This window comes from Pimephales promelas, chromosome 1 (assembly GCF_988280905.1).
Source record: "Pimephales promelas chromosome 1, fPimPro1.hap1.1, whole genome shotgun sequence".
Classification (NCBI taxonomy): Eukaryota; Metazoa; Chordata; class Actinopteri; order Cypriniformes; family Leuciscidae; genus Pimephales; species Pimephales promelas.
This window is the reverse complement of record NC_142769.1, coordinates 45068532-45137647: the sequence shown is the minus strand read 5'-3', so window position 1 is coordinate 45137647 and position 69116 is coordinate 45068532. Positions and strand designations below refer to the sequence as shown.

Genomic DNA, 69116 nt, shown 5'->3' with positions numbered 1-69116 from the left:
AGCATTAGCCCCGTTGTACTGCCTGAGGTAAAAACGTTTCATTACTTTCTCAATACACAAATCCTTGTTTTGACATTATTTTAAGCTAAAGTGAGAATTTTACAAGTCATAAGTAACATTTCCTATGAAAAGACTGATTATATCAATACATTTTTGAGAAGAAACAATTCAAATCAATATAAAAAAAAATGCAAAAATAAATAAATGGCTTTAAGAATCAATTAGCCCATCTACACTAACAGATCTTGCACCAACATCCAAAAACCACAATGTGGCAGCAGAGACCATATATTCAGTGCAAACGGCCTAAAGATGAGTGCAGGTATTTTATATCTATGGCAGATTTTTATTATCTATTCAAAATCAAAACAACATAAGCACTGATTTTGGAATTTTAATTGTATTCTTTACAAATCTAAGCCTATGTGAGAAAACGGGGTGAATAATACATACAGTAGCTGTGGTGAAGAAAATGAGACCATCAAGACAGACAACATAAGATTGTGGGCGGTTTATAAACTTGACTTTTTACAAAAACATTTTACAAGCTTAACAGATAACAGTCTGAACTCTAATTTTATCATGTTGACAATGTATGTGTGCACAGATCTATTTGACACCGAATCATTAATTACATCTCTAATTATCACGTCCTTTAAATAAAACCAGTCCATGTAAAAGCGAGAACACAACTGTTCAGCTAATGAGGCCAGGTTTGTATTTTATCATAGACTGCATAGTCTAATCTGCGGTTGCAACTGTGTCAGGTCCAGGAAACGGGTGATAGTGCTAACAGGACAGAATCATGTGACAGTGCTGTTCTTCAAGACTTATGTTATAGGCTACAACATTATATAACTGTGGTTGCGCTTCTGTTCCCAAACTGAAGAAGAAAATGGATAAAAAACGTTGTGTGATGGTTTTACTCTCAATGGAAATGTGTAAGTATATTTCTATAATTATGATTTTTCAAATTAGTCTGATATAAATGTTTCATTTTAGTTGTTTGATGCACAATGTTCATTATTTTACAGTGATTGGACTATATGGAAACATCATTCAACTGGATTCAGTTTTATCAGTTCATGAAGGAGATACAGTGGTATTGTCCTGCTCCATTTCATCAAGACAAATAAGTCTGGCTTCATGGTACAAGCAAGTCACTGGAGAAGAACCACGTCTCATCGCTTCCTCACTTCTCCTTTCATCAGAAAGCCAATTTCATAATGAATTTGACAAAAGTCATTTTGAAGTGTCAAGAGTGACTGAAACTTTTAATCTGAAGATCATGAACACCGTACAATCAGATTCAGCCACATACTACTGTACAACATCTTTGTCTAATTACGTTAACTTTGGAAATGGCACTCGTCTGGTTATTAAAGGTGAGTCAGTGCATGTCACCTTCATGTTAAAGTGTTTATAATGATGATATTGGAAATAAAACTGCTATTTATACAAAACATCATCCATTCAGGAGCAGAAACCAGCAAACCCACTCATCTACAGCTGCCCAAGTTTGAACTAGTTGAGTCGGCGGTAAATGTGCCTCTACAATGTTCAATCCAAAACCAGTTTGTGAGTGGTGGAGGTGAACATCGTCTCTACTGGTTCAGTCATGGATCAGGAGAATCTCCTCCAGGATACATTTATATTCGTGGAAACACAAGTGATCAGTGTGTGGAGAGCTCTGAAGCTGGCTGTCTTTCACCGACCTGCGTGTACAACCTCCCAAAGAGAAAGTTCAGTTCATCAGATGCTGGAATTCACCTCTGTGCACTGGCCACGTGTGGAGAGGCTTTATTAGGAAATGTTCCTAAACTGAATCCAGGTAAGTGTGAGCTTTTCAAGATCACATAGAAAATAATTCAGAAAGAAAATATCAGCCCTACAGTGCATATAATGTGTTATGTATATGAAATATTGTTTCTCGTGATTTAGACAACCCCAAGAGCCAGAACACACACATAATCTTTATAGCTGTCCTTACGGTGCTGCTGACATCAAACTTCACGATCAATATTCTGCTGTGCTGCATGAGGAGGAAAGGTAAGCGCTTGTTAGAAATCTTGCTACAATCAACAGTTTGTGTTACGGCATCTACTGAGAAGTTTAAATATTCGGCAAACTTTTTTTAATGTATACATTTTTCTTAGTCAATTGTCCCCTTACTCCCCTATATTAGAATTAGACCATTTATGTGAGGGCTAACCGTTGTGTGTTTTATTACAGAGTCTATTAGTGCGATAGACAGCAAATATCAGCAAATCCAGATTACTGATGATGATGTGTCAATAATTCAGGTTTGTGAAATGAAACTCTCCAGATGTAAAACCACTTTTAATATATTTGTGATGATTTATCATTATCATTTTGTGGAAGTTAAAGTTATATTGTCTGGAATGTTCTTTTTTTGTGTAGTATAAGGAAGTGAACTTCACCCATCACCACCAAACACTCAAAGAATGAAAAGAAACAACAGACATGTGATGGCAAAACCATGGCAAAAATAAAAACACAAACCGGCTGTATATTAGCTAGTATTATTCAGTAATAGCCATCATTTCATATGGGCAATTCTGAATTTTTTTTTTGATCAGTAATTATAGTTATTAATGGGCTGATATGTTGTAGTGACTTAAAGACCAGCCACAGTTAATATTTTTCTCAATATCTTATTGCAATAATTAAATGTACACAATTGTTTTATTTGCTTTGTTCATGTAATAAACCAACATCTACAATAATTTAAACAATATGCTTTCTGTCTATGAAACCACTGTACAATTAGTCAACTTTTGTTCTTATAAATGTATTCTACAGATATATAATGGCATAAATAAAGTACTTTCCATATGAATTGTTGTGTTCTGTGTATTTTTGCTGTGTTGTGAAATAGAAGGTGAATAGATCCAATGATCTACAACCACTAGGTGGCAGTAAAGACCATGTGTTAAATTCAGCATTCAGTAAGACTTTCTTTTAAAGGGATAGTTCAACCTCAAGTTGTTCCAAACTTGTATGAATTTTCTTCTGTTCATCACAAAAGAAGTTATTCTAAAGAATGTTGGTTACTCAATAGACAGTTGATGACACCCATTGACTTAGTATGGGTTTGAATTCAATTGCTACCGCCAACTGTTTGAATACCAAGATACCAAGATATCTTGATGAGTGTGAATATAGGGTGAATGAAAGCGCTTTCACACGGGACACAGTTGTGAGTGTCTAATTTTCAATAGGAAACATGTGGAAAGTGGCAAAACGTGGGCGAGTACAAGCAATAGCCTGGTTAAAACCAGACCATTATCAGTTGTAACTGAGTTATGGTGTGGCAAGGCATCATAGACAAATCATTTCCAGAGGGGCGTCACCAGCGGACGTCGCGGGTAGACCTAAAATCAATCAGAGCGATGAAGGAGATGACGTGTGCAGAGTGGCGGCCGGCGGAGAGTGTTGTTCTTTGCTCGGTTTTTTAACAAAAAGGAAACGTTCAAATCGCTTAAAAACAGACGCGATAGCTGATTTGAATGAGTGATGTTCGACGGCGGCATCCATCTTTGTGATGTAGGCTACAAAACATAGGCGGAGTTTGACATTCGAGCCAGGGGGGGCAAAAAAAAAAAAAAAAACATGCTAAATAAACAAATATATTTATTTTTATCCCAAGAAAAAACAGTAAAACAATACACTGATATTTTATTGCCTTTATGTCATTGTAAACAGCTAGAACTTCGCATTAACAGCCACTTCGCGTCGCATCTTCGTTATAGGATCATGAAATGTGGACCACTTTTGCACTGTTAAAATATTATCTTCAACCTTAAAGTTTTCTTTCCTTTTTTCAAAACACATTCTGGCAATGATAATGATTAAAAAACTAGTTAAATTTCGCATTTATACTTCATGAATCATTGAAAAAATTTTAAGACACGGGATTAGGCTACCTATTGGTTTTGATGAGGGGAAAAAAAAAACTTTACGAGTGCGGATTAGAACGTCGAACCTCCCGAGTCCTGGATCTGGACCATGTATACACGAAAAAGGGAGTATATGCTTTATATACTCACTATATGAAAAAAGTGCTATACTCTGACATTGTGCTCATTTTTATTTATGCAATAAAGGGCGTATATACTTAATATACTCACTAGTATACTCGGACATGTGCTCATTTTTATTTATGTACATCAGGAGCTACAGAACATCGTCTTTCAAAACATGACCTACTCGAAAGAGAGAAAAAGAATGAATGCGTACCCAGCACTTGTGAAAATGCCCTCTCTGTCCCCAGCACATTTCAAATTGCCCATTTATCGCAGAAAAGCTTCTCTCAGAGTTAGATGACACAATCGACCGAGTGAGCGATAACTTAAAGAGATTGGGGTTGGTAGTTTTTTTTACAGCTTTTTTAAGAAAATGCGATTACCCGTTTCAGCCACCGGGGGGGCAACGCTCCCCCTGCCCCCCCCCGCAAACTCCGCGCCTGCTACAAAATCTGCTTCAAAATCCCAGCGCTGTCGTCATCGTGTAAAGCCCGCCCCAACGTTTCTGATTGGTGCCGTGATTTCTGCGGACTGGAAATGGGTTTGAATGAGCTCTTTGCTAGACTAACTTTCAGAGCAAATCTAAATTTGCTGGAAGTTGTCTGGGTTTTCTGGGTTACAAGCAATGCTCATTCACCCAAAATCCTGCCGCTTTCACAAGATAATCCTGCGCCAACACAGATAAAAATATTTCATCTTTTTGTGAGTGGCCAATCATCGAACAGGTTATTAGCGATGGATCATAGACCATTGTACTGAACTTATATCAGAGTGCTGAAAATATAAATATTATTGATAAATAATTAATCACAATAATTAATAATGACACCACCACCACCACCACAAAAAAAGAAATCCATTATGATATATATTTATCTATCTGTTTTGTTGATAATTGTAACTATGTAAACGTCCACCCCAAGACCGCAACGCAAGCACCACCTCAACTGGGTGGCCTCAAAATTTGTGAAGATGATGATTGTAACTATGGCATTAGCAACGTCTGCCAAGAGACCACAAGTAAAGTCAAGTCACCTTTATTTATACAGCGCTTTTTACAACACAGATTGTATCAAAGCAGCTTCAAAGTAATAACATGAAAATAATACAACAAAGTTTGTTTATACAAGAAAATTGTGTCATTGTCCACCTTAAGTAAGGCCAATCAATAATATAATTAAATATTAAATGTACCTACTAAGCAAGCCAAATGCCAAGGCAATTTCACAATGCAAGCACCGCCTCAACTGCACAAAACGCTTCCACTAGGAGCGAAAGCGGCAGCCGCGTAGTGATTCCACCGCTTGCCGCGTCCCGCGTGAAAGGGCCTTAAGTGATGACAGGATTTCATTTTTGGGTGAACTATCTCTTTAAGAATTTTTATTAAAGACCAACTAAATGTGCACTTTTTTAAAGGAAACTATCTTATACAAGCACCAGGTTCCACCATTTGAGTTAACAGAATAAAAACAACATTACACACAAACACATTTTAACAAATGCACATTACATACACATACATTTAATTTAGTAGTTGCAAATGAAGCATAGGCTACTATGCAATTAATATGTGATTCACAAGGAAACTGTAAAAATGAACATTTCACAAGTTCCAAAGTTGACCTGAAATGACACAGAGTCTAACAACATACAATTTATTAATCCACATAAAATCAATGCACAAACACAAATGACCTTTCTTTACCCAAAATGATCCTTACTATGCCAAATAAATGCATCTAACAATACACAGTACAAAGCCATAATAACACTTAAAGACATTCAAATATGGAGACTGAGTGACATTAGCTATCATCTTGTAGTTTTCACAATTTCATTGCAGTAAAAATTATCAGACTATACTCGAGGTTTAATTTTCCGAGGACAACAGTCAACTCATAAAATGCAGAAGTTACCAAAATTATTCTGACAAATTGAATTAAATTGATCTTATAAGATTATGATGAAAATATTTGTTTCGAAGTGAAATGCTCCACTAAACCTCTGTATGTTACTGCTGTGATCTGACCTGAGCGTACAGAGACTGCTCCTGAATGACTTTTGATTTGGTCCTTCTAGTGTTCAGAGGTTTCTGACCAAAGCTAATGGCTGCGTAATTCATGCTGTCTTCGTTCTAATATCAAGAGAGAAAATAATTTCCAATTATGAGAGGAAAATTACACATGATGTGGCATAACATACAACAAAAGATTTAAAAAACCCTGAAAAAATAATGTTATCTAATATTAAATTGATAAAACATATACATTGATAAAGATTTGTGAAAAGATCTCAATTGGAAGATAATTGTGTACTTACTTGATTCTCTTGAGGTTTGAGCACTTTAGGAAGTGAAGAAACAAGCCTTTTCATTATAAATGGCATTTACATTTTTAACAATTTATCTTTTAACATAATACATTAATTTTATTCACAAAGTCCTACCTTTTTTCTGACTCCTGAGTAGTTTTATTCCCAAAAATACAACAAGAGCAAACAATATAATGTTTGAAATTCCAAGAGCAAGAAGAGATGGATTCACACCGCCACTCTCTGAAACACAATTAATTTGATCTTAATTTTTTTTTTAAGTTTGGTGTCTTTGGTATCATGTACTCTAGTATATTAATCAACTGCTTTTCAAGATAGGAGATAAAGCCAAACATTTCAACATTTAAAGCCAGACATTTGCATTTCACCTTACCTCTAAAATTGAGTTGAGTTCCTTCTCCAAACAGTATCTCTCCACATGCGGCCACAGCGCAGTAGTAAATCCCAGCGTCAGAGTCACTGATGTTGCTCTTGAGGAGATTGTAGACGCAGCTCTGTGTTTGAGACTCACTGCTGTTCTTACACTGACCATTTCTCTCTCCTTTGGTGTAAAGGACTCCTTGAGAGTCTCCCAAGCTTTGTCTGAACCAGTAGACGCTGTGTTCTCCAAGACAACTCTCACTGAAGACGCTGCACTGCAAATTCGCTGAATCCCCTGGGTGAAGCGTGTCTATCAAAGACTGCTGAACAGTTGTGTGTCCAGCTTGAAAAGTGACAGAAGGAATAGAAATAGTAAGCAAAAAATGCCATAAATCAAACAGAACTAAAATAACAAGCAGTAAAACTTACCTTTAAAAAATAATCTAGTGCCTGCACCCATTCCAATGATGTAATATGATGAGACGACACAATAATATGTTGCAGAGTCTGAAGGCTTTGTCTGTAAAATGGTCAGATTAAAATGATCATCTCCTTTGGTAATATAAAAACGATTCATTTTCTCAAAGTCCTTATTCCAGCTGGGTTGTTGATTTAAATATAAAGACACAATTTGTATGGATTTTCCATTGGATGCCCGTTTAAACCATGCTCTTGTTGATTGCAGAAGCGTTGAAAAGCTGCAAGTAAGATTCACATCCTCTCCAGCTCGAACTACTTTTACATCTTCCTGAACAACATCCACATTAGAGGACTCATCAGAGGAGCAGACTGCAAAATCAAGCACACAATAGTAAGTTTTAGAGTTGAAAGTGTTAATATATAGACATGTTTAATGTTTAAAAGACATTTAGGTATATTTACATATTGTTGAGGAAAGCAAAAGAATGAAGTAAAATCTCATGATCAGTCGTCTTCCAAATATATCCTCAGGCGTTGAATTCCCCTGAAAAAGCGAACGAATGAGCCACACCATCACACATGCTAAAGAATAAGGGTAGATCACTAGACTGTGTCCTTACCATGTGTCCATCTGTCTCTGCTTCTGTCAACTGAGACACATGTGCACTTTCACCTTAACTTTTCTGCTTTCACACACTGTCGCCACATCAAAATGTCTAACCTAACCATCTTTCCATTGCTTCAAAAAACACTCTTATTTATTTAGACAGGTGTTATTAATACTACTCTAACTGGCCTCCCTCAAAACTGTGTGGGTAATATGTTGTTTTATTGCTAATGCTTGATGTGGTTTGACAAAGGGAAAAAAAGCAGGAAATAACATTCAAAGAAGCATGTAACCAGACGACAAACCTTAAAAGGGCCTCGCATGAAAGCTATTTTTTACCGAAGATGAGCATCTAAATTTGACACCAGTGTTGTAGTACTCGAGACTCGTACTCGTCTCGGACTCGGTCTCGAGACCATATTTTAATGGTCTTGGTCTTGTCATGGACTCGTCTGCATTTGGACTCGGAATTGACTCGTACTCGAACATTTTTTTTTAGGACTCGGACTTATTCCCGAGTCCACTCGAGTTCAATTCAAAATATTTTTCATGATTATTATTGTATGTTAATAAAATATTTCTTTAAATTGATTGACACGCCCAGTGATTGGTGATTTTCTAGTGCGCAACTACGCATGACAAATTGTAATAAAATTACTTTTAACACCACCTACTATGTGGCCTTTTTACCCTAAACTGATCATATTTTTTAAACTCTAAGTAAATTCAGTAAAAAAAAAAAAAAAAAGGATTTCTCTAAGTAAATAAAAGTAAATTAGGTAATCAACCCTCACTGGTCTTGGTCTCGACTCGGACTCGACCGTCTCTGGTCTCGGACTCGACTCTCTATGGACTCGGTCTCGACTCGGACTCGAGTGAGGTGGTCTCGACTACAACACTGTTTGACACATTTAAATAATGATCAAGTTTAACTATTCTGGATTGGTTAATACATGCATAAATCTATAACGATATTATGCTGATCAGTAAACAAAATGGAGAATGCAATATAGTCTTTAATAAACTGACATTCAGGAGACAGGATAAGGAATGAGAACCACTAAACAAATATACCACGTTAACACAAGACAAAACACTGCGTGCGGAGAACTAAGGGCTTAAATACACAAAGAGAGGTAAAGAGGAAACTAAACAGGTGAATGTAATCAGTAACCAAGGGAACAAACTGACACACGCTAGAAAACTAAGGTGCGTTTCATTCGACAAGGTCCCTACACAGTGTTCACTGCTCCCTACTCCCTGAACACGGTACATCAGTTGAAGTGGACTTTGCTGACAATAATTACTCATTTGGATTGCCCTGCAACGTCATCAAAGAAAGGCAACAAACAGGGTCTCGCTGATTTTGATATAGGCTAACTTAATTAAATTTTGTAATTTACTTTCCTTTCTAATTTAAAATCATATAGGCCTGTAGATGCGTTCATCATCCTAAACGTTCATAAATATGTAAAAGCGGTTAGCAATTTAAATCTAAAATCTCTTCCAATGGCTCTGCTCTATGGTTAGTTCCAACGCATTCTCATCCTAGGGCGTCATATAGGTGACGCTTTTGATATTGCATCTAAATCTGACGCACGTGGCACCCTTTAGTGTCAATATAACACGCTTCGGTTATGGGTAGGTTTATAGGTCTAGGGTTAGACCACTAGGAGGCGCCTTCTGGCCCATATATCTCAGCCCATTCTCACCCCCAAGGCGTCACCTAACTGACGCCTTGGGAAGCATTTGACCATGCTTCAATATCTGACGCTTTAGGCGCCCTTTAGCATCAGTTAGATGACGCCTTAGGATCGCGTGTAACCCTACCCCCACCCCACACCTAAACCTAACCGCGTCATCTAACTGACGCTTTCCTTTAGCTTTCCCTGCCTTGTTGTGTATGTTTGTATGGACTGCGTGCCTGTCTTTGAACTTGCCTTTACTCCGATGGATTATGTCTTTGGATTACCCTGTTTGATAAATACTGCATTTGGATCCAAAACCTTTGTCTCAAGGTCCTACGTGACAATATGTCCCCTTTAAATGCAGTCCAGAATCAGATCTCATACCAGTGATCTACAATCACTAGGTGGCAATAGAGAGCATGTTGAATTCAGCATTCAGCAAATGCCTCTTTAAAGAAAGAGTCTTTCTTGTTAAAGACTAACTAATATTTTGCCAGAGACCTATACCCAACACATGCGCCAGGAACCATCATTTGGGTTTACAATAAAAACAATGCAACGAAACATTATTAAAAAACAGCAACAACACATTTGATTAAATGCACATAAACAGACTATTAATATAGTAGAATCAAATGAAGCATAGCCTACTTCACATTGTGATTCATAAGGAACTGTACACAGAACAGAGTCTGATACATTCATTAATCAATTAACAAAAATATAAATGAGCATACAAACACACTACTTCTCTTTTACAATTATCATTATCGTTGCTATGTCTAACAAATATAGCTATCTAAAATTACAAAGCCAAAATAACACTAACATATAAAATACATTCAAATATGGCCACCAATAGCTATCATCTTGCAATCCATATTTTCATTTACATTGTTACTTTTTTGACATTGTTAGCTACTGGTGTTTGAAGTTATATTTTCAGAGCATTTAACAATTAACTGACACTTAATGCTTGAAATAAAAGACAGGCATTATATTCAAGTTATTTTATTTTCAAATCACATTAAAAAAAGCAACACGGCTGACCAAACTGCAGTACAGTAAAAAAAAAAAAAAAAGATAATTCATATAATTATAATTCATTGTCAAAGTGAAATGCTCCACTAAACCTCTGTATGTTACTGCTGTGATCTGACCTGAGCGTACAGAGACTGCTCCTGAATGACTTTTGATTTGGTCCTTCTAGTGTTCAGAGGTTTCTGACCAAAGCTAATGGCTGCGTAATTCATGTTGTCTTCGTTCTAAAATCAATAGAGAAAAGAACTTCCAATTATGAGAGGAAAATTACACATGATGTGGCTTAATTTAAAAAAAGAAAAATATGTTATTTAATATTAAATTGATAAAAATATCTCAAATTGAAAATAATTGAAAGATATCTTACTTGATTCTCCTGTGGTGTGGGCACTTTGGGAAATTAAGAAACAGTCTTGTCATTATTAATTGCACTTGTGTTATTCAAAATTTGATATTGCATTACCACAATAAATTAACCCTATTCAGAAAGTCTTACCTTTTTTCTGACCCCTCCATAGTTTTATTCCCAGAAAAACAACAAGAGCCAAAAATATGATGTTTGAAAATCCAAGAGCAAGAAGAGTTGGATCCAAATCTAAAGCAATAAAATGAAACAAATTGTATATATTTCGCTTAGATTATTTGATCAGTTCGGTATCATGTACTCAAATAAATGAAATGAGAGAGGAACGATCAAACATGGACTCATATCCCCACTTACTGAAACAAAATTTATTTGATCTTCTAAATTTTTTTTTTGATAAGTTTGGTATCATGTACTATATTAAGTACATTTTTGTTTATAGTTTTTTTTAAAATACATTACTATATTGGTATCATGTACATGTATATTAATCAATGCTTTTCCAGATTTCACATTTCAACATTTAAAGCCAGACATTTGCATTTCACCTTACCTTTAATATTTAGTTGAGTTCCTTCTCCAAACAGTATCTCTCCACATGCGGCCACAGCGCAGTAGTAAATCCCAGCGTCAGAGTCACTGATGTTGCTCTTGAGGAGATTGTAGACGCAGCTCTGTGTTTGAGACTCATTGCTGTTCTTACACTGACCATTTCTCTCTCCTTTGGTGTAAAGGACTCCTTGAGAGTCTCCCAAGCTTTGTCTGAACCAGTAGACGCTGTGTTCTCCAGCACAACTCTCACTGAAGACGCTGCACTGCAAATTCACTGAATCCCCTGGATGAAGCGTGTCTATCAAAGACTGCCGAACAGTTGTGTGTCCAGCTTGAAGTGAGAAATAGAATAGAAATAGTAAGCAAAAAATGACATAAATCAAACAGAACTAAAATAACAAGCAGTAAAACTTACCTTTAAAAAATAATCTAGTGCCTGCACCCATTCCAATAGTGTAATATGATGCGACGACACAGTAATATGTTGCAGAGTCTGAAGGCTTTGTCTGTAAAATGATCAGATTAAAATGATCATCTCCTTTGGTAATATAAAAACGATTCATTTTCTCAAAGTCCTTATTCCAGCTGGGTTGTTGATTTAAATATAAAGACACAATTTGTATGGATTTTCCATTGGATGCCCGTTTAAACCATGCTTTTGTTGATTGTAGAAGCGTTGAAAAGCTGCAAGTAAGATTCACATCCTCTCCAGCTCGAACTACTTTTACATCTTCCTGAACAACATCCACATTAGAGGACTCATCAGAGGAGCAGACTGCAAAATCAAGCAGGTACATTTAATTGACTAAATTTACATTTAACTGAATAAATCAGAACTTAAAATTGAGTTTTGATAAATAGATACATAATTTTGTTGAATAGGAAAGATTTCAAGTATATTCACCTATTACTGAGAAGAACAAAATGATTAAATAATATCTCATGATCACTGGTCTTCCAAAATCATCCTCATATTTTAAATTCCCCTGGGTAAAAAAACAACAAAAACAAAACACGAATAAGCCCAAAACAATCCTTTCACACCAATTCAATTATAGATTAGACTGTCTATATACCATGTGTCCTTCAACCTGTCCTTCAAAATGAGATGCATATGCACTTCTGTCTTATTTATTCACACGGCTGTAAGATCTGATTGGTCATTTGAAAAGGGTTTTGAAGTTGGCGAACACCACTTCTGTGACAGCAGCCAATCAACTGGATGCTATGCTGGAGTTATAAACAGGAAATGAGTCTCTTCACAGAAAAAAATGGCCTCATGCAGCGGCTATTTTTGTGAGTGAGGTAGCAGTAGACACATTTTTGTTAATTTAAAAATTATTATTGAAATAAATGTTTCCCTATTCACCATACATTTCAGAGACAGTGGCAACCAGTGATGTGTCCATTTGTTTAGGCCTTAAAACCCCTTAAAGTCCGCACCAAGAAAAAAGTGATGGAAATTTTTATTTGTTTGCATTTCTTATTTTCTTATGCCGCTAGTAACCACACTCAATGTCTTTTTTTTTTCAACACATCCCATAATTTTTTAAATATCGGCCTCTACCAAATAGTTAAGATGTCACTTAATGATAAGAAATGGTACCTTGGAATTCATAGACATACTTTGCCATACTTTTTCATTGCTCATCATAATTTATGATCAAAACCTTTTCTAGTCTTGACAAACACATTATCAGAAAGGTCTGAGTCTCAAGGTTCCATATTTTGTAACAGAAGTGATATTTGGACAGAAATCTATTAATTTGTTACAGCAGAAAACAATTAAATTCAATGGAATTGATGCCATTTTTGGTATTACGCTTAAACAAAATCTCATGAGAACTTCAATTTTTGTGATATCAACTTCAAATTTGGAACACAACTTGGTTAGATATATGACTTTGATTTTATAATAATTTTATAGGAAAAAAATATTTTGCAAAATATATATTTTATATAAAAGAAAAAATGTTTAGTACTTTAATGTAATTTTGAAACTTTCATAACTTTTTCATACTTTTATTTTTTTTTAAGTGCTTTTACTTCAGCAATAATCTGCAGTGTTTTCTTTAAAACAAGACTAAACTTAGGTCTTTATTCCAAAGCATACTTGAATTACAACCTAATTTTAATAGTGCATTGTAATGTCCTTTCTCAAAAAGGGGGGTGACAGTATCTGCCAAATCAACCGTTTGGTTGAGCATGTTTTTGAAAAATTATTAAATATATACTAAAGTTTTTTCATAGCACCAAGTAACATCATTTTGTAAAGTTAGGGCTCTTACAGTGTAATATGTATAAAAAAAATTATGCTTAGCTTGCAAAATTTCACCAAAAATGGTCCACATGGCTGGGGTGATTTATTTGTTTCTGACATCCATGTTAGAAGAAGTGTTGTGACAAGTGCTGTTGATTGACACTGTGAAATCTAGTGAATTTTTTTTTTTTGGCATAATATACCTCAACTAGATGATAGAGATGGCTCAATCAGTTTGAGTTAAGTTAGCTACTTCTCTCAATAAAATGACTCAAAATGTGCTCGACCGTTTGGTTGAGAAGTCAGTTAAAGGGTTAAAATCATTAAAGTCAGAAGTGTGGGACACGGATTTGTAATTTCAGCACCAAGGACAGAGACAAAATGACTACGTTTGCACTGCAATATAACATGAATAACAATACAACACAAATCTTTTAATATTTCAAATTGACGCAGGGTGACACAAAGTTTCTGCACAAACAGAATTTTCAACACACGTGCAAAGTGAACATCATCCAACACATCTTCTTCAAAGCATTGAACCAGGATAGCTATGAAATGGATATTTAATGTTTTACAATGCTATATGCAATTTAAAAAAAGATACTCCGATTGTACACTGGTTCATTTTAAAGAGCCTTAAATAAATGTCATGTTCAGATATTGCTTACATTTAAATTATGTTACAAAGTTAATGTTTCCATAATAAGTCTTTGCTGATCTGATGTAAAGTGGACATTTGCGCTGATTCTTAACCACAAGCCATCATAAAAGACACACAACCCACACACCAGATCAAGGAGATAAAAGCACTTTGTTTATTGTGTTCACAGAAATAATGCATTCTTTTGCCCACTAAAAGACTCACTATTTGAATTTCATTCACAAAACACATGATCATTTTGGGCCTTGTTTACACCACTATCAAACCTTGTACAGCAGACTCAGACTCTGTCCATATAAGGAGAGGATGTGACTCAAGCTGTCAGAGATGAGCTGCATCACTTCCTGTTGCATGAGAGGGACAAACACACACACACACACACACACGCACACAAGCTTTGAACTATGAGATCTGTTTGCATGCACATATAAGCGTGACACATCCTTGATGGCTAAAGCAGTTTCTTACCCACAAGACTGACCTCTGTCTGTTTTTAACAGCACGCTTTGAATAGAAACCACAGATACAACATTCAAATAGTCAACCACTGCAAGTTGTTTTCCATTGGTAGAGAAAAAAACATCTTAGAAAAGTCGAGGCCTAAGAAAAAGTTACAGTAGTTTTAGTTATGACAATATGATGAGGAGATATATATAATCTTAAAAATATATCCTTTAAACATATAATAATACATTGTCAGTCCCTTTAGCCTGTTATTGTGATTTTAATTATTTTGTTTAAATTATATTTTTTAGTGAATTCAAGAATAGGGATTTAACCCATGTAAAGATGGGTTCATATTTAAGGAAGACAATGTTCATTTTTTAGGAACATACATTGACAAATGAACATAGTTTAGTTCATTTGTCTATGTATATCTCTAGTTTCAGTTCTTCCTGGTCCTGGTACGTGTCTTGTTCATGGACTGCATGGATGGTAAATGGACTGCGTTTATATAGCGCTTCCACAGAGCCAATGGCCACCAAAACACTTTACATTTGCCTCAAATTCACCCATTCACTCACTCATTCATACACTGACGGCGGCATCTCGACACTTGGTCAGGTGGAACCGGGGATTGAACCACCAATCTTTCGGTTTGTGGACAATCAGATGAACCACTGCTGCCCACATAAATAATTATTGTTTTTTTTTTTAGTCTTCATGCAGACATATATTATTGTTCATAAATAATAATAATAAAAACACTCTAGGATTGAATTATAACTTTTTATTATTTAAAGAAAAATCACATATTAAGTATGAAACAAAAAAAGCAGGAAAATTTTATTTCTGAGCAAAAAACCAACATTTTAACGTATAATCGTAATCAATGGAAGATATATCACATATTCCACACTGTTTTAGTTGTTACAAGAGAAAAGATTTAATAGAAACATATCAGGTTTCATACAGTACAATTTAAGCTCATATCAACAGCAGTTTGAAGTTGATTTTCACAGTTAATGTCCATTCATTGTAAATTCATGTCCTAGTTTTTTTTCTACAAACTAAAATAAATAAGCTTGGTAGAAATGGACTTCTTTCAAATAACTGCTAAATGCATGATAGATGAGGTGAAAGTCAAACTTGTGTTCTGCCAGTTTTATTCTTGAAGCCTTCTGAAAGTTAATTACGTTTGTGATACATTGTATATTTGACTGTAGTGCTGGTGTCATCAGCCTGAAACAGATTGAACCACAGTTATAATAATACATGGATTCAAATATTTCGCTAATAAATATTTAGAATTTAATAAATATGTATTTGGCATAATGTAAGCAACAAAGCAGAGTCTGAAAGCAATCAAATTAAGTGAAGATAAAGCAAAAGGAAAAGTCTTACCATTGATTTATCAAGCACAATATATGGGATCTCGCCTTGAGTAAACAATAAGAACGTTTATGTTACATCTGCACTGAAACAGACATTGCTTTGAATACTAGAGTGAAATAAAGCATGTAAATCTTACCTTTCTGCTGGTGTTTGCACATCTGTGAGCACAGAATTATGATCACAATCACTGATAAACTGTTTGAAGCTGCTAAAAATAGGGCAATTGTTCTCCAGTGTGTATCTGCAGAAATGAAAAATAATTTATTTTTAAAAGATATTAGTGACGCAACACCATGATCCCACAACATTTTTTATTTTATTTTTTTGTAGCAAATTCAGTGTATACCTGGCCCTGGTGAATCAACTGTTCTTCCTTCTCCAAACAGTATCTGTCCACATGCGGCCACAGCGCAGTAATAAATCCCAGTATCAGAGTGACTGAGGTTCTTCTTGGGCAGGTTGTAGACACATTTGTGTGTGGTTGAGTTCCCATCAGATCTCCTCTCACACTGAGCGTTCCTGCGGTCCTGAGTGTAAATGATTCCTGGAGGAGATTCTCCAGATTGATGTCTGAACCAGTAGACGTTGTGTTCTCCTGCACAGCTCTGAGTGACGACAGCACACTGCAGAGCCGCTGCAGACTCTTCTGGATGATCTGGGTCTGTCTCGGCTCTCTGATGCTCTGAGTCCACGCTCAGCTGTCCCTCTGAAAAGAAACAGCAATAACATAATGCTTGTTTGACACAATATACTGTATGTATCTCAGTCAGATTGAAGTGAATATTCAGCTTACTTTTAACAATGAGATCAGTGCCTTCGCCAAAATAAAATCTATTATATAAATATTTAACACAATAGTATGTTCCAGTGTCTGATTCTTCTGTATTTCTGATGCTCAGATTAAAACTGCTCTTTTCATTTGATACATAAAAGCGTGTTTTGTCAAAGCCCTTTTCAAAGTCGGCAGGTAAAGCTTGATATGATGAAACAATTGGAAGGGGTTTCTCTCCGACTCTTTGTTTGACCCAAACAACACTGTGTCTTGTCTCTCCTGAAAAAATACAGGTGAAGTTAACACTGTCTCCAGCTTGAACAATCTTCAGATGATTCTGAGCCACGACGTCTGCGTTATCTGAGCTGCCTAAACAATGAGTAAGAGGACGGTTAGTTGTGCCTGCTGTAGATTTGGTTTCTTCATGATGTACAATGAAAAAAGAGGTATTCATTAGCTATTTTCCAGTCTAAGTGGTCAAAATGAACAGAATTTAGTAACTTACACTTTGAAAGGAAAAGAAGTATAATACAAAAATGCTGATACATTTTGTCACAGTAACTCCAAACAGGTTTAATCATCTATAGAGGGACAAAAATATTAAAATAAATAATAATTATAAATAATAATAATGCATTATTATAAATAATAATTACAATAAATAAATATTACAAAAATAATTACACAATTCTAGTTTTTCTCATAATACTTGGGGGAGGATCACAATTTTACATTATTTCACAGCGTTTTAATGCAGGACGGTTTCAGAAAATCAAACAGAAAATAAATAATCCTAAATTTAACAGTATATTAAGGTAAAGAAAAAATCAGATCTTTACTTACCGACTTTCTTAAATAAAAAAATCACATTAGTGTCCTGTAGAAAGAAAAATCTTTTCTTTTTTCTATACTGGCTGACTTTAATATATTTTCATCTATGTATATTAACAAAGCTCTTTGATTTACTTCATTACAGTAAATGAAAAGACTGTATTCATGTGTAAAAAAAGAAACATCTAATTATGTTACACGCATACATAATGTAAAGTTGCAAACCGGCTGGGCATGATGTACAGGAAAGACAATATCTGCATAATGAAAATGACCTACACAAAAGATTGACGAGACCCCTTACAAGTGCCTCGGAAGTGTGACAAACAGAAAGAAAGAAACCACATGTAAGAAACTAGCAAAACTTTCACCCAAAGCACAAACAAATTGTGCAGTGTCTAATGTCCTGCAGTCTTTTTCAACAGCAACAGTCACCTTCTGTGTGGTTGTTTTATTGAGTTTCACCATTGAGTAAGCTATAATGAATTTCACTCCTAATATACATTATAACCCTGTTGCCCACATGACATTACATTGTTTGATTATTCATAAAACAAAAATAAAGCCAGAATGGAGAAGCCATGTTTGACAAACTAAGTACACCCTATGGTACTTCTACAATAGCTTAGCAGCAATAATAAAGTACAACTTATGACATATTTGTTTGCCATGGCCTATTCATCCTTTTGATAATAATTTATGTTATTTATTTATTTATTCATTTTATTACTGTTGTACTATTTTGATAATTTTATTGAGATGATGTAAAGCACATTGGTCAACATGTGTTGTTTTAATACACAAATAAAAGTGACATTGACATAATTTGAAGTAATCATTTTCTATATGACTTTATCAGTCTCTTACATCGTTGTGGAGGAATTATGGCCCGCTCTTATTTACAATGGTGCTTCAGATCATTGAGGTTTGATGATATTTGTTAATGCACAGCTCTCCTATGGTCTGGCCACAGCATTTCAATCGGGTTGAGGTCTGGATTATAACTGGGCCAGTACAACTCTTTTTTTTCTTTTTCAGCCATTCTGTTGTAGATATGCTGGTGTTCCTGGGATCATTGTCCTGTTGCAAGCTTTAGTACTAATTCGTATGATTTGTCTAAACCCACGTGATGGTTAGGTTTAGGGGCGGGGTCAGGGGTTGGTCATTCGTACGAATTCATACGAATTGGCCAATTCGTAAAATATGTACGATTTAGCAAAATCGTATTAATTCATACGAGTGAGGTCGTATGAATTGTTACAAATTAGCCACACTTTTTCAATCATTCGGCGAATTCGTACGACTTGGTCGTAAGATCTGGTTGGATATGCTGTGTTTGGTTGGCGCTTTGCATTATGGTCAAACATCTCCACTCTGGTATTGTCTGTCCGGACATTGTTCCAGAGGTCTAGTGGTTTGTTCAGATGCAACTTTCCTCACCTAAACTGTGCTGCAATGTTCCTTTTCAGTCAGTGACGTTTGACGCCGCGTCGGATTGAATCGGGAATCTCGCTAGTAGAGAGACCAATCTACTTCAAGTGTAATTAGACAAGTCAATACACATTATATACATGTGACCCGAGACCACAAAACCAGTCACATGGGGTACATTTTTTGAAATTGAGATTTAAACATCACATGAAAGCTGGATAAATAAGCTTTCCATTGATTTGTGGTTTGTTAGGATAGGACAATATTTGGCTGTGATACAACTTGTCTGGAATCTGAGTGTGCAAAAAAAATCATAACATTGAGAAAATCGCCTTTAAAGTTGTCCATTTATGTTCGCAATTGGGCTGCATTCACTCACAAAGATCAGCGTTTTATAAATTTACGGTAGGAAATTTACAAGAGACCGTCATGGAACATGATCTTGAAAGAAAAATCTATAATTTTGACCCATACAATGTATTGTTGGCTGTTGCCACAAATATACCCATGCCATGCTACTTGTGACTGGTTTTGTGATCCAGGGTCACATATGACACCGTCCCTCAGTGTGGGTATAATCGGGGAGCATGATATGCATGATCGGGCATTTCGCTTTGGAGCCGAACGGTTCTGCTGTTTCTACATTGAGAGAGTGTTTCTTCGAGTCTCCTTTTTGGAAAGCCTCTGCATTTGGTGTTGGTGTGACGATGCTTCAGTGGTGGTCGTGGTCTCATAAAGAGATTTGTTGTACATGGGTGTGACATTGCGCCTTTTTAAAGATGTCAATCCCCCCGTGTGTTTACGGATGCGGTCGTTACCTGGCGCTGGCTGGTGGTCTCGATCGTTGCCTCAATTGCCTGGGCTTAAACCACGCTGAGGTGAGGTGTGATCGGTCAGTGTTGAACTGCTTGAATTCGTCCAAAAGCAGGACAGCGGCCCCACTGAAGTTATTTCAGAGGCTCTTGTGACATATTGCAGCCGCAAATGCAGTGATGCCACTCGGCTTGCTTCATATGAGGCCGTGAAGCTAGTGCTGAAGTCCGGAGATGGGCGAGTGACCCTAGAACAAGTGTTCAGGCATGATATTGTCTCCACGGGTGCCTCTACCACCGGCTGGGGAGCCACGTATTGGCACATTATCTGCCTCCAAAGGGCCGCTACAGCACTATAAAAATAATCCTGTAAAAAACAACGGTAAAATACTGGCAGCTGTGGTTGCCAGCATCATACCGTAAAAATACAGTGTGTTACTGTTTTTGAAATTAACTAAATACCGTATTGTCAGCTAGAAAACAGTAACACACCGTATTTTTACGGTATGATGCTTGCAACCACGGCTGCCAGTAATTTACTGTTTTTTTTACAGGAATATTTTTTACAGTGAGGGCAAACAATGCGGCCATTGCTTACATCAACTGACAAGGTGGTCTTTCTTTCTCTCTTCTGTCTGCCGCAGAAGAGTTTTTTTTTTTTTATGTTTTGAAAATGCAAACATAGAAAATAATACTTGAAGTGAAATCAGCTGTAATTTACTTTAGCGTTGCAAACACAGAAATGGGAAAAACTGTAAAGATTTTCGGAGTAATCATAAATTTGGACCTCTTCTTCACACAAAACAATTTCTTGACTTCAGAATAACTTCATAACAGAGCGTAAAATGTATGGACTATTTTAATTGTGTGTTTTTAAACATTTAAAAGCTGTAATAAATACCACAATATCTAATTTCATACAACATATGTGCCACATATTTGATAAAAGATGATAAAACATGTCTTGAGAGCACCAACGTGGCCGAGACCGAACAAAATTACAATGTTAAAAAACAGTGTTGGTGTTTCTGGAGCTTGTACATAGTCATGCCCCTGAAATGCTCTGATACCGTAATTTCTTGGGCATTGGCCATTAATATCACAAAGCTCCTCCTTAAAGTCAGCATTTGTCCGTGTGAGAACATGTGACTCGAATGAGAGCTCCAGTCAGAAGTACATCATTTCCTGTAGAGTGACTGACAGGAAGAAGCTGCTCAGTACAGATAGAGAACTGCAATGGTGAACATCAGCGGAGAACATTTTAGACATGAATGTTAACATTGAATAAATACATGATGTATATACTGCATTCATATATATTTTTTCAATTGTTGAAAATTGATATATTGAATTTAAAATTGAATATTTTCCAATTGTTTTAGATTCATTTAAAAATGATCTGTTAAGTAATTTTCCAAATATGTTTGTGCACACTGCAGCTAATTTACTTACAAAGAGTTGCCTGTATTAAATAACTTAATAAATAGAGAGGTGTAGTTTGTGTGCACGGATGTTTTGTGCATCTCCTTGGTATGCAAACTTTTGCATGAGGTGTGGTTTGAGCATTTTTCCAACCACAGGACTGACCCAGTGTGCTTTCACACCTTTATCTGAATCAAAACCACACACGCATCATTCACAGGCGGTTAATTACTAACACTGGTAGAGGAGAAAAAAGCCTATCGATGCTTACTGTGGGGTGACAAAAACATATATAAATGTTATGGTAACAGCTTATCCTGACACTATAATTACAGTACATTTACACATACACATATATTATTATAAATTAATTTAAATGTGTATATGTACTATTAAAAATGAAGTTTAATCTAATTAAATTATGTTTGTTTCTGCAGCTGAACGTATTTAAGCTTATTAGCATGTTATAAACATTTTTTTTATTTTGAAAATTTAAGCAATAAAACAATTGCTTAATGGAAGTTTCATTAAACTTTTTTTTCTTTTTTTTTTAGCAGCTGTGGTCAAATAGGACACACTTGTGTCCAGAAAGAGACAGAAAAAAAAATCCCTAAACCGAATAGTACGCCCAAAATGTTAACATTAAGCAACATGTGATTTCTGCATCTACAGTCTAATGCACTGAATGCCTCACACAGATTATTTTGGTCTCATGGTGGAGCTTTTTCCCACATCTGTCCGCTAGAGGGTGATCTTGAGCCATTTATCAAACATTTTGGGCAGCATCACGTTTTTTCAGGTATGTGACTAACGCTATCCACTTCCTAGATATGATTGACTAACAGCTCAAATTACTAATTACAATGAGAGTCAGCATGGGTAAAATAGACACAATTGTCACACATAATTTAAGTCCCACGGACAGGGAATTACACTTTAATGCTTCACAACTTAAGACTTGTTCAACACCAGTCGATCAAAATTCGACGCCCCACCAATCAGTATGCTGTATGTTAGCATGTGTTGGTCAAAAGTCTAGTGAAACATGTTGATTATGTATTATGTATATCAAACAGTTTATTTAATTTGACAGATCATTTTCGATAAAACCAGGCATAGCATAATGTTTAAAGCTTGAGTGCTAATTAAGAGCTTAAATATCAATTGGTTTAATCAATTAAAGCACATCAAGAGTCACATTAAGACTAGTGTTTTTTTGTTGTTGTTGTTGTTGTTGTTGTTTTTACAAAAGAAAATTTATTTTTTAGTAAATTGTATTGATTCCTTGCATATTGAATTATCTGATGTGTTTTCCCCTGGGTCTTCTCGAAGTGGAGGGCTTTTGTTGAAAGCTCAACGCAGCATAATTCAAAGCATCTCTGTCTTCATCCTAGAACAGCCATTTTGATTCATTCAGTCAAATAAATTGCAAGTGAAGACATTTACATTGAATTATATGCAACATATGGCATAAAAGCACATGAAATATTAAACTGCTTACCATTAAGTGACTATTCTGAACGTTCTGAGTCCCATCTTGAAATGCAATAAGAAGTTAAACACATGACTGCACGGCCATTGAAGGATGTTTACATAGAGAAGTGTTATGCAGTAATTCTTACCTTTTCGTTGATGTTTGTACAACTGTGTACCCAGAATTATGATACCAATCACTGATAAACAGTTTGAAGCTGCTAAAAATAGGGCAAGTGTCCTCCATGCTGTATCTGCAGATATGAAAAATATCAAATATCTTTTTAAAAGATATTAAGTGATTGAACAAAACCATGAGATTTAGATTTTCTGTAGCAAATTTAGTGTATACCTGGCCCTGGTGAATCAATTGTTCTTCCTTCTCCAAACAGTATCTGTCCACACGCGGCCACAGCGCAGTAATAAATCCCAGCATCAGAGTGACTGAGCTTCTTCTTGGGCAGGTTGTAGACACATTTGTGTGTGGTTGAGTTCCCATCAGATCTCCTCTCACACTGAGCGTTTCTGCGGTCCTGAGTGTAAATGATTCCTGGAGGAGATTCTCCAGATTGATGTCTGAACCAGTAGACGTTGTGTTCTCCTGCACAGCTCTGAGTGACGACGGCACACTGCAGAGCCGCTGCAGACTCTTCTGGATGATCTGGGTCTGTCTCGGCTCTCTGGTGCTCTGAGTCCACGCTCAGCTGTCCATCTGAAAAGAAACAACAGTAACATAATGCTTGTTTGACACAATATACTGTATGTATCTCAATCAGATTGAAGTGAATATTCAGCTTACTTTTAACAATGAGATCAGTGCCTTCACCAAAAGAAAATCTATTATATAAATATTTAACACAATAGTATGTTCCAGTGTCTGATTCTTCTGTATTTGTGATGCTCAGATTAAAACTGCTCTTTTCATTTGATACATAAAAGCGTGTATTGTCAAAGCCCTTTTCAAAGTCGGCAGGTAAAGCTTGATATGATGAAACAATTGGAAGGGGTTTCTCTCCGACTCTTTGTTTGACCCAAACAAAACTGTGTCTTGACTCTCCTGAAAAAATACAGGTGAAGTTAACACTGTCTCCAGCTTGAACAATCTTCAGATGATTCTGAGCCACGACGTCTGTGTTATCTGAGCTGCCTAGAAATTCAATAAAAAAATGTCATATCATTAGAGTATATGGTCAGTATTGCTTGCTTGATGTGCTTTATTATGCAGAGCAAAAATGTTTAAAATTACTTACATTTTGAAAGGTAAAGCAATAAGATGAAAAAAATATGAATCATTTTTAGGAGATGGTTCCAAAGTGAATCTTCTAAAAAATTGAAAAATAATAATAATAAAGAAAATTTGTAAAGAGTTGTGCATTTTCAAACATCAAAATTATACCTCAAATGGATAAACTGAGGAAAAATTATAACATTTTCTTCACATTTTCCATTGTTCATTAAAACTAGCTTCTGTGTTTTTTTCTTCTTTGATAAAATGTAGATATTATTATATTTTACATTGTGTGGATTACAAATATATATTTTTAACAAAATGTCTAATGCAAGACTACATGTTGTTTATGCATGTGTATAATAATGGATATGCGGTAAAATCTTGCTTTGGAAAGTTGTTTTAAAAACTGAAAATAAATCACTCATCGGTAAATCAAATTTGATATAGCGCTTTTCCAAACAAAACAAAACATTTCAAAGTGTTTGACAGACAGGAACTAACAATTGACATTAAAAAATGTAAAGACGTTATTAGAAAAGGTAACAACTGCGTGAAATAAGAATGAAATAAAAGAGGTTATATTTTCAATCTTATTAACTTACAGACTTCATTAAAGATCAGTGTTGGTTTTCATGTAGAGCCGATGACAGATTTTATCTTCCTCCTCAACAAAGTCCGAAAGAGAAGACAGAGAGAGATTCACCTTTATATACTGTACCTCCCTGTAGGCTAAAGAAAAAACACATATGTACATGACTGTACATGATTCTATTGGCTGATTCATCTTAATGTTAGTGGTGTGTTCATTGTCATGGTGACCACCTCTATAGTTTTCCAAATTGACACATTCAATGTGTAATATGCGACATCTACCAATGCATGTTTATTGACACAAATGAACATTACGTCAAAGAAATTACAAGTATGTTTGTTTATATGTATGGCATAGCATAATATTGGAAAGACGTGTTTGTTTGTTCAAGAGGCTGTATCTGTACAGCATTGACAAATACTGAATTTCTGCAAGGTTTCATGTGGAAACTTTTATTCTTTCAACAGTTAGTTTGACAAGATCTGAAGTTTGTATTTTCTTACTTCCTGCGTTCACACATTGACCACAGCTGAAGGATCCTGCACCACTTTTGTGCAAGAACAAGCAATTCATGACCAGAACCAGAGCAATATTTGACCTTTCAACCCCTGAAATGTTTTGTGTGTGCCTGCTTATGTTTAGCAGCAAAATATCACGCTAATAATTATATTTAATCAAACCTAAAGAAGAATTTTAGGTCATGTGGCCACTATGTAATTAAAAATTTAACAAAGTAAAATGTTTTATGAGCAGCGGATAACCATATTCATCCACACAATGTTGTTTTGCAAAATGCATGCAGTTTTGTTTTTGACCACTAGGTGCCAAAAGATACATAGTGTACCTTTAATTAGGTTTAATTTCATTTAAAATGTCAACAATATTAAAAAAAACTATAATTTTGGCAATTGTTGACCTTCCTCTATAATTAGACCAAAAAAAAAAACAAAAAAAAAAACAATGCATGTAATGGAAAAAAAGATCTTCTAAGAAAGGTGTTTGTGGGCTGTGAAGGAGTGTGGGCGGTAATGTAAGAGCATGGTCGTCAGTCCTGCGGTTGGAAAAGTACTAAATATACAGGTCACATGAACATCCTGATAAATAAACAAACCATAGCAATTTATTCATTCATACATTTATTGAAACCTCTGCTCATGTTGTGCAGCCTTTTGTAAGCAGTTCAATTATTTGTATTGTGAAATAGTAGGCTATCATTTATTCAACATTAGTGAACGCAAACAGACATTTTATGTTTCATTTGTTTGAGTGAAGCACTAGTCGTATTGTATTTGTTGTTGTTATTTTTGATGAAGTTTACCTCAGAAAGTCTAAAATGTTTATTTCATCCTTTCATTACAATGTACTGAGGTCCCTCAAAGTGAATAGGAAAATGAGAATTTCTTCTTTTAGGATATAAGGAACAAAAAAACATTAAGAGAATCCATCAGACTGGTCATCCTTCTGCTGATTACACAACAATCTTTTATTACATTTCAACACATTCTCACCCCAAGGCGTCACCTTTGACCATGCTTCAATATTTGACGTTTTAGGCGCCCTTTAGCGTCACTTACATGACGCGATCCTACGGCGTCATATAACTGACGCTAAAGGAAAGCGTCATTTTTAGAGGACGTGGTTAGGTTTAGGTATGGGGTGGGGGTAGGGTACACGCGATCCTACGGCGTCATTTAACTGACGCTAAAGGGCGCCTAAAGCATCAGATATTGAAGCATGGTCAAATGCTTCCCAATTCGTCAGTTAGGTGACGCCTTGGGGGTGAGAATGGGCTGTACATTTCTCCACCAGAAGGAGCTCGTGTGCACGTCTTGTCAATCACACCATGTCTGTCTTTCTGAATTGCATATACAGTACATATTTCACATTCAAAGGCTTATAAGTGCATGAATACTTGTAACAAGTACCATCATGTACCATCTGAGATTTGCTGCTACCTATAAAAGTGCATATTATTAATTCAGGCAAATGGGACACATATTGTACTAGAATAGGCCTACAACAACATTTTAATAGTCACAATTTTAATATCACAATTTTAATAGTTCTAATATGAATGATTCCAAATCAGAAGAATCAGAACAAAGACATAAATTGCCTTAACTTACTAACTGCATATTAACCATTACCTGCACATTTACAACCTCTGTCCTCATCGTTGTTTGTTTGCAGGTAAAAAGACTGCTACAATATATATATATACAGTATATATATATATATATATATAGTAATTATAGTATTCTATATATGTCTAATATAACTAGTATTATATTAGACAATTATTAAACACACAATACTATACTTCAGATATCTACCGTGTGTAAAATAAAAAAGAGCTTGTTTTGACTCATGGTCTACATGGACGTGTCAAAGGTCAAGATGAACCATCAGTACAATATTACTGAATTTAAAATTATATTGCACAAGGAAAATGTACGTACAAGACATTTTAAAAGTTTATTAATGGACTTTGTCATATCGTTGTTAAAAATCATGTCATCAATATTTGGATAGATTCAGTGTCTAATGAATTCATGCTACCTTCTTTACAAAAGCTATATGACTCAAGAATGTTATTTCAGAACCACGGACAGGGATTTAACACAATTTCAGCTTGTTTTGTATAGCTGCTTAAGGCCACTTTATATTAAAGGAGTGGTTCACTTTAAAAAAACTTTTGCTGATAATTTACTGTTATTTGCTGATTATACCCATGTCATCCAAGTCTTTCTTTCTTCAGTCGAAAAGAAATTAATGTTTTTGATGAAAACATTCCAGGATTTTTCTACACATAATGGACTTCAATGGGAACCAAACGGTTCAAGGTCCAAAAGACAGTTTCAGTACAAACTGTTCAAAGGGCTTTAAACGATTCCAGACGATGAATAAGGGTCTTGATCACTCATTTAATAAATAAATAACAAAGTTTAAGTTTTATAAGCTCAAATGCTCGCCTTGCTCTGTTCTGTGATGCGCGTTCGTGACTCTCCTGTTCAAACTCGTTTCATCAAAATGAACGAATCTTTTTTCGTGTCATTTGGTTCATTCAAGGAACGAAATGAACAAATTGACTCGGAAAAAGATTTGGACGCTCTGATTGGTTTATTTCACATTATGCCCAAACCACACCTATGAATAATGAAGCTATTTCAGACCAACCCCTTTTAAACTTGCGTCGGGCGCAAGAGTCATTTATCCCGCCTCTAAAATAGCAACAGCGCCCAAGACCCGCCCACAAAGTTAATTGCGCTTCACGCTTGATATTTGCGTTTCAGATCGTTAAAATAGGGCACTGTGGTGGGCACCTAATGTAAAGTGTAAATGAAATAATTCAACAGAAAGCAACCAGTCTCACTCACTCGTGTCTTTAGTAATTTATTTAATTGAGTACATTATTTGATGCACATTCAAATGATAAATTCATAAATGTACAGGACAATGATTAAGGTTTTTTGATAGTTTAATTAAACACTTTAAACAATTTAATTAACACGTCATTTTTGGTTTTGGTCTTGGTATCTAACATTGGAAAATACATTTTTTATAGGTCCTAAATAGAAACTGTGTAAGAAAAATGTACTCATTGTTTTCTTACATGTGTACAGTAGGCCTATATATTGAATTATCTTGTGAGTTACTTCCCCCGGGTCTTCTAGAGGTAGAGGGATTTTGTTGAAAGCTCAAAGCTGCATAATTCAAAGCATCTGCGTCGTCAGCCTGGCATAGAACAATAAGTATGAATCATTCAGTCAAATATATTGCCTTAAAACATACAGTTTAGTGTAATGTATAAATTTTTAGCACTGATTAAACTCATTATCAAGATATCTGTATTCCATAAAAAAAGCATTTTGATTGCTTACCATCAACTGACTGTGCTGAGTGTTGTGCACCCTATCTTGAAGGGAGGAACAATTACAAATTTTACATAATTACAACTGAACTGACATCTTAACCTGTTATAAAACATAAAATAATGCATACCTTTTTGCTGGTGCTTGTACAACCGTGCAGCCATAATAATAATCATGATCACAGATAAAATATTCATAATCAAAGCGGCTGTTGTCCAATGCGTCTGAAAGCATTTGTCTGTAGTAATAATTCAACATGAAATTAAAACATATCAACAAGACATCACACAATATTATTTTTTATTTAAAACAATGGGCACCTGGTGAATCAACTTTTGTTCCTTCTCCAAACAGTATCTGTCCACATGCGGCCACAGCGCAGTAATAAATCCCAGCATCAGAGTGACTGAGCTTCTTCTTGGGCAGGTTGTAGACACATTTGTGTGTGGTTGAGTTCCCATCAGATCTCCTCTCACACTGAGCGTTCCTGCGGTCCTGAGTGTAAATGATTCCTGGAGGAGATTCTCCAGATTGATGTCTGAACCAGTAGACGTTGTGTTCTCCTGCACAGCTCTGAGTGACGACGGCACACTGCAGAGCCGCTGCAGACTCTTCTGGATGATCTGGGTCTGTCTCGGCTCTCTGATGCTCTGAGTCCACGCTCAGCTGTCCATCTGAAAAGAAAAATTATTAAATGAAGTGCAGTTTTTATTTATTTAATTAAACACAATGCACAGCATGTAACAGTTTGTGATTGTTCATCTTACCTTTAACAATGAGATCAGTTCCTTCACCAAACTTGATTGTAAATCCATATACAACACAATAGTATGTTCCAGTGTCTGATTCTTCTGTGTCTGTGATGCTCAGATTAAAACCACTCTCATCTTGTGCTACATTAAAGCGTTTATTTTTGTCAAATTCATTTTCATATTTGAAAGGTAAAGCTTGATATGATGAAGCGATCAGAAGGGGTTTCTCTCCGACTCTTTGTCTGACCCAAACCATGCTGGATCTGAAATTGTTTGGTAAAATACAGGTGAAGTTAACACTGTCTCCAGCTTGAACAATCTTCAGATGATTCTGAGCCACGATGTCTGTATTATCTGAGTTGCCTGAAAATCAGTATGTGAAGGAAAGGGTGAAAAGATACTTAGTATTGTTTGCTGTGGATTTTCTTCTAAGAATATTCATTAAGCACATTAAAAACAAAACAAAAAAGATACAAAAGCTGTCACTGGTACCTAAAGGGTGCATATTGGTACAAATATGTACCATGAAGATACCAATATGCACCCTTTAGGTACAAAAGTGTACCTTTTTGAAAAGGTACCGCCCCAGTGACAGCTTTCGTACCTTTCTTTCTGAGAGTGTATGAGTTTCGTCAAAGTTTAATGAAAATACAGTTACTTACACTGAGGAATATTAAGCATTAGAATGAAAAACTGAAGCATTTTGAAGAATTTGCTGAAGATGGGTTGAGATGGAAATCTATAGCTTGAGAAACAGAAAGGGACAACATTTTCAAATGTATGTTTAAAATAATAATAACAACAACAACAACAGGAATGATATTAAAACCAAGACAATTTGAGGAAATTGTTACTAAACTTCAGAGCATCAATTTAAGCAGCTCCATCAGTCTTACTAGCTTGACCTACAAAAAAATTTGTCTACAAAAGCGAACATAAAAAATGAATAACTAAACTAACAAAACAAACTTACCTCATACAGAATTCATGGAAATCATCAGACAAGTTTTATGTCCATCATAGTGAGACTGAAAGAGAAAACACACAGAGGTTTGCCTTTATATACACTTCCCTGTTCTAAAGATTGGCGTCTTTACACGATTCTACAAACACACAAACACACACACACACACACACACACACACACACACACACACACTTACGCACGCAGTCTTACAAGCTTGACCTACAAAAAAACATGCTAAAAAATGAGTCTACAAAGCTGGTTCATAAAAGCGAACATAAAAAATGAATAAATAAACAAACAAAACAAGCTTAGCTCATACAGATTTCATTAATGATCACAGGTCTGTGTCATAGAAATCATCAGACAAGTTTTATGTCCCTCTTTGATAGTGAGACTGAAAGATAAAACAAACCAAATACAAACAGTTTCCTTTAATTAATATTAAACGGTAAACATCTAGTCAAAAATCTATTGAAAGTTTTTTAAAGCATCTTTTTTTAATGTCTATTCAATCCTGTCATCGTCTGTCTCTTTTTTGGGATATTACCTTTTATGTAATGTGGTTTATAGCTGTTTGTGAATGTAAAAGGTCTGCAAAGTTTCAAAAATTAAAGGGCACTGTGAGGAAGGGAAAATCCACGGATAGCTGTGCTATTACTCGATTTTAATGCACAACTAGTGACCAACTGTCCTGTTTTCCCAGGACATGTCCTGATTTCATGTAAATATATAACAATTTTCTATCCATATAGAGGACTACATGTTGTTTATGCATATGTATAATAATGGATATGTGGTGAAATCGTGCTTTGGAAAGCTGTTTTAAAAAAGTAAAATAAATCACTCATTTGGAAATCAAATTTAATATAGCACTTTTCCAAACAAAACAAAACATTTCAAAGTGTTTGACAGACAGGAATTAACAATTGACATTAAAAAATGTAAAGTTATTAGAAAAGGTAACAACTGCGTAAAATAAGAATGAAATAAAAGAGGTTATATTTTTAATCTTATTAACTTACAGACTTCATTAAAGATCAGTGTTGGTTTTCATGTAGAGCCGATGACAGGTTTTATCTTCCTCCTCAACAAAGTCCGAAAGAGAAGACAGAGAGAGATTCACCTTTATATACTGTACCTCCCTGTAGGCTACTAAAGAAAAAACACAGATGTACATGACTGTACATGATTCTATTGGCTGATTCATCTTAATGTTAGTGGTGTGTTCATTGTCATGGTGACCACCTCTATAGTTTTCCAAATTGACACATTCAATGTGTAATATGCGACATCTACCAATGCATGTTTATTGACACAAATGAACATTACGTCAAAGAAATTACAAGTATGTTTGTTTATATGTATGGCATAGCATAATATTGGAAAGACATGTTTGTTTGTTCAAGAGGCTGTATCTGTACAGCATTGACAAATACTGAATTTCTGCAAGGTTTCATGTGGAAACTTTTATTCTTTCAACAGTTAGTTTGACAAGATCTGAAGTTTGTATTTTCTTACTTCCTGCTTTCACACATTGACCACAGCTGAAGGATCCTGCACCACTTTTGTGCAAGAACAGCAATTCATGACCAGAACCAGAGCAGTATTTGACCTTTCAACCCCTGAAATGTTTTGTGTGTGCCTGCTCATGTTTAGCAGCAAAATATCACGCTAATAATTATATTTAATCAAACCTAAAGAAGAATTTTAGGTCATGTGGCCACTATGTAATTTAAAATTTAACAAAGTAGAATGTTTTATGAGCAGCGGATAACCATATTCATCCACACAATGTTGTTTTGCAAAATGCATGCAGTTTTGTTTTTGACCACTAGGTGCCAAAAGATACATAGTGTACCTTTAATTAGGTTTAATTTCATTTAAAATGTCAACGATATTAAAAAAAACTATAATTTTGGCAATTGTTGACCTTCCTCTATAATTAGACCAAAAAAAACAACAAAAAAAACAATGCATGTAATGGAAAAAAAGATCTTCTAAGAAAGGTGTTTGTGGGCTGTGGAGGAGTGTGGGCGGTAATGTAAGAGCATGGTCGTCAGTCCTGCGGTTGGAAAAGTAAATATACAGGTCACAACATGAACATCCTGATATATAAACCATAGCAATTTATTCATTCATACATTTATTGAAACCTCTGCTCAGGTTGTGCAGTCTTTTGTAAGCAGTTTAATTATTTGTATTGTGAAATAGTAGGCTATCATTTATTCGATCCAAGGCAACATTAGTGAACGCAAACAGACATTTTATGTTTCATTTGTTTGAGTGAAGCACTAGTCGTATTGTATTTGTTGTTGTTATTTTTAATGAGGTTTACCTCAGAAAGTCTAAAAGTATGTTTATTTCATCCTTTCATGACAGTGTATACTGAGGTCTCTCAAAGTGAATAGGAAAAGGAGAATTTCTTCTTTTAGGATATAAGGAACAAAAAAACATTAAGAGAATCCATCAGACTGGTCATCCTTCTGCTGATTACACAACAATCTTTTATTACATTTCTCCACCAGAAGGAGCTCGTGTGCACGTCTTGTCAATCATATCTGTCTTCCCGTATTGCATATAAATATTTCACTTTCAAAGGTTTAATTGCTTGAATACTTGTATCAAGTACCATCATGTACCATCTGAGATTTGCTGCTACCTATAAAAGTGCATATTATTAATTCAGGCAAATGGGACACATATTGTACTAAAATAGGCCTACAACAACATTTTAATACTCACAATTTTAATATCACAATTTTAATAGTTCTAATATGAATGATTCCAAATCAGAACAATCAGAACAAAGACATCAATTTCCTTAACTTACTAACTGCATATTAACAACCTCTGTCCTCATTGTTGTTTGTTTGCTGGTAAAAAAGACTGCTACAATATATATATATATATATATATATAGTAATTATAGTATTCTATATACAGTATGTCTAATATAACTATAGTATTATATTAGACAATTATTAAACACACAATACTATACTTCAGATATCTACCGTGTGTAAAATAAAAAAGAGCTTGTTTTGACTCATGGTCTACATGGACGTGTCAAAGGTCAAGATGAACTATCAGTACAATATTATGTTACTGAATTTAAAATTATATTGCACAAGGAAAATGTATGTGCTCTAGAAGACATTTTAAAAGTTTATTGATGGACTTTGTCATATCGATGTTAAAAATCATGTCATCAATATTTGGATAGATTCAGTGTCTAATGAAATCATGCTACCTTCTTTACAAAAGCTATGTGACTCAAGAATGTTATTTCAGAACCACGGACAGGGATTTAACACAATTTCAGCATGTTTTATATAGCTGTGATGAGCTCTAATTCAGTGCAGAAATTAAGGCCACTTTATATTAAAGGAGTGGTTCACTTTAAAAAAAAAAACTTTTGCTGATAATTTACTCATCCCTATGTCATCCAAGATGTCCATGTCTTTCTTTCTTCAGTCGAAAAGAAATTAAGGTTTTTGATGAAAACATTCCAGCATTTTTCTCCATATAATGGACTTCAATGGGAACCAAACGGTTCAAGGTCCAAAAGACAGTTTCAGTGCAAACTGTTCAAAGGCATTTAAACGATTCCAGACAATGAATAAGGGTCTTATCAAGTGAAACGATCGCTCATTTAAAAAAAATAACAAAGTTTAAGTTTTATATGCTCAAATGCTCGCCTTGCTCTGTTCTGTGATGCGTGTTCACGACTCTCCTGTTCGAACTCTTTCATCAAAATGAACGAATCTTTTTTTCGTGTCATTTGGTTCATTCAACGAACGAAATGAACGAATTGACTCGGAAAAAGATTCGGACGCTCTGATTGGTTTATTTCACGTTACGCCCAAACCACACCTATAATGAAGCTATTTCAGACCAACCCCTTTAACTTGCGTGGGGCGCAAGAGTCATTTATCCCACCGGTAAAATAGCAACTAGCGCCCAAGACCCGCCCACAAAGTTAATTGCGCTTCGTGCTTGATACTTGCGTTTCAACGCATTCTCACCCCAAGGCGTCACCTTTGACCATGCTTCAATATTTGACGTTTTAGGCGCCCTTTAGCGTCACTTACATGACGCGATCCTACGGCGTCATCTAACTTACGCTAAAGGAAAGCGTCAGTTAGAGGACGCGGTTAGGTTTAGGTGTGGGGTGGGGGTAGGGTACACGCGATCCTAGGGCGTCATCTAACTGACGCTAAAGGGCGCCTAAAGCGTCAGATATTGAAGCATGTCCAAATGCTTCCCAAGGTCAGTTAAGTGACGCCTTGGGAGTGAGAATGGGCTGGCGTTTCAGATCGTTAAAATAGGGCCCCTAATGTAAAGTGTAAATGAAATAATTCAACAGAAAGCAACCAGTCTCACTCGCTCATGTCTTTAGGAATTTATTTATTTGAGTAGCCTACATTATTTGATGCACATTCAAATGATAAATTCATAAATGGACAGGACATTGATTAAGGTTAACTTATTTGATAGTTTAATTAAACACTTTAAACAATTTAATTAACATGTCATTTTTGGTTTTGGTCTTGGTATCTAACATTGGAAAATAAAAATGTTATTCTTTCTAAATAGAATAATAGGTTCTAAATAGAAACCTCTTAATACTGTGTTGAGAAAAATGTACTCATTGTTACTGTATCTTACATGTGTATATGTTGAATTATCTTGTGAGTTACTTCCCCCGGGTCTTCTAGAGGCAGAGGGATTTTGTTGAAAGCTCAAAGCTGTATAATTCAAAGCATCTGCGTCGTCAGCCTGGCATAGAACATTGTACAGTATGAGTATGAATCATTCAGTTAAATATATTGCCTTAAAACATACAGTTTAGTGTAATCTATAAATGTGTAGCAGTGACTAAACTCATATCAAGATATTTGTATTCCATAAAAAAAAAGCATTTCGATTGCTTACCATCAACTGACCATGCTGAGTGTAGTGCATCCTATCTTGAAGGAAGGAACATAAACATAACATCTAAAATAATGCATACCTTTTTGCTGGTGTTTGTACAGCCATGCAGCCATAATAATAATCATGATCACAGATAAAATATTCATAATCAAAGCGGCTGTTGTCCAATGTGTCTGAAAGCATTTGCCTGTAGTAATAATAATAATTCAACATGAAACATTAAAACATATCAACAAGACATCACATGATATTATTTTTTAGTTAAACCAATGGTCACCTGGTGAATCAACTTTTGTTCCTTCTCCAAACAGTATCTGTCCACATGCGGCCACAGCGCAGTAATAAATCCCAGCATCAGAGTGACTGAGCTTCTTCTTGGGCAGGTTGTAGACACATTTGTGTGTGGTTGAGTTCCCATCAGATCTCCTCTCACACTGAGCGTTCCTGCGGTCCTGAGTGTAAATGATTCCTGGAGGAGATTCTCCAGATTGATGTCTGAACCAGTAGACGTTGTGTTCTCCTGCACAGCTCTGAGTGACGACGGCACACTGCAGAGCCGCTGCAGACTCTTCTGGATGATCTGGGTCTGTCTCGGCTCTCTGATGCTCTGAGTCCACGCTCAGCTGTCCATCTGAAAAGAAACAACACTAACATAATGCTTGTTTGGCACAATGTGCTGTATGTTTCTCAGTCAGATTGAAGTGAATATTCAGCTTACTTTTAACAATGAGATCAGTGCCTTCGCCAAAATAAAACCTAAGTATATATTTAACACAATAGTATGTTCCAGTGTCTGATTCTTCTGTATTTGTGATGCTCAGATTAAAACTGCTCTTGTCATTTGTTACAAAAAAGCGTGTATTGTTGTCAAAGCCATTTTCAAAGACAGCAGGGAAAGCTTGATATGATGAAACAATTGGAAGGGGTTTCTCTCCGACTCTTTGTCTGACCCAAACCATGCTGGATCTGAAATTGTTTGGTAAAAAACAGGTGAAGTTAACACTGTCTCCAGCTTGAACAATCTTTAGATGATTCTGAGCCACGACGCCTGTGTTATCTGAGTTGCCTGAAAATCAGTATGTGAAGGAAAGGGTGAAAAGATACTTAGTGGATTTTCTTCAAAGAATATTCATTAAGCACATTACAAACAAATATGATTTTCGTGGAAGTTTAACAAAAATACATAGTTACTTACACTGAGGAATATTAAACATTAGGATGAAAAAATGAAGCATTTTGAAGAATTGGCTGCAGACGGGTTGAGATGGAAATCTATAGCTTGAGAAACAGAAAGGGAAAACCTTTTCAAATGTATGTTTAAAATAACAACAACAACAACAACAACAACAACAACAACAGAAATTATATTAAACCCAAGACAATACATTTCAGGAAATTGTAACTAAACTTCAGAGCATCATTTTTTTATTTTATTTTTTTGCAGCTCCATCAGTCTTACTAACTTGACCTACAAAGAAATCATGCTTAAAAATTAGTCTACAAAAGCGACCCTAAAAAAAGAATGAAATGAATAAATAAACAAACTAAACAAACTTACCTCATACAGAATTCATGGAAATCTTCAGATAAGTTTTATGCCCCTCGTTGATAGTGAGACTGAAAGAGAAAACAAATAGAGGTTTGCCTTTATATACACTACCCTATAAAGATTGGCATCTTTACATGAATCTGCAAACACACATACACACTTAGTAGGCCTACGCATGCAGTCTTACTAGCTTGACCTACAAAAAAAAACATGCTAAAAAATTAGTCTACAAAGCTTGTTCACAAAAGCAAAGCAAACATAAAAAATGAATAAATAAACAAAACAAACTTATCTCATACAGATTTCATTAGTGATCACAAGTTTGTGTCATGGAAATCATCATACAAGTTTTTTGTCCCTCGAGAGAGACTGAAAGAGAAAACACACAGAGGTTTGCCTTTATATACACTTCCCAAAAGTAAAGATTGGTATCTTTACACGATTCTACAAACACACACACAGAAACACACACATTTATATACATAAAAAAATGTAGCTGATGGCCATATTTAAAAGAATTTGCACTGAAGACAAAAAAAAAAAAATACAAACAGTTTTCTTGAATTGTAATGCTAAATAAATATTAAACGGTAAACATCTAGTCAAAAATCTATTGATAGATTTTTAAACCATCTTTTTCTAATGTCTATTCAATCCTGTCATCGTCTGCCACATTCATTTAATATTTCTAAATACTGATATGCGATTGATCGACAGTCATACTTTAAATTCATCATCACGCAGCAAATAATGCAGAATACACTTTGTCATAGAACCCAAAGGTCACTTTAAACCTTTGAGCTGCAACTTCCTGTGTAGTGCTTGTTTGAAACTTGAAAAGAAAATGAACAAAACTTATCTTAACTTATGTGATGGAAATAGCAGTGAATATGGTCCCTATTGAATGGAAATGGGTCTTAGGTGTAATGGGAAGCGTCAAAGTGTGGGAGGGGAGCAAAAGCAGAGTGGCCAGTCCTGTGGTTGGAAAGTGTTTTTAAAAAACAATTTATTTTGAAGTTCACCACCGCCGACAGGCTGCTGAGCATGCTCAGTTCGATTAAAACTAGTAGGGTTGACATATTTAAACTATATATATATATTATAAAATTACTATAAAGAAAATGTATAGTCACATTTCTAAAAAATGCCAGTCCTATTTTGTGATACAACAGACAAATTAAGTCAATTCCATGAAGGTAAATTTAAAAATGGCTATTCTTTAATTAGATTTACACAGAGCACCAGAAATAACTCAAAAATAATATACAATGATAACTTGGCCAGTTACATTATGTATATCTGAAGCCCGTTTCTGTGTAAGAGCACTACATGGTCTCAAGGCTTGGCTCAAGCTCTAAGGTGTAAAGTGAACCTAAGGACACTAGGCTGAACAGTTATGATGAACAGTTTGATGTTGTGCATTTGCTTGTAGATGTTTGTGGTAAACATGTGGCTGAAACAACCTCTTGATTTCAGATCAAAAGTTCAATTAGTTAGCAAAGATAGGATTACTAATTCTGTAAAATGTAATGGTTTATTTCCTGGAGTAAAAGATCTTTTTGTTTGGTCTAAGCATTTAAAGCAAACGCAAGAATCATTAGGATTCTATAATTGGAGAAAATAAAACCCAGTTCTGTAGCCAGCACACTCACACAGTGCTGTCTACCTCTCTGTGGTCATCTTTCACTTCAAGATTCTTTGAGTATTTGATGACATTTGTATTAATTTTAAGTGTCCCTATTATGTGTCTTGAATAAAAAGTTGATTGATTGATATGCTTTTTTTTGGGATATTACCTTTTATGTAATGTGGTTTATAGCTGTTTGTGAATGTAAAAGGTCTGCAAAGTTTCAAAAATTAAAGTGCACTGTAAGTAAGGGAAAATCCACGGCTAGCTGCTATTACTCGATTTTAATGCACAACGGAGAAGCAAAGAACTAGTTGCCTCCACAAAGTGCATTCAAATCGTTTAATGCTCAGCAAGCCATGGATTATCCCCTAACTCATCATGTACTTTGCTAAATGGTCAGTTGTTGTGGCAGTGATGAATGATGAGTAACATATGTGACGACCACAAGAGTGTCATTGTAAGAATATTCAGAATTATTGTCTTTTATTTGAACACATGTTATTGCATTGTTTATGAAAAAGTATTCCAAGGGTTTTTTTTAATGTGATTTTTCTTCTTCAAAAAGTGAATAGGCTTTATGCCGAGCGTCACATGACCAAACCGGAAAACCTGGTCTCGCATTCGCTTCAGAGATAGCGTTAACGGCCGTAAAAACTGACTACGATATCTATGGATTTTTAAGGTAATCCACTAACCTAACTAGTTCACTTTGTTATTGGCGTTTTATTCCATTTAAATATCTAAACGTTACTGTGGAGAAGAAAAAAATATAAAACGTTTAAATATCAATCTGCACATGTGAGGGACATTGTTATGCTAATCTTTGCTCGCTCCTTTTAAGTTATCTTGAGTAAAACCGCAAAAAAATCATAAAGCACATACAAAAGACCAGAACCGGAAGTGATGAGACCGTTATACAGAATTTTTGCTCCGGGCCAGCAGGGGCAGGGTCGGGTGACGGGTTTTACATAAGGTGTGTTGTGGGTTTCTCACTATGGTTTCTCATTACTGCAGAGAGCTTGAACCTGAATGTTTTCTCTCCTGTTATAGGTAGGTAAATGTTCAAAAACACCTCAGAGCTAAAATTTTAAATTTAGCCATGCTAAAATGTGTTTGGGATATGAGTGGACTCTTTTAGTGAAGTCATTTTCATTAGGGTCTGTTTCTGATTTTGTTTTTAACGAGAGGGCAAAGTCCGGCAGATTAACGGTGTCTGACAACGCACACATTACGCTAGTGAGCAAGTCAGCTCAACACACTCAACCCATGTAAATATGGACACAAAGGTATTTTATGAGCTTGCAGTGTCAACGAGAATTGGTTAGCTCACTGTATGTTAGTTACCCACCATCGGTTCAAACTGTTTGAGTATCTGGTGTGACCACCATTTGCCTCACGCAGTGCCACAGCCTTCGCATAGAGTATATCAGGTTGTTGATTGTGCCCTGTGGAATGTTGGTCCATATATATATATATATATATATATATAATTTTGATTTCTGTTCACTCTTGATATATTTTAGGCTACCTGTAAATATAAACAGGTCAATTAAAAATACTGTTTGGAATTTTTTTTTTCCTGTCTCCATTCCCTTTTGTCACCCTAACATTATTAGGCTTGTTTGAAATGTGCCTTGCCTCGCCTGAAATTTATGTGAGAGTAGGCGGCTGCAGTGAGAGGAGGTGTGAAATAATAGGAACCCTTTAGGGTTCTTTGTAACCAGGAAAGAGGTTCTATATGGAACCTTTTGGGTTCATTCATTATCATTTGTTTTGTCCTTTCTGGATTTAATATTTCATTTTTATTATAGAATTTATTAGGATTAACCCCTTGAGATGTATCATCTCGTTTTCGAGTTTCATATTATTGACAAACATCAAGACCCTAAAATATATTTATGAATGCATGTGAATGATCACAAAATTCAAGATATGGGGGTTAGAATGTATATATTTTTTTATCATTTTATGTAGTGAATCAAAATCACAGGAAGAGTGCCATTTCAGTTTTTCTCCAAAAATCAGCATGATTAAAATGTGATATTAAGTTACTACAACAATTTAATAACAATAATTGAATTACAACTGTAAAATGTTGCAGAATAATGTAATATATGAATGAATAATAGCCTATAAAGAACCTTTGTGCCAAAAGGGTTCTTTCTTGTCATTATGGAACCTTTTTAGCATAAAAGGTTCTTTGGAGTTGAGTAAAGAACCCTATGCTTTATATAGAACTGTAATTAACCCTTTTTTCTAAGAGTGTGGCCCCTGAGTCAACATTGCTTTACGCCACTTGTGACAGCTCTAAACTCAACTCACATTTTTATTTAAAAAGCACTTTCAACTGTAAATATGGATCAAGCGCTAGACATAAAATAGCATAAAATCACAACAATATTCAACAGCACAACTAGCTACACAGTTTGTGTATTTAACATAAGCACAGTTTCAAGTGTGTTTTGTGTCAAACGGTCTGATAATGTGGATCAGCGTGTGGCAGCATAAATAACGTTTGTTTCCACCTCCCTCATTTTTCTTACTGGTCTTCTGCTCTTCTTCTTGTCTAAACTTAGAGCTGCATAGTTCAAGTCTTCATCTTGCTCCTGGCAACACAAAAATAAAAAATACAAACATGCTATGAATGTACACAATCATATAGGCGAAACTGGGGGGGTTGTAACACTTTTTTTTAAACCATAAAAACATGGATATCATTTTAATTTTTGTACATGCATTAAACAAATGTACTTAAAATGATTTTTTATACCAATCCCGTTCAATTCACACTCCACTTTAATAATTAAAAAATGCGGGAAAAAACCTGAGCTAAGAATTTAAACCAACATAAAGTGCGTATGTTATTCATTTTCATATTGTGTCAAGTGTCGGTTTTTACACATATGGTCTTCAATCTTTGTGTGTATAGAAAAAGTAAATAGTGTTACAGCCATTCATGTTTTTATATATAATTATATATAGGCCTAACATGAAATTTTTCTTTTTCTTTTTTTGAGCTATGATTTTGATTATATGTATACACAGGAACTTGCAGTCTACTTTCACCTATAGGGATTTCATCGACGAAACTCGAAACTTTTTTTAACCCTGCATGTGTTACAACCAGCCTCCCTATAATAGAAACAACAATATTTTTATTTGAAATACCCTTTTCTGCAACTGTTTGTTCATCTCTTCATTATTACCACGGCGCTGTGTATCTAAGAAAAACAAGACAGTTCTCAATATTATTTATGTTCACATGGTAGCACTTTTCATTCATGCTGATTTGTTAATAGCATCATTTATACCAGAAACATATTATCATATATTAATATTTTTTTACATATTTTATTTTTTATTTTTTTTTATTTTTTATACAAACATATTTTTTTTGCTAGAATATTTAGTGATTAGTTTAAGGTGCTGTGATGTTTACGTGCCTTGTTTCTGCTTGTTTCTTTCCTTCATCCTGATTAAGACTACAATCGCAAAAACAGTGGAAAGCAAAACCAAGCCGCTCAAGATCAGTGTGAGTGTATAATAGACGTGGCAGGATCTTGAAGTTTCTTCAGTCGCCCCTGTTAAAACCATTCAAATAAATAAAAAGATAGAGAGAGGAGAACAAGATTATGTAAGCTTGAAATAAAGAACATTTGCAATCAATGAGTGCCAAATAAAGTTTCTCTTTTAAACTGTTAGACACATACCACAATCGGCATGTGCAATATCCTCTTTAAACTGATTAGTCTCTTTGAAGATAAAAAAGAATACAAGATAAGTATTGTTAACTGAATTGCAATTATACTGAATAATATGAATCATTTTGGAATTAATAAATGAAATTAAGACTCGGGTGTTACCATTTACTACCATTAACTGTGTTTTGTTGTGAAACATCATGTAGTTTACCAAAAAACTTCCACAGTAAAACATTCCAGAGTCAGTAAAGTCAACATTGACAATCTTTAGGGAAGAAAACGTTTTGTTCACCGACATCTCCATATGATCCTTCTTAAAGCCATTAAAATATATGGAGTCTCCTTGTTTTTCGCTAACATATTGAGTAGCAATGCAAAGTGGTAGAGCTCCATTTATCTGCTTGAACCAGGCGATGTAACTGGGTTCTGTCAAGATGTTTGGACACAGAAGAGAGACAGTAGTTCCACTGTTCACCGTTTTCACCCGAGTTAAAGATGTTAGTTTTACAAAGATGAAACCTGAAAACAATCAATAATGTCATAAGAAAAAAAGTAGAAGACGTTGATTCGGATTCAAATGTAAAGTTGCGGATTCAAATGTTTGCATGTGTTGCGTCACGTCTGAAATCAAAGTCATTACAAATGTTACAATATAATTTCAATGATATGTTGTGACTTTCTTCTGCGGAACTCAAGAGAAGATATTATGAAGACTGTTGTTGTCCAAAAAACACAGTTTGAGACATTTTAAAAATGTCAAATTGAATAAAAATACACAGAGACATTCCTCCAAATATCCTCCAAATATTCCTCAAAGAAGAAGGTCAGTCATTCAGGTTTAAAACAATGAGGGTGATTCAATTATGACATAATTGTCATATTAGTTGAACAAACTCTTCCTTTAAAACTGCAAAGGAATGAATGTAAATGGCTAATGACAAGATTGTTCTGAATCTAAAAGTGAAGTAAACGCAACACTAAGTGATGTTATATGATAGCTTTGCCCTGTGCTTTCAAAATCAGTTATTTAATGAAAGTTAAATGACAAAGCATTGGCAAATTATATGATATAAACAGAATTTATAAAACATATACTTATGTTTTTGTGAGGTATTGTATATTACACTCTATATATAGTAGCTACACATTGATAATTATTATTTATTAAATACATTCTGTTTCGTTTTCCCCAATTTTATAGCAAACATCATAAATGTATTTACCTATTAAAAAGGTCATCAGAGGATTTGTTCCAAACAAATTCATCTTTACGTTCCAGTCCAATCGACTCAACTGAGAAGAATCGAATTGAGCTTTATTTATTTGAAGGGGGAGTGGCTTTTACACTGTACTTGCTCCAATCTGTTTTAAAGCAGATTTTAATTTGCACATATAACAACCTTAAAAGAGGGTTGAGGGTTTTCTAAAACTTGTGTTGCAATGTTATGAAATAATACAAATGATAATAAACCCGTTTCTCAGATTTTGAATTGTCTAGTTTTTTCTTTTTGCAGAAAGAGAAAAAGATCAGCACCACAGCACTTCTGAGTAGATCCATAAACCTAATTGCTAATTTACATAGCTAATCTTGTGAAAGTCAACATTCTTACAACATTCTCAAAATAATTCAAATAAAGCTCAGCTGTTAGGTGGAGACATTTCTGCCATTGTATTACAATTAATTATTGTGAACATGTTTGAAATGTCGAGGGCCATCTGAGCTGGCCAGCCTATAGGCCTAAATAAACAGCAAATTGGCAAAAATATGACGTTTTTTCTTGTATTATAATGTTTATTCAACATAATTAAGAAATCCATTATGAGGAGTGCAATACATGTAAGTAAAATATAAATGTTGGTTACTAGCTAACAAATTTTTGCACAATAAGTAAAGTCTGTGAAAACATTGTGTTTTCAGAGCATTGTGAAGTTGAATGTGGCTAATCATCCTATTTTTTATTTAATTTATTTTTTTTCTTTCTGTAAGCACAGTGATTGTAGTCCAGCCAGACCACAGACCACATGGCCGTGTTTAAACATTAGCCGCCTCTCATCAAATAAAGTGGCAGGGGTTGGAAACAAAGAATCATTTCCTGTAGGGAGTGACAGGAAGTAGCAGATCAGTGTAGAACGAGCCCTGGTGGCATGAACTTCAGCGGACCAACACACACTGAAAGAGCTTTAGCACAGTTTAATGGTGCCAATAGTTGAATGTATTTATCAATAACTGTTAGCAATAATGTGGTTGGGTCTACACTACTGTTATGATGTTTAAGTTCAGTGTGTCATATATGCTTACAGTACACTATGCTATTTTAATGAGCAGAAATTTAAGGAAATTTATTTAGTGTGTGTGGTGTTTCCACACACAATAATAAGATGTAAGACTTTATAAACCATATAAACCGATTTGTGACACATTCATTTGATAGTTTATTTTTAAAAATCCCTTACGAATTCTGACTTTTCATTATATTTTTCCTCTATTTGTGCGGCGTGTCTCAAGCAGTACAATTCCACCTACTTTTATAAAAAATAAAAAACACTGCCGGTTCTGAATTGCACTAATTTTAGAATTGAATAATGTTTTACTAATATTTTAGGTTAAAAAAATCATATGAATGTGTACAATTTATATTATAATATTTTTACACTATTTTTAATTTTCTATATTTTTACATTTTAAAGTGTGGCACATAAATGTAAACAAATCCGAGTAGCCTCTCAATTAATATGAAAATCATACAAAGTATATAAAAGAATTAGCAAAAGGCTTTTTAAAAGTGTGTGTGTGTGTGTGTGTGTGTATTATGAAACTTTTTTTTCTTCTCATATCTGATGTTAGAAGCAGTAGCATGACACTTTTTTCACTTGTGGTTTTGGACTATGAGCCCAGGCCACACACACACACACACACAAAAAGAAACTCGCAGTCACCTAAGATCGAGAGTGGAAAGAAAGTGCTCGCACCTCAGCGGCTGAAAGTTTCCATTGAGCCTCCTAAAGTTAAAAAGCGACTGAGCTTGACCTCAGGTTTTAGGCTGGCTGTGTTAAAGGCCTAGTGTGTAGCTAAACAATTGCACACTATCGTAAATGCTATTTATATTTAAACTGGTCTTCACACAAATCAGGACAAAACAAATAATTCTAATCTAATGCAAGATATCAGGATCCCATACGAAGCTTTAACAGGTGGAGGTGTTCTGTTGCAACACACCTCGTCATAAGCTGAATTTCAGCACCACGGACAGAGACACGGCATATTGGTTACTTTTCACATTATTGACTTACTTTTTTTTATCAAAGTGACCAAATAAAAGGTGCGTGTTTATATACTTTGACGGATGTTATATGATTAGATACAACTAGTTGCGAGATGAACTAAGGCCTAAACCAGGTCCTGGAAAGAGATAAAGCTCTGGTTTTAATTATACAACAAAGACAAGGCCAAGTAATTTTACCTTTCATTTTTCTGCAGGTCTTTACTGTGTGACCCAACTAAAATAGAACGAGTCTGAGAAGAAAGATGGATGACTTGGCTGGGAGGAAAAGATTTTAGATGTCCTCAATCCCAGGTCTTCTCTTATAGTGGTCATGAGGACAGAATGAGTATGATTTTTTTTTATTGTTTTCACCATTGATGGCAGTGCTACTTTACATTTTTTATTAACTTTTTGTACATTCATATTTTTATTTAGACAACTTCATCACCAAAGATGAGCCTCATAATGGTAATCATGGGATTTATCCATGTGTTTGACTGATGACAACAGACGTCACAATGTACCACAAGGCAAGTTAAACACTCAATAAACAAACATTAAAAGTGACTTTTTTTCAATAGTCCACTTTAGACGTAAAAAATGTGCAATAACTGTAAATAGTCAACTACCAGTCATTGATTAGAGTTTTAGTCTGACACTAACACTTTTTAATGCTCCCCACCAGACATTTTACTGACTGTAACTTTGCACCTACAAGTCAACTAGCAGTCATTAGATTATTACTTAACTGTCTTCCCAATATCTGCTAACACTTTATTTTGATATATGTCTGCTTAATATCTGCTTCTAATAGTCTAGTACTCCGAGTCTAATGAGATTAGTTGACATGTAGTTGCAAATCAATGAGAGCTATTAGTCATGTAGTTGTAAAGTTACTAATAGTTAGTAGAATGTCTAAATTGGACTGTTTAACCATATGAATTGTGGATCTTCGGCCAGCAGATTTGGTTAGTTTGCACTTTTTTTTTTTGCTGCAAAGCTCATGAAAGCTTCCAGTAAACCACTGGATTCATCTTAGTAATGTTATTTACCACATGGGGAATTTGCCCTTTACTGTGATGATCATTTATTTTCAGAAAGCATGTGGTCATGATGTCAAACTGATACTTTTATCTTGTGCGTCTCAATGCCACACTCATGTTTACTGAACCTCAACAGCAAATGAACACCACCATACCTGCACATAAAACAACTGATCAGCTCGGTTCATCAGATTATCTGATCATCTTGAGACTGATCTCTGATTTGGGTTTATTTTAACATCAGTGTTAGCCCAAACCACATGCTTTTACACAAACAATGCATAGGATGTGACAGCGACTGAGGCTCCAACCAGAAGTCAGAGATTGTTAGCCGCATCACTTCCTGTGGAGGAGTGAGAGAGAGAAGCTGCTCAGTGCAGAGAGAGAAGTGTTGATGTGAACTTCAGCGGACCAGCAGTGATATTCACCGATCTGATTGATAACCAACACATTTAAAATACTTTCACACTTTTAAAGATGTTTGTCAGAGCTGTCTAAAGTTGCTTTCGCAAAATAGAAAGTTAATTAAAAAACAGTTATTTTAGATTGCATATTCAAATGTTATTAAAATAAAAATGAAAACTAAATATTGCATTCAATAAATAAAAAAATGGACAGATTAAAAAAAGAAGAAAAATTAGATCATGAGATTCTTGTTTGCACTTCGGCACGTCTCTTCGTACATGCATTGCTTGCGCACATTGTGGTCTGATCATTTTCCACCCACACGACTGACCTCTTACTTCTGTTTTGAAGCCCCTCTCTGAATCAAAACCACAAAAACATCCTTAACAACAGACAACATTTCTGTCTAATTAAAGACACAAACACAACCCGCTTCCCAGTGCACTGCTGACTACCTTTTTTTAAAAAAAATTTATTTTTAATTATTAAATGTAAACGAATAAATAGCATAAACTTTTGTTGCAGCATAACCACATTGAGAAACACATTTATTTATTTCAATTAATTTGTTGATTTGCATGTTAAATGTGTGGATGTGTGTTTTATGGGTTACTTAGATGTGACAAAAAGTGTACATTTAATGAACTGATCTTGCTTATTTCAATATTTGAATGTACAGTATGTTGTGAACCGAAATTCTGCTATAGTTGATCTATCATTACACTTGATCAATGTTTTTAGTATTTTTATTTAATATAAATATATATATATATATATATGAAGAGTTCAGATGCAAAAGCCTCTAAATGCCATTTGAAATTTTCTTCTTTAATGATGATTTTTATCAAACTTGTATATTTAAGTTCAGTAATTTCACTTAAATAACAATTAATAGGTAATAATGCCATTTAAGTGAAATCACTTAATATACAAGAAAATTTGCTTTTAGATCACATCTTTTTTTCATCTTGTAGTATTTACGCTGTAGATGATCATTTTCACCTCATAACAAGCTGTGCAGAGCAAACTTAAGATTTAAACTTTAAAAGCAATGTGACCCAGCAGAGTAATTTTTTTTTTTTCTGCACATGAGCAGAAATGTGACCAAAACCTTTTGCAGACTTTCACATGTTGACTTCGTTTACGCCACATGAAAAGAGGCCGCTCTCTACGATATTAGTTGAACTTTGTCTTAACAGTTCTCACTTTGCACTGAGTGGCTTCATCCTGTCTCAGTTACAGGAAATGATGCGTCTAATTGCTCACTGTCTGACTGGAGCCACATCGTTGCACAGTCACGCTTGTGTGGTTGAGAACATACCTGTCAATAATGTATCTGAAACATACTCACTTCAAAGTCTGAGATCACAAACAATACAATGTTTACTGCATTGATACACTATTAAAAAATGGCAAAAGCTTGACGAATTTCTTTAAAATGTTACAGACTAACAGTATAATACAACTTGGTTGTCTATAATTTTTTCTATAACGGTCTGTGCTTTTAATATGCCTTTCATTTACATACTGTATGACTGAGATTGGTTTCATGGTTTAATTCATATGTTGTGGCTTTGACCAAAAAACAAAACAAAAAGAACTTAGAGAAAATACAATCACATACTGCCCTCTATTGATGCTTCTTGTCACTTGCTGTCAACATCCTCACCTAAAGCTAGAAATTACTGTCATATACTTTCAGGATTTCCATTCTGATTGATTAACAATTTATCCTATTTTATATACAATGTAAAAAGTATTTTTTTTTGCATCAGTGGTTGCCAGATTATCTCTGTAAAAATACTGTATTAGTGTAAACATGTTTACGGAACAATCATTTACAATTTAAAACAGTAAATTACTAAATAAATACATACATTTATAAAAAAAAAAAAAAAAAAAAAAAAACCTGGTAAATCCAAGTTGTAAACTTGTAACTCCAGTCAACCTTACAATTTAAAAAAAGCAATTTACATAAAAAGAAACCCATAAATCCAACAGCTGTTTGTTACTGAATTAGCAAGGTTATACGTTACTATTAAACTTTGTTTTGTACCTTTAACATGCATAATAACACAGAGGGAAGAGAAAGTCACATGATGAATCTCAAGTAGTTTTTCCACAAGCTGAAGTATAGTATAATATAAAGATGCACACAGTTTACGTCTTTTCACTGTGAATTTTAAGAGGATTTGTTTTTTGTATTTTCAAAAACTGTTAATTTAATGGTAATTTACTGTAAAATTACATGAATGTAAGGCTATATTTGACTGTTATCCCTGTATATAGTAAATTCAGGTTTTTACTCGAACATTTTTGTCTTTTACAGTTAAAATTCATTTTTTGGGATGGAAGACTAGGAAATATAACAGTCAAAATATAAACAGTCAAAATCAGACTATCCTTAATAAAAGTGTAGTGTTATTGAATGCATGAGGTTTCCTCGGCAGCACAAGATCGCCTCGATCATGCTTTGCATGTATTTTGGCAAACAAAAGCTTTGAGGCGCGCCACTGGAACTTTACTGTGGTTTCGCTTCACTTTGTTTGATAAACAAATTAAAAATAAATTCTACAATTTGAATTTATTTACAAATTAAAAGCAGCGATGAACTTAAACAGATCAGCCCAGAGATGACGACTTCTAGGTTTATGAGATGATATCTTTATTACTTGTTTGCATGCTTGTTTTGTATATTAAAGCTGCAGTCCACAGTTTTTCCATCTCTGTTCAAAATCTGCAATTGCAGTCATTCGCGGAATTATCAACTTTACGTGAGTTGTGCCTCGACACGGCACAGCGTTTTTGCAGATGTGATGCTACATGCAGTTCATATTTTGCACTGATCTCAGGCCACAAAGCGCAGCCTGCAAGAGTGAAAATCAAACAAACCTCATAAGCCTCTGGCAGAGCTCACATTTATGTTGTCAGACATTTCACAAACTGTTCCCATGCACGTATTATAAGCTATAAAAAACCCAACAAAAAAAAACCCCAATGAATTTCAAAATTAATTTAATGTCCCAGGGGTGTGTTCATGACAGCTGGTAAAATGTAATAACAAAAACTAAATGGATCTTATAATGAATGAATGTATTTTATTTTTCAACCATTAATTGAATATCAACCTTCATTTAATTAGGCCTTCAGCACCATAGAAAGAAGAAAGAAAGAAAGAAAGAAAGAAAGAAAGAAAGAAAGAAAGAAAGAAAGAAAGAAAGAAAGAAAGAAAGAAAGAAAGAAAGAAAGAAAGAAAGAAAGAAAGAAAGAAAGAAAGAAAGAAAGAAAGAAAGAAAGAAAGTCCGCATAATTTTTTAAGATAATAGTTATTGAATATACTTTTCACATCTTTTATCAAAGATTAAGAATTTACTGTACATAATGATCAGATTAGTTTTATGGAAACGATTAAAAATCTGGACATAGAACTTACACACACACACACACACACACACACACACACACACATATATATATATATATATGTGTGTGTGTGTGTGTGTGTGTGTCTTGCTGAAGAAGAAGAAGACTAGGAAGAAGACTGTCATTTCAGTTCTTTTGTGGCTGTGATTAATATTACTTCGTTTTATTTTATATATATATAATACGATTTTTAATCATTTCCATAAAACTAATCTGATATATAAGTCTAATCCTGGTTTAAACTAAACCCTGTCTGTGAAACCAGACTTAAATGTTTAATCTCTAAATACAGTTTGCATGGACCTCTAAATTTACATGTAAATTTATCAATTTGAAATTGAATTTGTGTTGGTTTAAATTATGGAGAAGAGCATGCTTTCATTTTTGCCTCAAATGCACATATTAACGTAATTATTTCAAATATACGTGCTTATATGTCCTTTTGAACAATGAGGGTCATTTCCACGTTAATTGGCTTTATGCACAGCTGCACTACTTCCTGAACTTAAGCCAGCTCCTTGTTTCCTGTCTGCCATTATTGGACAAACTGATTAATTCAGGTGTGCCTGACCTCAGTAGTCACAGCAACAATAATCAGACACACCTGGATTAATCAGTTTGACCAATAATGGCAGACAGGAAACAAGGAGCTGGCTGAAATACAGGAAGTAGTGCAGCTGTGCATAAAACCAATTAAGAAATCATTTTTTACAACTTGAACATGTATTATAAATGATTAAATGTCTTTAAAATGTCTCTTGTAGTGGATTTTTTCCATAAACACTATAAGACTTATACTCTAGCGTGCCTATATATTGACGTCGACTACAGCCGAGTCTAATTCTATAATTCTAACTTACTTGTTTTCTTGCTTACTTGCTAACTAACTTACTTCCCTAGTAAGTGTTGCACAGCAGTAATAACAGACAGACCTCAGCAAATGTCCTCTAAATGCTTTAATTAAATCTTTCCGAGCTGTTCTCAGTTCTCCCAAAAAGAAGCAACAAGCATGGCTGGTGGATCCCAGACAAATCCCATTGAGAATCCCACCAGTTTATGCAAATACAACAGGTTTTATAGAATAGGGGTATGGCAAAATGACATGATACATTACATTATTTCCCTACAATTTGATTGGTTCTTCATTACTTCATAATCACAAGTTTTCAGGACATATGTCTAGTTTAATTTCATATTATTTTTACATTCAACACAGTGGTACGGCAACATGCCTACACCGTTCAAAAACACAGAACAGAACCCACATGGCATTTCAAAGTATTAGCATATTAAATATTAGATATTACAATTAGGATTGAAAATACAGTTTAAAATTTCCATCACACTCTCAAGCAACATTCAGAGCAAACCCACACATGTGCACTTTGCTCTCCCTGAGCTACAGCGACTGCACAGTACATGATGTCTATATAAAGCTCAAAGACTCTCATTCAGAACAACTGTGTGACGAGTTCTCGCTGTCTAAAAGATTGGTAAGTCGGTTTTCTGTCAAGGTCAGTGGACATTTACTGAATATTGTAAATGTTAACTGTATTAACATACTATTTTATGTCTCTCTGTTCTAGGTGACAAAATGGCAGGTAACATTTCTAAAATATCATGCACTTGCAAACTCTCTCAAGTTTCTGAAATTCAAATATTACATTAGCAATTACTCTCCAAAAATTACATTTAAATGTAAAGCATTAAAAATCCATAATTTAATATCAATAAATATATTATGAACTTAGTTCCTGATATGCAACAATCCATCCAAGAAACAGAACAATTTGCAAATGCCAGTATTCTATATTTCTATTATTATTTGCTAAATATCTGAGTGATAATTAGGCCCATTATACATTTATTCTCATGGATTCCAAAAACAACATGATTTTTAATTTATATATTTTGGGCTGTTCAGAATGTACAACACTTTTCGAAGTGGTGTTTGTCTGCAATATTCTGATTTTGATCTTCAGTGGAGTAGTGAACATTCTTCTATGCGAACGGCTGAGGAGAAGAAAATGTGAACAGTGTGCTGGTGAAGTACATTTTAATTTTGTTACCTGAAAGCAATATTGTAATATTTATGTTTATTTAGACATTCAATAGATGTTAAATAGCAGTGTTACACTTTAATGAAGTGTTCATTCATTTATTCATTCATTCAAACAATTCAGTCTTGTTTTTCTTTACCATTATTTAATTCGATCCCCTTCTTAATTCTTGCAGCACATCAGAGAAGCTTTCATTCTCTGGCTGTCCCTCCTCAACCAAACTCACCAGCGTCTGATACCAGTAGTCATCTTGTATGTCATAATATCTAATATGTTTAATCCATTTAATGTATTTATAGACAAAACACATATTTGGTTTTCCCCCTCACAGGATCAAGAGAGTACGGAGCTTGACTACTCAATGCTACAGTTCCCCGAAGACAACACAAGAACAGAGAACTCAGAGAATGAGCAGAGAGAGAAGAGCGGAAAGGACACGGTCTATTCCAGCCTTAAATGTCAAATCTCAAACATCACTGAGGAAAATTAATATTTTCAGGTGACTATACAGAGCTGTGGACACATTAAACAATTCATGCATAGCATAGATCGTGACTGTATTTACGATTTAGACATAATTACTTACCAAAGACTTAGTTTCACAAATGCATTGCTATTCCTCATCCAGGATCAACTACTTTTTAATATATCTATCTATATATCTTATCTATTTATATCTATATATAACTAACTATCATACAATATTTATAAACCAAGAGGGAAAGGCTATATATTTGGTTATATATATATATGCTATACATTAATTATTAGGGATATAATTTTATTTCAGACGTGAGCATCTAGGCTAAATACACAAACTAATACAGTATTCAGTTATTATCACTATGGCCATATCAGGTAGACAAATCCAATGTCTATTTGGCACAATTGTTAATATTAAAATTAACGATGGTGGTTTTAAACTACTAAAAGTATCTTTTGGGATCTTAAACTCAAATTCTCATTTGCTGGTAACCATTTAAAAAAGCTTAGGCTAAAAAGTAGGCTAGCCTATAATTTACAATAAATGTCTGTTTATAGCCCTATTGTTTCTTCAACCGTATAGTAAAATGTGAATTACGGAGACCCTAAAGTGACATTTGCGTGCAGACGGGAAAGCATCAGCATGCTTGTGCGTTATCATAATATAAACGTAACGAATTCAGTCTTTAAATCTGATCATCAGTAAGTGTCAGTCAGCACTCATGTCTACAGAAACCAACCTATTTATCTATAGTAATTAGGTTTGTGTTGCAGATGGTTTTGCTAATAAATGTAGATCTGTCGGCTGAAAAAAATTGAGTTAGTATTTGAGTAAAAATATTGAATAGATCTCAATGGAGTACCCATTCTTCACCCAAAAAACAAGCATTATAGTATAATGCTCGATTTTAATTAAGCATTCAAATAAAACCATTTAGTTTGGTTTTATTTGAATGCAGTATAATGCCATTATACTGCATTCAAATAAAACCAAACTAAATAAAACATTAAATTAAATGTAATATGTTTTGAAACAATTACATATTCATTATGGCAAAAGTGTGTCTATATAAGGACATCAACTAATGATAACCTGTGCAAGTTCTTATTGTATTTGATAAACAAAATGTAACTGCAGTATACATTTCTGCTAAATAATTGATATCTTAGAAAGCAGGAATCAGATTTCAGTTTGGAAATAACAAAACAAATAGATATAAAATTACATTTAAGCATTACGATTTGTATTATCGATTGTAGATTGATTAGTAGTCATGTAAAAAAAAAATGTGTGGAATGAAAGGAAAGATTCAACTGAAAATGATCCATAATGCAATATCCATAACATTTTGCATACTGCAGTTCAAATGCAATATATATTTGCTTTAAGTATGTTACGTTGAGTTTCTCACAGTCTGTGTTTCTAAACCCTCTCTTTTCTATCCAGAGCTCCACAGCACAGATTTCTGGCAGTTCCTCCTCAGAGCACAGAGATACTTTATATTGAAGATCATCACAACTGACCCAGAACCAATGACCAGCCATAAAGTGCAGGCCAGTCCACACATAAGCTGTCTGAGATGTTATAATGTTGTTATTTATCACCTCTGTTACAATGATCGGGGAGTTTAGACTCACCACATCAGTGTGTGTGTTGTCTGCAATAGTCCAGGGCAGCTGCACAAGCTGTAATGCAATGTATGGATGTAAATACAATGGCAGCTGTCTGTATGGGCAGGTGGGGCTCTAAACAAAATACCTCTATATAAACTGTATCAGTAATAAATTGTAAATATTTTCAGTTTTCTATAATAAATATTTCAGAATTGTTCAAGTTCAAGTTCATTTATTTATGTAGCACATTTAAACAGCTGCTTAGACAGACCAAAGTGCTTTACAGAACACACAAGTAAGAAAAGTAAAACAGCAAAAAAACAAACAAACAAAAAAACAAACAAAAAAAGGGCATATAAGCATATAACACATAAAAAGCAGCAAAGCTACAAGTAGCCTTGTCAGAATTGTCAAGACTTTTATTTTGTACTTAACCGGGCAGCGGGTGCCTGAGCCTCCCCAGCTTTTCAGCTCCCCACAATTTTCCAATGTAAAATCTGTGGTGAAAAATAAAACTGCAGCGCGGATTAATAGGCTTTATGCCGTGCGTCACGTGACCAAACCGGAAAACGGGTCTCATCGCATCCGCTTGTCAGAACGGCCGTAAGAACTGACTATATCTATGGATATTTAAGGTAATCAGCTAACCTAACTAGTTCACTTTGTTATTGGCGATATTTAAATGGACAAAATGCCTGTCCATTTAAATATCTAAACGTTACTGTGAAGAATAAAAAATATAAAACGTTTAAATATTAATCTGCACATGTGAGGGATATTGTTTATGCTAATCTTTGCTCGCTCCTTTTAAGTTATCTTGAGTAAAACCGCAAAAAAATTCATGAAAAACATACAAAAGACCTGGACCGGAAGCGATTCGACCTGTTTTACAGAGAATGCGGAAGTAAGTTGTGCATAAAGCCTATTGAGAGCCGTTGGGGGAGATTTGAGACCGCTTATTTTCACTTGACCACCTTCGTTCCAGACTCAGAGCGATTTGTTGATATCAAACCACTTCAAATATGTGTACATTAGTCTGCATCAGGTCAGTGATTAGTTGCCATGTCTGTTCTTCATATCAAATTAATGAAAGTTTGAAGTAAATTGAATAGGCTTTGCATAGTTCTGTTGTGTTTGTTTTATGTTTGTTCTGAGAATAGAAATTACTTTTCCTCACCAGAATTCCTCTACAATTCGTAACATTCTAAAACAACATTCTGAGGCAATAAGTACAGCATTACGACAATTCAAAAATAGCATTCTCTGAGTGCCTATCAATCAACATTAGAGCACCGCCTTCAGGCTGAATAATGCTAAGACCTTAGACCTGACAAAAGTGTGTCTGCATGTCTTCACGATTAGAATATAAAGCTTATAAAATGTTTATCATAAAGTATAGCGCTAAGACCTACCTAAATTTACTGGTCCAGGGCCTCCTCCCATGTCTTGTTCTGATGCACCAGAATGGGCTGTCATGTGTTTTTTGGATCTCACCTGACCTGAGAGCCAAATCATCTTTGAGTGTAAGCAAAACAAGCCAATCGACATTAGCGAGTGAGATTTGCATTGTGAGAGCAGTTTTCAATAATGAGAGTTTTGCAAATACAAGGATTTGGTGCTAAAGAACCATGGCCATCTGGGGCTTCAGGCCAATTATGAAAAGAACAAGCTCTCCCCTGTGCACAGAATCTCTTTTCTCTGTATGGGGTTGGACCTGTAAGACTGGAAAACTGGAAACTGGTTGAAAAGATAGACCACTGGTCTATGAGACAAAGGTCATGGGCAAATTAACATTTGAACTCTCACCCCACTCTTGCAGAGATCACACAAACTCACACAAGAATATATATGCACTGTAAAAAAATATTGATGGTTTAACTTAAAAAAGTAAGTAACCTGGTTGCCTTAATTTTAAGTTCATTGAACTGGAAAAAGTGAGTTAATACAATGAAGGAGATTAATTTAACCATCAGAAACTCAAAATTATATGTTATCTGAACTAAATAAATTATTTAAGTTGATTTGACAAATGAAAAAATGTTGTGATTACTACACTGAAAAAATGTTTTGTTGGTTTAACTTAAAAAAAAGTAAGTAACCTGGGTTGCCTTAAAATTTTAAGTTGATTGAACTGGAAAAAGTGAGTTAATACAATGAAGTAGATTAATTTAACCATCAGAAACTGAAAATAATAAGTTATCTCAACTAAATAAATTATTATAAAGTTGATTTGACAAAAGAAAATATGTTGTGATAACAAATCTTGAAAATATTTTTTAGAGTGTGGTTTTAATTTGAACAACTATCATAAAGTTTTATACATGTGTTTAGTAACTGTGTTTTATACACAGTATAAGGCTAGAAGGGCCTTTTATGGACTACAATTACAACAACAATAATAATACATTTAAAAAAAAAAAGAAAAGTTTTTTGCTGGATTAACCATGACTTAGTTTTTTGAAAAATATTAAAACTTGCAGCAGAATTGAAATGATCAGGCAGTGAATTCCAAAATGCACCTTTCAGATGATGATGACAAATGATGTTTTACAGAATAAAATTTTACAATTGCAGCTAGAAGCCGCTCTGGTGGATCTACATAATGGAAACAAACAAAATGAGCAAAACTTAGAATCTTATATTTACAATGATGATATCTTATGTGCTTCATAAACTTTTCAAGGCATGGTTATAAAGACATTCAATCTGATACATTACAGCCTGGTTAGTCCTAGACCAAACTGTTAATCCGTATGATATAGGCTACGTGAAAATATCATTGAGTTTAAAAACAAAGCATGATCGTTTCACATAGCTTTTTAACATGGCTATTAAAATCTAACTATGCATCTAAATCTTGTATTTTACAATAGTGATTTATAATGTATCTGCAAGCTCATAAAAGATCTTAAACATCAGCTAAACATTGTTTTACAAGACAATGTACATGTTGACACGACTAAAATGAAAGATTCAAAATGCATTATTTTTAACAACCATACATAGCCTACTGTAAAGCAATAGACTTCTATAGACTCATGATTTATAAAAGAATCAATTTCATATATAGGCCTACATAAAGAAATGGATGTATATTGCAACATGAAGCACATTTATAGCTTTTTAAGACAGAGAAAGTTCAGTTTATCCTCACAATTATTGGGTCTCCAAACATTATTTTGTCTATCCAGAGCTCCACAGCGCAGATTTCTGGCAGGACACTGGAGCTCCCCCTCCACAGACCAGGCTTTATATTGAAGATCATCACCACTGACCCAGAACCAATGGCCAGCCATAAAGCGCAGGCCAGTCCACACATAAGCTGTCTGAGATGTTATAGTGTTAGTTATCGCCTCTGCCATAATCCTCTGAGAACTAAGACTTGCCAGGTCAGTGTAGTTCTGTCTGCAGTAGTCCAGGGATTCATCCCACGTCTTATTCTGACGCACCAGAATGAGCTCAAAGACATTCATACAGTAAAATGGTAGAGTCCATGAGCACGGAGCATTGTACAGTTTAGAATTATATTTTCCTACAATGCCACACTTTTCAGTGTGTAGTAGGTTTGGTTCTCCAATGTTCCAATTGTCGATGTTTTCATCCTCACCTCCAGACCAAATCCATTGTTCTCGGTTGTTAGGACTAATGTGCAGTCCAATCCAAAAATATTCATAAATGATTCCTGGATTTGCAGAGAGCAGTTGTGCCTCTTCTTTATTGACAGTGGACAGATCATCATGGTATTCTCTGCAGTACTTTTGTGCATCTTTCCAGGTCATTAATGTATTCACAAAGAAGTGTTTTCTGTAGAGACTGAAGCTCAGTCTAAAGAGACTCAAAAACAGGACCACGGCGACGGCAGCCTTCATTTCTACACAGATGATCTACTCTTTGTGTGTGCTCAGTGATAAAGGGGTGTCTTTTATTTCTGAGAGACAATAAAAACACTGGAAGGCACTGACCAACCAGACGGTCAGGCAAGTATTTGTGTATCAAGTATTCAAACCGTGCTTAAACAAAGATAACATGCAAGTGTAGAAAAAATACACTTTATTTTTCTTAAAAAAATTTTTTATGCCTGTAAGGTTGTCACACACACACACAAAAAGCAGAGATGCTAGTGTGTTTGTAGATTTTGAAAAAACACTCTCGTTTTGACTCTTCAATCCTCACCATTGGCTAGTACATTTATTTTACTCGCCAGACTTTTTACATGGAATGCAAGAAAAATGTAAATGAAAAGAATTTTTAAAAAATCCCCATAGATATAATATAAAATATTCATTTCAAACACTATTAAAGACAAGTAATATAATGTGAACAAATAATCAAACTACAAGCATGGACAAATAAACACAATATACGACGCATTGTCGCATTCTCACCGCAAGGCGTCACCTTTTGATTATGCTTCAATATTTGACGCTAAAGGGCACCTAATGGTTCAGATATTGAAGCATGGTCAACATGCTTCCCAAGGCGTCAGTTAGGTGACGCCTTGGGGCAATAGAACAATGATACAAATGAAATAAACAGTGTTGAATTGGCGGTATGGTCCATTTTGGGTTAAAAAGTGGCTAATTCTCACTCGTACGAATTCATACGATTTTGTCTAAACCCACTTGATGGTTAGGTTTAGGGGCGGGGTCAGGGGTAGGTCATTCGTACGAATTCATACAAATTGGCCAATTCATAAAATACGATTTAGCAAAATCGTACGAGTGAGATCGTGTGAGATCGGGTTGGGTAAACAGAACAGAGCCAACATGAATGTATCATTCAGATATCATTAATTCATTTTTTTTTTGTACAACATAATTAGAATTTTTTTTTTGTCTGATTCAGAATCAGAATGCCAAAACCTGTCTGACGAGAGGAGGGTAATTGACTCTTGAGGAATGCGATAGCTGCTGATACAACGAACTGAAGGAGTTTATAGATAGCTGTCATGATCTCATGAAAGTTCGTATCTATGGCACGAATGTCATTTCTCGTGGCATTTATACGCCAAAAACAGTTTTTGCGTGTATATGGCACGCGATTTTCGCGTACATATGATACGCACTTTTTTGCGTATAATACGCACGAACTCCCCACCCCCCTCCCCCCTAAACCTAACCCAGGGTTTTTTAGTGCGTACCATATACACGAAAAAAACACTTTTGGCGTATAAATGCCACGAGAAATGACACAGTGGTGTAGATACGCATCTTCATGAGACTGAGATCGGGCTGCATATTCCTAATAGATGTGGATCAGCTGAGAGTCAGCTGGCATAACTGATGCTACGCTTAATCTTTATTCAAATCTTACTTCTTTTATTTATTTTTGCCAAGTCAATCTTGGACATAAAAAGTGCTGTGTATTGGTCTTTTATTAGCTTGCATGCATAAGCAGATTTGCCTGGAAGGAACTATGCAAATACTTGAAGCCTCACACACCATGGTGTTTCTTTGACAGATTCAGAGTAGGTCATACTGTGGGTATTTGGAAACATAAGCAATTCATTTATGTTAAAGGGATAGTTCACCCCAAAATGATAATTTTGTTTTACTCGCATTCATGTAGTTCCTGTATAAGTTAAGTTCTTCTGTTGAACACAAAGATATTTTAAAGAATGTCGGTAACTAGATAGAAAATTAAAAATTACATACTGTACGTTTAATCAGAGAAACTGTGGGTTATTAAAGGGTAGCCTAACTAAACCCCTGGTCAGAGCCTGACTCCACTCACTGGCAATATTTGAAAATGCTGAAAAAGTGGGCTGACCCCAGCGGAGATAGAGGTGATGCTAAAACACTCTATCCTGGTCGTTTTCAATACTCACAATTCCAATTCCTGACTCCCTACAGTGGTTTTGACGACACAAGATGGTTTTTTATACTGCCAAGGGCGTAGCTCGCGTGGTGAGCTGAAACCTGCGTACGTCACGAAGTGCGGAACATCCACTAGGAAAATTCAACTGCAGTAGCCAGCGTTCAACCTGAAGAGGGCAGCATTAAGACGTTTTTACACCGTATATTGTAGAAATAGAACACTTTATAAACAAATGTCAAAAAAGTTACTCGAATCAATGACTAGTAGGCTATTAATAAAGATCCATTCTTACAAATCATTAACTAAAAAAAGCTGGTTTAGTGTTTAGTTACTCTTTAAATAATGAATAATATGAAATAAAATCAAAATCAAATCTAAAATAATAACTTTTAGCACCATAAATCATGAGCATCGAAGAGGAGGAGTTATTTTCTGTATAAGAAAAGTGAGACGTAATACAGAAGGCGGAGACAATGAGTGCATTTCCTGCACCATCAGTAAGAGGAAGTAGTTGCTCGAACAGACTGATCTCTGCTGGAGTGAACATCAACAGACCAACTTATTCATTGAGGTTTGCAATTAATTCACGTATAATCATCTGTTGTTTAATACAAAATGCACTGCAATACAGAAGTATCATCATGATTCAGGAAACTAACACTCTAAAAAATGCTGGGTTGTTTCAACCCAAATTTGGGTCAAATATAGACAAACCAAAAACTTAAACTTTCACTTTCAATGGTAAATTTTTTAATTACATTTTTAACCCAACATTTGGGTTTGTCTATATTTGACCCAATTTGACCCAATTTGCTGTTTGGATTGAAACAACCAAGCATTTTATAGTGTACCTATTGATTGGTATAAATCCATTTATAAACAAACTATTATAATTTATTCACAGATAAGTCATGCTTAACGTGACACATGTGTTGTTTGTATTTGAATGTTTGTGTATGTTTAGATGTTTTCCAACCACAAGTTTGACCCTCCTTCACAGCAACAAAACCACACAGTCTACTCAGCAGTATTCACGTCTCTTTCTTAACAAACACCCCTCCTTCTTCTCAACAGACTGCCACTGTAATGGAAATAGCAGAATTAAACTTCAAAAAACAGGCTAAAATTATGTAATAAAAAACTGATTGATGTGGTTGCACACCAATGCTAATTGTGCACATTAACCGATAAATTGTACGTTGCAATTTTAAAAGTTAGGGTTTTCTATGTGTCTGAGAAAAAATAAGTAAAATTTTGTTTTAGTATATTTAATAAAGATAGGCAATTATAATTCAAAGTTAAAGTTACAAGGCAAAAGTCAGACACCAAAGCTATCAAAAAAAAGCAAGGCAGAATTTGATCAATGGATTTCATACGTTTAGAGGAAGAAAACGACCTTCAGGTGGAAAAGAAATGTGAGAAGCTGTGCTGTTGTTTGTTGTTTGCAGAGGCTGCTGCTTGATGCAACATGTGCTTGTGGTTTTGGACACTGAGCCCACCTATTGCTCAGTTTGCAGCCAACCTGTAAGAATGAGAATAGAAAAGCGCAGTCAGAAAGCCCCCAGCAGGGCTCACTTTTCTGTGGTCAAACATTTCCAAATCAACAGTAAGTGCGAGTGTAAAACCTGTTACTTTCAGAAGTATTACAATTATTTATCCCCATGCCTCTAAGGCGGTCTCTCCCATACATTGAATATCAAGAGAAACATTAACATTATGAATATATTCATTACATGAATTAGAACATAATAGAACATGCACAAGTCGATAATTAACCCTATAAAGCATCTAAAAGTATCCCTTAAAATGCACACCCTTGATACTTACATTTTTATATATATTAATATAATTGTGAGAACTATAGGGTCAAATGTAATTAAAGTAATATCGTTTTGTAACTATAACACATAGAGCAATAACATACTTGCTGTTTAGAGTGATTCACATGCTCAAAGACGACTTTTGCCGTGGATTCCCTGAATGTGAGATGAAAAGATTGCATCATGATAAAAATATAAGAAATTAATTTAAGGCCTTGGGAAGCATTTGACCATGCTTCAATATCTGATATCGTCAGGTAAATGACGCCCTGATCGCGTGTAACTGTAACCCTACCCTACCCCCTACTCTTAAATTTGTTAATCATAAAAAAACAACAGCAATTGACTAATTTCAGTTGGCTTTTTATAGTTTAATATCTTCATAAAAAATAAAGTGCACACATTAATCCTTTATAATATAAACTGTTTATATTACATAAAACAAAAAAGAATGTCAAGTTGTATTATACTGTATAGTGACTTCAAGGCCCACTGATGTGCATTGAGAGATCTAGGTCATATTGTTCCATCTATTTTAGGATATTGTTAGTGTGATTTGAATCTACATTACATTTCAGCTTCAGTCTTGATCTTACGTTCTGTTATTGAACAATACAATTGTGCTCATCAATAAGTGGTAACTAAAGCACCATTTTTCCAACATTCACCACCAAGCCCTAAACCCAGTTGACTTGATTCAGCACCACGGACAAGGACATGCTCCGGCTCTACTTATTGTGTAAATGTAATTAAAAACTGTATCAAATTAAAAATAAAATAAAAAGAGATTTAGATTTAAAAAACAACCCTGATTAAGCTCAGCTCAGCCCACGCAGCCTAGCAAGCATCTGCACAGGTCAAGTCACACCCCCTCACAAGAGCTGGAGTGCTTTTAAACATGTTTAATTCAGTTTGTTTTACTCCAGGGGGGTCACTTCAATTATTTTAAGCTTTACAATTGTAAAATAGCCACAGTAAAGTCACAAGGAAAATGTTTGAACATAGCCATGGCATTAAAATGAAACAATCAAAACTTTCTTTTTTTTTTTTTTTTAATTTTAAGAAAATATAGATTTTTATTATTTGTATCTCTTTTTTTTGTTGTATTATTTTATTATTATTTCCATTTTATTGTTGGTGTTTATAAAAATAACCATTTCCTTTGCTGGTGAAAGTGGCACCTCACACCCAAAGGAGGACAGCCAATGAAATTTGACTTTGTCATACGAGAATAACCAATCATGTCCCGGATCAGTTTCCATTTGATTTAGTTAGTTAGATTGTGCACCTTGCCATCTCTCATTCTTTGCGTGCACATCAAAGCAACATGAGCACAGTTTTATTCTTCACCTTTGTTTGTAAGTATGATTTTAAATGACTGAATATAATCATCTAATTGTGATTTATTCATTTTAACTTTTTCAACCAAGCAACTAACATTCTGAAATTAACTTCTTTATGTAAAAGCATTGTATAACACATCTTTACCATGCTTTTTCTATTCAGGTTGCATCGGGGCACAAAACATTGAGCAGCCAAAACGTTTGCAAACCTCTAAACTGGGTGATGATGTCACTATTGAGTGCTACTTACCCAATACAGATTTTAACAATATGGTGTGGTACAAGCAGGGGATGGGAATGAAACTTCAAGCCATTTTAAAAACGTATATTTACATGACGGATGTTGAATTTTTTGATGGAAATACAGATGGCCGTTTTAACGTAACAATAAAAAAAGGAATTTATCATTTACATATTTCTTTGACTAAAAAGGAAGATATAGGAACATACTTTTGTGGAGTGGTAACGTTGGGAGAACTGTATTTTGGACCTGGAACATTTTTGATGCTTCGTGGTACGTTTTTGCCTTTCATTATATCAAATTTACTTCATATCTACAATCAAAAAAAAAAAATCTAGGTTGTTTCAACCCAAATTTGGGTCAAATATGTTGGGTTAAAAATGTTATTAAAAAATTTACAGTTGAAAGTGATTCAAATGTTGAATTACTGTTTAACCCAACATTTGGGTTTGTCCATATTTTACCCAAATTTAGGTTGAAACAACCCAGCATTGTTTAGAGTGATAAAGGTGATTAAAAAGACTATAAGTTATAAGAGACTATAAGTTATAAAAGAAAAATGTAATAAAATACTTTTGGTTTTCCTTTAAAGAAGAACACACCACTACAATGGTTCTTCAGGAGCCTACTTCAGACAAAGCGCACATTGGAAACAACATTACCCTGGTGTGTAGAGTCAGAATGGTAGATGAGAAATGTGCAGGAGGACATCATGCATACTGGTTCAGAGAGGCTGCAGATGAATCTCATCCTGCCATCATTTACGCTGATGAAGAAATGAAGAAACAGCACGAAGAGGGCTGTGAGGGTGACTCTACTACACAGATCTGCATTTACACCCTCGCAATGAGGAACCTTAGCCTTTCTGACGCTGGTACTTACTACTGTGCTGTACTCGCATGCGGAAAGATAGTGTTTGGAAATGGAACTGATCTAGAACTCATACCTGGTAAAGTTAAGCCCTCTTAAGCGACTTACAAGTTAATATTTCCAATGTGTATCTAAATAATTATAGCATTTATAATGATTTATCATGCCGGTAAAATCCTTTTTTAAGATTTTTTTTAAAATTATGAATGTTTGTTGAATTATCATGTACAGTAGGCTACACCACAGTTTTTTACAATAAAAAAAATCAGTAGAGATTTAGAAAGAATTAGGTGGTCCAAGCCTAAGTTTTCAAGTTATGAAAAATAAGATTTTGCAACATATTTTGATTTTAATATAAAGTCTGGTTTAAAAAAAAAAAAAAAAACTATTTTCTTACAGACAACGAGTCGACAGCAACTCCATTGTTTGTTATACTGGTCTCGTCAAACATCATTTCTATGATAATAATGATCTTACTTGTGGCTGTGCGATGTGAGGACCAAGGCAGATCATCAGGTATCATATTTAAATGTTTTCAGAATAGTTTTGTATCAGATTCTTAGTTTTATTTGCAAGACTATAAAGCTGACATTCATTCTTTTTAGCCTGTTTCAGGAGATCTTGTCGTCAAGAGACATCTGAAGGAACTCAGCAGGTACATTTTTTGATATATTCCAGAAGTTTCATGAACGACTTGAATACTTGCATATTTTTCAGATTTTTCCTAATGTTTCATGTTCATTTACTATCATCTTCAGTGTTCATTTTTAGTTTAAATCATTTAAAGTTTAGCTACTTGAGCACACTTTACTTAAATAAAATATGTATACGACTGGTTTGCAAAAATCTTGCTTTATCAGGTTGCAGATGCAGACGCCTTGACTTACACGTCTGTGAGTTTCAACAGTAGATCACGACCCTCTAGAGGAGCTAAACAACACAACGTTTCCCAGCGTAATGAGGTCTACTCAAAGATCAGGTCCTAACAAAGGACTATTGGACGTAGTCCTGTTTGATCCAAAAGTGCAAATGCATAAAGTATGATGATGTAACAATATAACATCCTATAAAATCCAGTAGAGCAATAACAAAATAGCTGTTGTCCAAATATGGCAAAACTGTAAGTTCAGTTTACTTTAAAAAAAAAAGTTTGGAAACTGATATTTTTGCAAAGGAAACTTAAAGGGAAAACTGAGGTTAAGTTAATACTCAGCTAAAAGTAAAGAAAGCAAATTCTTCCCAAGTAAATTAAGTAATAAGTTTGTTTAATGTAACAGATCAATATTCACTAATATTACTTAAGATTTAATAGTAAGATCACTTGAGTAATTCCATTTAATGAACAGTATCATGTGTTCTCCAAACATCTATTATTCTCAACATGGTTTAAATCTGCCATTTTATGCTACGGAGACTTAAAAAAAAAAAACATGTGCAATCGGTTTCCACATTTTCTTCAAGTAAAGTGAACGTATTTTTAGTAGTTCAACTGAACATGGCAATTTTTCATGTCATGAAAAAGCTGTGTTCTAATGCACTTAACACAAGTGTGAAATTCTCAACTGTTTAATTTTTTGTAAAAAACAAGTTTTTTTTACAGAAAATGTAAGAACATCACAATAAACATATACTCTAAAACATCTGTGTTACTTTTTTTAAACACTCTTGACCTCTTGGTTAGCAGCATTCTGCTGTAATGACATTTTCAAACAGCAAAAATGGCATAAAATAGGCCTTTACAACCCAAACCTTTTCTACCTGGCTTTTACATTGAAATAAAACCTTTTATACCTTTACCCAGCATGTGGCTTCCTAACCCTACTTATTTACTTCACTTGAAATTAGTGCAAGTGAATATGCCAATATGCCTACATCTTAAACACAGCAGCTTTTTAAAGGCAGAAAGCTGGGTTTCTTTTTAAGGGTTAGGAGTTTGGGTTTGACATTCTTCCCTCCCAAAGACGGAAATACCTGCTGAATGAAATCAAATGTGTTCTAGTAGTCTAAATTTAGTATACCCAAATTTATATTTTTCCTAACATGAGCCATATTCTCATGGAATAAAACAAAATGACAATTTAAGAAAGCAGAAACACCAATATCATTACTTACAAAGTATGTCCTGAAAAATTCATTTGGGTCACCCCCCATGAGGACTGGAAGTCCCTGAAGTATATGGTGAGAACAAATGTTACATCAGATGGCTATGAAAAAGTGGAGACAGGTACAAGTTATTGGCCGAGGGGAACAATCATATGGAAATCATGATTCGAAGACAGCATCCAAAAAAAAAAAAAAAAACCTTTGAATTAACTTGTTGCAAAATTCCCTCCTTTTTTCCCGGAAAATTTCAAACAAACCTGCAAAGTGTCCAATGCTGCGTAGAAGTGAGATCTCAGATTTTCCCCAGACATGCGATTGAATTCTCCAAAGACCTAAACAACGAACCTATCAATAATGTATCTGAAACATACTTCAATGTCTGATATCATAAATAAAAATAATGTTTACTGCATTGACACAGTAAAATGGCAACAGCTTGATAAATTTCTGTAAAATGTATTCTTTCTATAACGGTCTGTGCTTTTAATATGTCTTTCATTTACATATGACTTTTAACACTGAGATTGGTTTCATGGTTTAATTCATTTGTTGTGGTTTTGTCCAAAAACAAAAAAACAAAACAAAACAAAAACATAAAGACCTTAGAGAAAATACAATCACATACTGCCCTCTATTGATACTTCTCCAGGTACCTACATCACTGCTGTTAACCAACCACGTATTATTTATTTAGCAGCGTATGGTAACCCAGTTGAATATAATTATTCTTTTAATGGGTTGTTTCAATCTATTATTTTGTATCTAGCTCTAATTAAGAGATAAAATGTGAATTAACGATTCCTCTTTGTTTAGTGAGTATATGGTATATGTTCCTTTAAGAGCGCGTGCATGACTTGTATACTTTTGTTGGGTACCGGCACACATTGGGATAGTAGGAAACGAAATAGCGGATAAATTAGCAAAAGAAGCATTAAGGAAAGACTTGGTAGATATTAAGATACCTTTAGGAAGAAATGAAGTTAGATCAATAATTAATAGAGAAATAATAAGAATATGACAACAAAGATGGGAAAGTAGCAGTACAGGTAGGTGGTATTATAGTATTGTAAAATCAGTATAGGAATAAAATATTTGTGCAATGGAAAACAGAAAGGAAGAAGTAATGATTTCTAGATTAAGGATGGGTCATACAGGGTTAAAATCAACACTGGCATTAATGGGAAAGCATGGAAATGGTATGTGTGATGAATGTGGCATACTTGAAACAGTAGAAAATGTGTTTTTTAAGTGTAGTAAATATGAATATCAGCGTAGGGCTCTTTTTAGGAATATAAAGAACAGGCCAGTGAGCATTATGGACCTATTGGGAAAGGGTTTGAGTGATAGAGAGAGGTTTAAGGAAGTGATAACTTTTTTAGAGCTTACAGGACTAGATCACATGATCAAGAGCCTGAGGAGGAGAACAAGTTTCTGATCATCCTGGAGGTTTGAGGAGCTCAGTGTAGAAGCTGGAGGAGCTGAACACGCAGCGTCAGCTGATACACGAGCTCTGATACTACAGGATGGTAGGTTTTTTTTTTTTCTCTCCTTCCTAATCAGATCCATTAATCATGTGCGTAAGGTATACAGTAGGTGGCGGTAATACTCCAAAGGAGTGAACGGCCATGAAACGAAAAGAAGAAAAAGGAAAAGAAGAAGAAGAGCGCGTGCATAATCCTTCAATGGAATGCAAGAAGCTTGATTGCAAATGGGCAGGACTTCAAACAATTTATACGGAATAGAAGAGAAAAGCCAGACGTTATATGCATTCAGGAATCCTGGTTAAAACCCAATTTGGACTTTATAATATATGGATACGTATCAGTTAGACAAGATAGGGAAAATGGTGGTGGAGGGGGATGTGTTACATTTATAAGACAAGGGATTTCGTATAGGGTGTTAGGTATAGGAAAGGAACAAGAATATGTAGTGGTAGAAATATGGAGTGAAAGGAAAAAAATTGTAGTTATAAATTATTACAATCCGTGTAGGAAATTGGATATAAATAAACTTGAGGAAATAGAGGGGAAAGACAATAATAATATTGTATGGTGTGGGGACTTCAATGCGCATAATTCATTGTGGGGTAGTGAGAAGATGGATAGTAATGGACAAGTAATTGAAGAGTTATTGGATGAGGAAAACCTAGTATGTTTAAATGATGGAAGTAAAACAAGGATAGAGGTTAGTACGGGGAAGGAATCTGTACTTGACCTTACACTGGTGTCTAGCAGTATGGCAGCGATATGTAATTGGAGTGTTTATAAGGATGGGACAATAGGAAGTGATCACTACCCAGTATTATGTAAAATTAATATTTCATTACCTCAAAGTGTAGAGGAAAGAGGAGGAAGATGGATATTTGAGAAGGCTAATTGGGAACATTTTCAAAGAGAAAGTGATAGAAGTTTGAGCCAGATTGAGTCTAGTGATGATATAGAGACAATGGAAGATAAAATAAAGAAAGGTATAATAGCAGCGGCAATGGAGTC

At 34.8% G+C, this 69116-nt stretch overlaps 10 protein-coding genes and 3 long non-coding RNA genes across 20 annotated transcripts in view; 5 read left to right on the top strand and 8 right to left on the bottom strand.

Moving 5' to 3' along the window:
• The window catches only part of LOC148998494 (uncharacterized), a 16956-nt gene extending 320 nt beyond the window's left edge, over window positions 1–16636 (top strand). Inside the window, exons 2-4 of the long non-coding RNA XR_016168309.1 lie at window positions 7423–7548; window positions 12081–12200; window positions 16500–16636. This is a non-coding gene — a long non-coding RNA (uncharacterized LOC148998494). The remainder of the gene's footprint in view (window positions 1–7422; window positions 7549–12080; window positions 12201–16499) is intronic.
• Window positions 803–2854, top strand: LOC120469641 (uncharacterized). The gene is made up of 6 exons (XM_039658751.2): window positions 803–941; window positions 1035–1385; window positions 1478–1831; window positions 1942–2049; window positions 2233–2303; window positions 2422–2854. The coding sequence occupies exons 1-6, from the start codon at window positions 896–898 to the stop codon at window positions 2467–2469; spliced, it is 978 nt and encodes a 325-aa protein (XP_039514685.2). The 5' UTR covers window positions 803–895; the 3' UTR covers window positions 2470–2854.
• On the bottom strand, window positions 5005–7987 carry LOC120469632 (uncharacterized). Of its 2 annotated transcripts, XM_089130130.1 has the most exons (7): window positions 7778–7987; window positions 7620–7701; window positions 7167–7526; window positions 6751–7080; window positions 6492–6599; window positions 6366–6388; window positions 5006–6180 (listed from the first exon to the last, which is right to left on the bottom strand). In XM_089130130.1, exons 1-7 carry the CDS (start codon window positions 7778–7780, stop codon window positions 6058–6060), a joined length of 1029 nt encoding a protein of 342 aa, XP_088986256.1. In that variant the 5' UTR covers window positions 7781–7987; the 3' UTR covers window positions 5006–6057. The 2 variants fall into 2 exon arrangements, with proteins under 2 accessions (XP_088986255.1, XP_088986256.1); XM_089130129.1 differs by lacking the exon at window positions 7778–7987 and having other exon boundaries at window positions 5005–6180; window positions 7620–7762.
• LOC120483316 (uncharacterized) lies at window positions 10575–12461 on the bottom strand. Its single transcript, XM_089130149.1, has 6 exons — window positions 12314–12461; window positions 11825–12184; window positions 11411–11740; window positions 10990–11088; window positions 10861–10883; window positions 10575–10717 (listed from the first exon to the last, which is right to left on the bottom strand). Exons 1-6 carry the CDS (start codon window positions 12351–12353, stop codon window positions 10595–10597), a joined length of 975 nt encoding a protein of 324 aa, XP_088986275.1. The 5' UTR covers window positions 12354–12461; the 3' UTR covers window positions 10575–10594.
• On the bottom strand, window positions 15619–17517 carry LOC120483369 (uncharacterized). Its single transcript, XM_039678337.2, has 6 exons — window positions 17447–17517; window positions 16963–17310; window positions 16516–16875; window positions 16306–16410; window positions 16179–16213; window positions 15619–16016 (listed from the first exon to the last, which is right to left on the bottom strand). The coding sequence occupies exons 1-6, from the start codon at window positions 17487–17489 to the stop codon at window positions 15963–15965; spliced, it is 945 nt and encodes a 314-aa protein (XP_039534271.2). The 5' UTR covers window positions 17490–17517; the 3' UTR covers window positions 15619–15962.
• Window positions 17518–22690: 5173 nt separating this feature from the next.
• Window positions 22691–24832, bottom strand: LOC120469643 (uncharacterized). The gene is made up of 7 exons (XM_089130139.1): window positions 24744–24832; window positions 24161–24232; window positions 23710–24057; window positions 23263–23622; window positions 23060–23164; window positions 22939–22973; window positions 22691–22827 (listed from the first exon to the last, which is right to left on the bottom strand). Exons 2-7 carry the CDS (start codon window positions 24201–24203, stop codon window positions 22735–22737), a joined length of 984 nt encoding a protein of 327 aa, XP_088986265.1. The 5' UTR covers window positions 24204–24232; window positions 24744–24832; the 3' UTR covers window positions 22691–22734.
• Window positions 24833–28120: 3288 nt separating this feature from the next.
• Window positions 28121–31417, bottom strand: LOC148998493 (uncharacterized). Of its 2 annotated transcripts, none has more exons than XM_089130121.1 (8): window positions 31347–31417; window positions 30331–30385; window positions 30020–30102; window positions 29373–29720; window positions 28926–29279; window positions 28736–28843; window positions 28615–28649; window positions 28121–28468 (listed from the first exon to the last, which is right to left on the bottom strand). In XM_089130121.1, exons 2-8 carry the CDS (start codon window positions 30333–30335, stop codon window positions 28343–28345), a joined length of 1059 nt encoding a protein of 352 aa, XP_088986247.1. In that variant the 5' UTR covers window positions 30336–30385; window positions 31347–31417; the 3' UTR covers window positions 28121–28342. The 2 variants fall into 2 exon arrangements, with proteins under 2 accessions (XP_088986247.1, XP_088986249.1); XM_089130123.1 differs by having other exon boundaries at window positions 28363–28468; window positions 28615–28645.
• A 3346-nt stretch (window positions 31418–34763) lies between these two features.
• LOC120469644 (immunoglobulin kappa light chain) lies at window positions 34764–36923 on the bottom strand. The gene is made up of 7 exons (XM_039658754.2): window positions 36818–36923; window positions 36455–36537; window positions 35978–36325; window positions 35537–35890; window positions 35339–35446; window positions 35260–35294; window positions 34764–35103 (listed from the first exon to the last, which is right to left on the bottom strand). The coding sequence occupies exons 1-7, from the start codon at window positions 36820–36822 to the stop codon at window positions 34882–34884; spliced, it is 1155 nt and encodes a 384-aa protein (XP_039514688.2). The 5' UTR covers window positions 36823–36923; the 3' UTR covers window positions 34764–34881.
• Window positions 36924–39414: 2491 nt separating this feature from the next.
• Window positions 39415–50301, top strand: LOC120470370 (uncharacterized). The gene is made up of 3 exons (XR_005620505.2): window positions 39415–39488; window positions 45618–45748; window positions 45838–50301. It is a non-coding gene; the product is annotated as an uncharacterized LOC120470370 (long non-coding RNA).
• On the bottom strand, window positions 40442–43422 carry nitr7a (novel immune-type receptor 7a). Of its 2 annotated transcripts, XM_039659907.2 has the most exons (6): window positions 43363–43422; window positions 42302–42658; window positions 42149–42190; window positions 41882–42019; window positions 41607–41659; window positions 40442–41044 (listed from the first exon to the last, which is right to left on the bottom strand). In XM_039659907.2, the coding sequence occupies exons 1-6, from the start codon at window positions 43403–43405 to the stop codon at window positions 40928–40930; spliced, it is 750 nt and encodes a 249-aa protein (XP_039515841.2). In that variant the 5' UTR covers window positions 43406–43422; the 3' UTR covers window positions 40442–40927. The 2 variants fall into 2 exon arrangements, with proteins under 2 accessions (XP_039515841.2, XP_088985692.1); XM_089129566.1 differs by having other exon boundaries at window positions 42149–42658.
• Window positions 50302–50918: 617 nt separating the features above from the next.
• LOC120470369 (uncharacterized) lies at window positions 50919–54645 on the top strand. Of its 3 annotated transcripts, none has more exons than XR_016168287.1 (4): window positions 50919–51874; window positions 52198–52585; window positions 52665–52832; window positions 54264–54645. It is a non-coding gene; the product is annotated as an uncharacterized LOC120470369 (long non-coding RNA). The 3 variants fall into 3 exon arrangements; XR_016168286.1 differs by having other exon boundaries at window positions 50919–52317; window positions 52509–52585; XR_016168283.1 differs by having other exon boundaries at window positions 50919–52585.
• A 2166-nt stretch (window positions 54646–56811) lies between these two features.
• LOC120470367 (lymphocyte antigen 75-like) lies at window positions 56812–58988 on the bottom strand. The gene has a single exon (XM_039659906.2). The coding sequence runs from the start codon at window positions 58297–58299 to the stop codon at window positions 57544–57546; it is 756 nt and encodes a 251-aa protein (XP_039515840.2). The 5' UTR covers window positions 58300–58988; the 3' UTR covers window positions 56812–57543.
• Window positions 58989–63191: 4203 nt separating this feature from the next.
• Window positions 63192–66140, top strand: nitr8 (novel immune-type receptor 8). 3 transcript variants are annotated; one of them, XM_039659293.2, is made up of 6 exons: window positions 63192–63425; window positions 63574–63924; window positions 64244–64600; window positions 64921–65037; window positions 65137–65176; window positions 65382–65498. In XM_039659293.2, exons 1-6 carry the CDS (start codon window positions 63395–63397, stop codon window positions 65401–65403), a joined length of 918 nt encoding a protein of 305 aa, XP_039515227.2. In that variant the 5' UTR covers window positions 63192–63394; the 3' UTR covers window positions 65404–65498. The 3 variants fall into 3 exon arrangements, with proteins under 3 accessions (XP_039515227.2, XP_039515226.2, XP_039515225.2); XM_039659292.2 differs by having other exon boundaries at window positions 63194–63425; window positions 64247–64600; window positions 65127–65176; window positions 65382–66140; XM_039659291.2 differs by having other exon boundaries at window positions 63196–63425; window positions 65127–65176; window positions 65382–66140.
• Window positions 66141–69116: the final 2976 nt, after the last annotated feature.

Coding starts and splice junctions, on each gene's coding strand:
- LOC120469641 (XM_039658751.2), top strand. CDS start 896: ATGGATAAAAAACGTTGTGTGATGGTTTTACTCTCAATGGAAATGT. Junction 2,050..2,232: donor GTGCTGCATGAGGAGGAAAG/GTAAGCGCTTGT, acceptor GTTTTATTACAG/AGTCTATTAGTGCGATAGAC. Junction 2,304..2,421: donor ATGATGTGTCAATAATTCAG/GTTTGTGAAATG, acceptor TTTTTTGTGTAG/TATAAGGAAGTGAACTTCAC.
- LOC120469632 (XM_089130129.1), bottom strand. CDS start 7,731: ATGGTGTGGCTCATTCGTTCGCTTTTTCAGGGGAATTCAACGCCTGAG. Junction 7,081..7,166: donor CACTAGATTATTTTTTAAAG/GTAAGTTTTACT, acceptor TCACTTTTCAAG/CTGGACACACAACTGTTCAG. Junction 6,181..6,365: donor TCAAACCTCAAGAGAATCAA/GTAAGTACACAA, acceptor TCTTGATATTAG/AACGAAGACAGCATGAATTA.
- LOC120483316 (XM_089130149.1), bottom strand. CDS start 12,353: ATGAGATATTATTTAATCATTTTGTTCTTCTCAGTAATAG. Junction 11,741..11,824: donor CACTAGATTATTTTTTAAAG/GTAAGTTTTACT, acceptor TCTCACTTCAAG/CTGGACACACAACTGTTCGG. Junction 10,718..10,860: donor CCACACCACAGGAGAATCAA/GTAAGATATCTT, acceptor TATTGATTTTAG/AACGAAGACAACATGAATTA.
- LOC120483369 (XM_039678337.2), bottom strand. CDS start 17,489: ATGTATCAGCATTTTTGTATTATACTTCTTTTCCTTTCAAAGT. Junction 16,411..16,515: donor AGTTGATTCACCAGGGCCAG/GTATACACTGAA, acceptor TCATTTCTGCAG/ATACACACTGGAGAACAATT. Junction 16,214..16,305: donor GTGCAAACACCAGCAGAAAG/GTAAGATTTACA, acceptor TGTTTACTCAAG/GCGAGATCCCATATATTGTG.
- LOC120469643 (XM_089130139.1), bottom strand. CDS start 24,203: ATGATTCATATTTTTTTCATCTTATTGCTTTACCTTTCAAAAT. Junction 23,623..23,709: donor CACTGATCTCATTGTTAAAA/GTAAGCTGAATA, acceptor GTTTCTTTTCAG/ATGGACAGCTGAGCGTGGAC. Junction 22,974..23,059: donor GTACAAACATCAACGAAAAG/GTAAGAATTACT, acceptor TTGCATTTCAAG/ATGGGACTCAGAACGTTCAG.
- LOC148998493 (XM_089130121.1), bottom strand. Junction 28,650..28,735: donor GTACAAGCACCAGCAAAAAG/GTATGCATTATT, acceptor CCTCCCTTCAAG/ATAGGGTGCACAACACTCAG. Junction 28,469..28,614: donor CTCAGCACAGTCAGTTGATG/GTAAGCAATCAA, acceptor GTTCTATGCCAG/GCTGACGACGCAGATGCTTT.
- LOC120469644 (XM_039658754.2), bottom strand. Junction 35,447..35,536: donor AACAAAAGTTGATTCACCAG/GTGACCATTGGT, acceptor TTATTACTACAG/GCAAATGCTTTCAGACACAT. Junction 35,104..35,259: donor CTCAGCATGGTCAGTTGATG/GTAAGCAATCGA, acceptor GTTCTATGCCAG/GCTGACGACGCAGATGCTTT.
- nitr7a (XM_089129566.1), bottom strand. CDS start 43,405: ATGAATTTGTTTGGAACAAATCCTCTGATGACCTTTTTAATAG. Junction 42,659..43,362: donor TCTGATGACCTTTTTAATAG/GTAAATACATTT, acceptor GATTGTTTTCAG/GTTTCATCTTTGTAAAACTA. Junction 41,660..41,881: donor AAGAAACAAGCAGAAACAAG/GCACGTAAACAT, acceptor TGTTTTTCTTAG/ATACACAGCGCCGTGGTAAT.
- LOC120470367 (XM_039659906.2), bottom strand. CDS start 58,299: ATGAAGGCTGCCGTCGCCGTGGTCCTGTTTTTGAGTCTCTTTAGACTG.
- nitr8 (XM_039659291.2), top strand. CDS start 63,395: ATGAGCACAGTTTTATTCTTCACCTTTGTTT. Junction 64,601..64,920: donor TGATCTAGAACTCATACCTG/GTAAAGTTAAGC, acceptor ATTTTCTTACAG/ACAACGAGTCGACAGCAACT. Junction 65,038..65,126: donor GGACCAAGGCAGATCATCAG/GTATCATATTTA, acceptor CATTCTTTTTAG/CCTGTTTCAGGAGATCTTGT.